Source organism: Bactrocera tryoni, chromosome 3 (assembly GCF_016617805.1).
Source record: "Bactrocera tryoni isolate S06 chromosome 3, CSIRO_BtryS06_freeze2, whole genome shotgun sequence".
NCBI lineage: Eukaryota > Metazoa > Arthropoda > Insecta > Diptera > Tephritidae > Bactrocera > Bactrocera tryoni.
The window spans coordinates 1,181,604-1,242,551 of NC_052501.1; the positions used below are offsets into that span (position 1 = coordinate 1,181,604).

At 39.4% G+C, this 60,948-nt stretch overlaps 2 protein-coding genes across 10 annotated transcripts; both read right to left on the reverse strand.

The window, feature by feature from the left end:
* Nucleotides 1-19,156: 19,156 nt before the first annotated feature.
* Nucleotides 19,157-54,613, reverse strand: LOC120770508 (RING finger protein nhl-1). 9 transcript variants are annotated; one of them, XM_040098039.1, is made up of 14 exons: nt 54,487-54,613; nt 54,225-54,359; nt 46,415-46,527; nt 36,371-36,511; nt 35,885-36,020; nt 35,558-35,700; nt 34,174-35,484; nt 30,662-31,314; nt 24,149-24,427; nt 21,945-22,718; nt 20,564-20,723; nt 19,655-19,795; nt 19,486-19,562; nt 19,157-19,400 (listed from the first exon to the last, which is right to left on the reverse strand). In XM_040098039.1, exons 4-14 carry the CDS (start codon nt 36,503-36,505, stop codon nt 19,187-19,189), a joined length of 4,023 nt encoding a protein of 1,340 aa, XP_039953973.1. In that variant the 5' UTR covers nt 36,506-36,511; nt 46,415-46,527; nt 54,225-54,359; nt 54,487-54,613; the 3' UTR covers nt 19,157-19,186. The 9 variants fall into 9 exon arrangements, with proteins under 9 accessions (XP_039953973.1, XP_039953975.1, XP_039953970.1 ...); XM_040098041.1 differs by having other exon boundaries at nt 34,204-35,484; nt 54,465-54,613; XM_040098036.1 differs by having other exon boundaries at nt 54,465-54,613.
* On the reverse strand, nt 43,273-46,020 carry LOC120770510 (V-type proton ATPase 116 kDa subunit a1). The gene has a single exon (XM_040098045.1). It carries the CDS (start codon nt 45,967-45,969, stop codon nt 43,273-43,275), a length of 2,697 nt encoding a protein of 898 aa, XP_039953979.1. The 5' UTR covers nt 45,970-46,020.
* Nucleotides 54,614-60,948: the final 6,335 nt, after the last annotated feature.

Genomic DNA, 60,948 nt, shown 5'->3' on the forward strand with positions numbered 1-60,948 from the left:
TTTCTGGCTGTTTCGAGGCAATCAGCGCCGACCGCAAGCGCTTCGTTGCCTTCCAAGCAGCACAATTTGGCCACATGTGTGCGTATGTGTGCGCCGTGTTTGTGTGTGTAATTTATGCAAAGTTGCTACAGTGCACAATGGCGACTGTAACAGGCGACCAAAACAAGCATACAACAATAACAAAGTGCGCGAAGTGACAACACGCGTGCATGCAGTGTTGCCAACTGGCTGGACCGGGGATAGCGCTCAATAACGGCGCATTTTATGTGTCAGACAGGCGAGCTCATTAGCCTGACAGAGTGTCTGCTTCCACTGTATTGGCCATTTAATAGCCGTTGTTGTTTTTGTAATCGTTATTCAGCTGGGTCTACGCGAAGATTGGCAAACCTAGAACCGCCATTGCCGTGCGCCCATTCGAAGGCTCATAGCAGTGTGTTGGCCAGCCCAATAATAATGGCTTGTATCGTGCCGTTATAGACGTGCTGTGGTTGCGGTGCGACTGGTTTGGATGGATACTTGTGTGAGCCGCCACTGCATCGCCTCGTCTTCGCAAAGCTGGTACTTCACCTGCGTTATTCTGCCGCTCGCTCCGTGCAGCTTGACGGCGCTGCAGAGCACAGTTTGCACATGAAACTACTCAGGTGTGAAATGACTTTGCTGTGGTCACCCGGTGGTACGTGGCCACAAGTTTCTTGCAGTCCCTCATTTTATGATTTTTCCCTCTTTTTTGCTGTTGTTGTTTATTAGTAATTTTTCGCTTCACAGCGATTAGAGTGATTGTGTAGCGAGTTTAATTGAAAAATAATGAAAACCATCGATCCATAGAACTTTCCAATCACAACGGAGTAGAAAAGGAATTTATAAAACTTTGCTCCGGTCTATATGAATGAGGTTGTCACTGGAACTGCAGTAATTGGTCTTAAAGGCGGGTTGTCACAAGAAGTTCCTTGAATTAATCCTATTTTATCTGAATACATGTATGTATGTATGTATGTGTGTATGTGTGTACCAGTAAGTTACCAGGGGTAACGGACGAAATTTTATGTTCTCGGTCCATAACAACCCATGGTTGTAGTGCCAAAGGAATAGAAACTGACTCCTCACATGGCTTGGAAAGCACATCTTCTTTGGCTATATTTATGTACCATAGACGTTAGAGTGCTCATTAAGATGCCACACTGGGAACCAATTAACGCCATAAAAGTCCAACCAAAAGATCATGCTTATTTCCCCTCTACTTGCCGCCAAGTTCAAAATGAGAAGAATCATTCATCTCCACCCAAAAATGGAAGAGAGTGTGTTCGAACAAAACGTCACTAACAACGAAAAGAACAGACACAGGATAATTCCAACATACTATATAGTAATAAGGTGATGTCGAACATGCGTAGCGCTTTTATAAACTTTGACATTTCCATCCATTTTGACATAAATACCGCTCCAGCGTCATCGACAGCAGCTGTTATCACCTGTTATGCTTCATCGTACACCTTCGTTTTCCATCGATTTCATCTATCTTTTCTTCGGCACACATATACATATGTACATATATATACATATATATATATATATGTATTATTACAACAGATTGGATACGATTTCGAAGTTTTATTTGTTTACCAAAGAAATAAAAAAGGACGTCGCTTGTAGTGGAGAGTTTGTAGTTGAGTGGATTGGAGACATAGAGAGAGACATGCTGAGAGAGGCAATGAAGCATTCAGTGAGATGGTTGATAGATTTGCCAATATATATATACATATCAACTGTTTTACTTCAGTTAAGGCTCAACAAATGAAAGCAATCTTCGAATTCGAATAGTCGAAATTGCTCAATTGCACTAAACTCTCAACGGTGGAGAAACCATGCATAATAAATAACATGAGTACTGTTTCCCTTTTCTCTGTTTTCGTTGCGATATTGACTATGCCGAAAAATACTTAGTTTTAAGTTTTGTTGGTATGTATGTATCTACAATGTTTCACTCTTTCAAGCGGTAAACAAGATATTTATGTAACTAATGTCATATATGTATGTATGTATGTATTTCGTTTGAATTGCACTTAGAGCTTCGTTTGATATCTCCAAAAATACAAAATGATTATTACCCTTTTCTAAATTTATACATTTATCTCAGGGTTTGCCCGAAAAGTAATAGGACTGAGCCGATTTAGAAAACTCCCCTCTGTCGCCTCAAAATGCATGCCTTTCATCGGCCTTTTCAAGCAAGGAAAGTCCGCGTGGGCCACATCTGGGCTGTAGGGCGGCTATATGGCAAGTGTGGGAACGTTGGGATGCCGGCCTAGGTTAGGTAGCTGTTCACAAGAAAGGCGGTTTGAACCCGAACGTTATGGTGCTACTTCCAATCAGCTGCGATGTTTTGTCGGACCCGATTGACCCTTTTTGATAAATTTAACATCTGCGCAATTAAACAAATGCTTAGTCAACGGTCGGAGTTCAAAACTTTACGCACACGAGTCACATTGTCGGTGTTTGACGAAGTCGCAGTTCTCCCAGTACGGCCTTCATCAGCGACCTCTTCCCGGCCCTCCAAAAAAGCCTGGTGCTACCGAAACACAACACTTCTTGCTAAATCAACATCAGGGTAAGCCTGCTTGGTCATATCAAACGTCTCTGTCGCAGATTTACCGAGTTTTACAAAGAATTTAATCGCGTACCTCTGCACTAACAAACGCTGCATTTTCGGCTTGCACCACTCACAGAAACACGTCTCGCGAAAATGTTTGTCCGGACCCTCCAGGTGCTCTGAGACAACTGACCAGTCGCTCGTTTGCTAGCTAGGAACGCCCTCTACCGAATCCAGTCGGTGCGCGCAGGCTCCAAAGTACAGTCGCTGCGGATGAAAATCAGTCCTATAACTTTCCGGACAAACCCTGTATGTGAAAATGACCCTAGCTAACCTAACGCTTTTCCAAGGTACAGTTTTCCGATATTTAAAAATATAATTTTTCTAGTTTAAGTTCAATTTTATAATTTTGAAACTCTGTATCCCCTCGTGATTTATTATGGATAGTTTACTACTCTCCATTGGTGATAGGAGCACAAGACACAAGAGTCACAAAGTCTGTTAGTTCCTACTTATTTCCAAGTCTCAATTAAGCGGATTCACAAAAAATAGTGAAGATAATTTCGAAATTCGTGCTACTTGGCGAGAAATCTTTAGGAAGTAATACCAAATTTAAAGAAACTTATCACAACTCTTCGCCCTATCACCTTTTGACAGTCAATATTTCATATTTACATTTCTTTTTTCACTTATTTGAAATTTACTCAATTTTCAATCTCCCAATGGAGTAAAAAGAGGTGAGCGAATCAACCTCATGAGCTACTAATTACCCACCTGCCGGTACCACCTACTTAAAGGGTGTCCTGCGTGGCCTCTTAAGTGCATCTTATAAAAGCAGAATGCGATTAAAGCGAATATGTGAAAGAGTGAACGAGTGAAAGCTTAAGTCCGTAAAGTCGCTGGAGACGCCTGGTATGTTCAGATGCGCGTTCGAATGCACTTATGTGTATCTGCACATATGGAAATACGTAAGTGTCTGTAATTAAATATATTTATGCGCATGCAAATGTGCGCATTATCCGTGCGGTCAGCAGACACTGATGAATATCCACATTAATTACGAACTCGTGTCACTCCTCATGCATATTCGCCATGGACCTGTGTTCGAACTTGACCAAATGGCCAACTCGCCATAAAATCAGGTTAGATGACAAATTGAAATCGACACTGGTGGCAAGCAACGTTACAACTCAACGGTAAATAATTTTTGCCTCTCACTGCTTTGTGATCTAATCTTAATCTTCATTCGAGATTAATTTCGCTGTGTTTCACTCAGGTTGAACATTTTCTCATTTCTCCAAATAGCGAGCTCTTTCTTGTAGGAAGTTTCTCCGAGTAAGCATACTGGAAGTAGTGAAACCTTGTACTAACTTTCCCGTGGCACTGTATCCTTTATTATTCATCTGTGATCTAACCATCGTCTGTCTAAAAACCTTACCTAATAACGTTGCCAGCACCGTATGCTCCTTTGCATAAGTATGTGTGTTGTTGTCATATGCATCTGTTTGCATATTAAATACAAGCACACACACTCCTAGGCTTTCGCGCGTGCCTGCGATAAACATGCACGAGTAAATACATATGCCATGTGATGTCTGTAGTTGGACCACATTTCAGTGCGAATGCAAATACAATGGTCACCAGGGCAGAGCAAATCGACTGCTGTGCGGCTTACCGGCTAGTCGAGTTAAGTACCTCCATTCTCTACTACCACCAAGGCGAGACATCTGTGTTATCACGGCAAATTAACAGCTTGGGCTTGAATGCTTGGCTTCCAGAACATGCAAATGTTTGCATATAAAACATAAAACAAAAACAACTATGTCATGCCAGGATATGCCGTGCTATGTTTTGCCAAGCCATGTCATGTTATATATAGCTAGTATATATGTATGTGAGGCTTAGATATATAATATAATACGCTCCCAACCGTATCATCCCCTCCCCGTTTCAATTTCTATGCAAACGTCAAATATTTGAAATGGAAATGTCAGCTTAGAGACGCGTGCTTTGATTCTCTACTTAAAGCAGCTAATGTTGAATTCAAGCCACTAACCAGCTAAACAACCAAAGCACCCACCCGCCAACTGTTGGCATGGCACAACAATCGCTATAGCAAGCAAACAAGCCTCACTTTGATATTCTTCGAGCGGTTAGCTGGTCAACCAAGCAACCGCCCGCTGAGCCCATTATATTACGCCTGCCAATTATTAGCGGTAAAATGTTGAAAAGGATTAGTTGCTATATGCCTGCCGCAATTCAGAAAGGCAGCTCAACGACACGGCAATGGCGAACGGAAGGCCATTGTTTGCCTGAAATGAATGGATGGATCGAAGTAAATGTCTGACTTGCCAAGATGTCAGATTGGCGCTGACTATCGGTTGCAGGCTGATTGCTGCAAGCCCACGTAGCCAACATAAGAAGTGAATTAAGATTATGAGATTTGAGAACTCAGCTTAAACTGCACGCTGTCACACCTACTGAAGACATTTAAACTGGACCTTGGATAGGAAAGGTATTGATACCCTGAACTGCGTATATTAAGTTTGCAACGAAATTTGTAACATCCAAATGAGACCCTATTAAGTATATGCTTGTACATAACTGATCAGGGTTACGAGCTAAGTTGGTTTAGCCATGTCCTCCCGTCTTTCCGTCTGTATATATGCGAACTAGTCCCTAGTCCCTCAAGCCTTTTTTTACCAAGACGTTCATTTATCGGAGTCGTCAATATTGGTCATATACCATAAACTGACCGATCAAAATCGTTATGAGATCTTTTTATACTCATTTCTGCTCACATTATAGTGGCTCAAGTTCTCTCTCCAACAATTTAACAAATGTGAATTATCAAAGATGTAATACCAAGCCTCTTCAGGCCTATTAAGTACATTACCGTTATGCCAAATACATAAATTTGTAAAATTTACTCCAAATTGGAAAGCCACACATTGTGCCTTGTAATCAACCCAATAATTAAGTTATATCCCCAAAGTGTGAGAAAAGCAATCATCGCAACGGCCTCATTAATAGCGCCATGGTAGCAAGACAAGCCGCTTTAACATGCAAGCCTACTGCAAATTTTCGTGAGCCCAAACAAACGCCAATTATAAATGTTGAAGTCGACACATGTTGCTCTAAATCCCTTATTAATAGCTCTACGTACGCCCCTTTCACACCATTTATCGCATTAAAAGCAACTAGTACGGCTCGTGGCAAAAAACATGTTGATGCTTCAATAGGTCACGCCGCCTCCGCCTCCGCCTCCGATTTACAAGCCGCTTGCCACCAACCGACCAACCGACCAGCCAGCCAAGCAGTTAATTCGCTTTTTAATCGGGGGTGGAGTCGGCTCGCTTAAATGGCATGTTTCGCTTTATAGTGGCATTTAACAAGGCATCCATCTTGCGTGACAGGCCTTTCATGTTGCTCCTGCCTACCGGCCGAGTCAGCTAAGTCATGCCAAGCAGAACTTGGCAAAAGCAAAAGGTTCATGTGAGTACATTCGGTTGGCCGGAGTTGGCAAACTTCACATCGGGCAGGTCGCCCAGTAACGACAAACAGTATGCCAACTATACTAAGTAGGGAGGAGGAGGAGATATTGGTCCGACACGCGATTTTAATTCATTCATTCCTTTTCAGTTTTATTCGAAAGAACTTCGAAAAACAGGCTCCTAACTTTGAATAATAAAATACCTCCAAAGTAACAGCACAAACACAACCACTTTACTGACGTCACAGAAGCTCTTTAAAAAATAAGCGACCAAAAACAGCTGGTGATAAGAAGAAGGAATATTTCGCGCTTATTGAGACAATGCCAGTTAACTTCACTTCAAGTTTTTCAGAAAAGCAACATCTTTAGAAATTTACTGGTAAACTTCACTTCTGAAGAAAGATATTGGAAGAACCACCCCTTCGATTAGGTTAGGTCAGAAGGCTCATCAAAGAACGCACGTGTACTACTATATGTAGTTCTTTGTGAGGCCAAAATAAAAATAGAAAAATAGAACTCCTGTGTTCGAACTTTTAAATTACCTAAGAGCTGAGGCGTTTAATATCCATTCCCGCCAGCTCGCACCCCATTCTTAATGTACCCGAACGCGGAACTGTCAAGAGGGAAATGTTGAGTTGTTTTCACCTAATCTTCTTTCATACAGCTTCTGGAAATGGCATGTGGTAGGATTTCCAACCTTATTGCGTGGACGCCAATAGGGCTATGGCCCGTTAAAAGCTCCAAAACTAGGAAGAGGCTAGCCTTACTGAGAGCAAAGAGATCACTAGATCTCTTGCGATCGATTTTGGGCCAAGGGCTTTTGAGACAACGAATGCACGTGATGGTATCCTAGCGCTGCCCAAACTTCCGCGAAGCCCAGCTATCTAGTAGTAGAACAGAATAGGATGGTGGAGCATCGATCCGCTACCATTCTACTGATAGCGATTCTAGACTGCGTTTTTGCCAGCTCACAGCTTTATAGTTTCTGACACCCATATCAGTCTTATCACAAAGACACTCGATGCTATTGACAGCGAGGTTAGGCACTCTTTCACCAGCCCCGAACGCATTGTTAAGATAAAGGTTAGTATCGCCGCTTTTCTATCTGAGTGGATGGTCACTTCTATGAAAGAGGCTGCTCTCCCGACTAAGTCACTGCTACCTTAGTGCCCTTGAATACACTGGAATAGTCAGGGAGTCCGAAGCTGGAGTTATTAGAGAGCTCCTGACAGTAAACTCCTTCACCAACCTTCCCTCCAAGTTTTGTCCCATCTGAAAAGAAGCTCACAGCCCCTCTCTCACAACTCCCTTGCCGGTATATGGATAGAGAAGAAGCCGCCAAAGTTAGGTTTGGCGACTCCATGTTCCCAGTGACCCGGTATGGAGTCAAAGTGAGTGAGGGTTTCCGAATGTTCAGAAACGTGTTCCCTTAGGAACCCAGACTCTCTTATCTTGATGGATATTTTGGCAGCCTTTCCTTCACTGTACCTTTATTTATCTTTTTGACTAAACGATGCAAACGACGACTCTTACGATTGTTTGAATAGCGAAAGAATGCTCCCGCTGCGTAATCATGTTCATGCCGTATTGCGTTTTTCGGGTCCGAATGTTTTTTTAAGACTTATCGAGGCATTTGATAATTGATTTCCGTCGTATGCGGAAGATCTGGAGAAATACAATCAAAAAGTATGAATTAACTACTACAAATAAATAAATTTGTTAGTCCCCATCTGGCAACTCTAGTAACTGCTGTCAGGCGGTTTTAAGGAACGATCTCAAATCATTACCATTTGCCCCATATTTAGAGCCCATGTTTTAAATTCTGAAATTTTTTGACGCAAGCGGATTAGACCAAAGGTGAAAGGCGATGGAAGCTCGTCTCCACAACAAATTCCAAGTTTGTTTCCCAACAAAAACGTTTCCATATTTGCGCTGTAATCAATTATTTAGCAAGAGATAGCGACACAACCAAGTGCCACAAAGAAGTTCCACGAAAGCAATGCTGAATTTTTAATCGGTTGCTGAAACAATTACATACATACATATGTACATATATGAATGTCACATAACTGTAAACCCAGCGCAGTGTAGAGTTTATGAACTTATTTACTTAAGAGGCGAATTCAAACGGGTAACTGTGCATGTTTGTGTGTTCGCGTGCATCCACTAGTTTTTATTATTGCTGTAAATTTCAGTAACTGCTCGGGTAACCCAAAATATCGTTGCTTGTGCATCCACCATATCAAGCGCCGACTTCGCAGTCGCCTTTCCCACGCCCTTTGCGGGCGAAATGCATTCCTGAAACGACTGCCACGACTGCCACTCACTCTCCGCGACGCTGCGCTGCGCTGACATGCAACATGTGGAAAATCGTAAATCAACTGGCCGCAGGAAAATATGTAAATGCACACATAGAATGCACACACACACACACGTGCAAACCATTAACGATATATGCATGTGGAATCAGATGTTTCTTCCCAGCAGTAAAAATCAACAGAATATTCTCTTTGACAACTTCATTTGCATTCAATGCCCGCAGGTGCACATGTGTGGAACATAGAATTACTGCTTTTCAATTAAAAGGCGATGAGAAGAATAGACAAATTTGTAGATCTATGGAAAATAGTCTAACTAGTGGCATGTGCCGCTCGGAAGATTCCCTCTTTGTCTCGGGATCATACTCGAAGATCCATTACTCGTCACCTGTGATTACGTTATTCAAAAATCCACTCCCCACAATTTCTGGTCGTTAGTGAGCACTTTTGGAATCATCTTTGCGCACACCTTGCGCATGTTGAAGTGTTTCGTCACAATGTCATGAATCACGGATAGCTTGGTAAACTTAACATCTGGGCAATTAAACGAACACTTAGTCGACGGGCTGAGTTCAAAACTTTGCTCACATGAGTTACATTGTCGGTGTTTGTCGAAATCACAGGTCTCCCAGTACGGTCTTCATCAGCGACCTCTTCCCGGCCCTCCAAAAAAGCACACACACAACTTCTTGCTAAAGCATCTTCTGGGTAAGCCTGCTTGATCATATCAAGCGTCTTTGTCGTAGATTTACTGAGTTTCAGACAGAATTTAATCGCGTAGCTCTAACGAACGCTGCATTTTCGGCTTGCACCACTCACAAAAATACGTCCCGCGAAAATGTTTGTCCTGACCCTCTAGGTACTCGGAGACAACTGACCAGTCGCTCGTTCGTTAGCTAAGAACGCCCTCTACCGAATCCAGTCGGTGCGCGCACGCTCCAAAGTACAGTCCCTACGGAAGAAAATCAGTCCTATTACTTTCCGGACAAACCTTGTATTTCATTCACAAGATCCCAGCCTCCAAAGCAGCAGCTGGATGCTGGACATCCTCATGCTACAAGCAAATCTTGTAAAATCAATCTTAACCGACTTCCAAAAGGATTGACTCCAAATCCTTATCTTCGCGGTGCGGCGGTTCACTCACAAAAATAAATTTTAAATCACACTAAGTTCCTGATCAATGCTGGACTTAACGAAAGCAAGAGAAAGCAAAAGGCAACGGAACATACCTAACAAACAGTAAATAGAAAACGGTGCCACACACACCAGCGGTTATGTTTGTGTTAGGTTAAGAAAATTTACACCGGGCCCGGGACTGAGCCATTAGACGGTCATCTGGGTCATGAGTGCGGCAACATTTTGGGTTATAAATATCGGCCACTAACCCGAGAAAACAATTCAACAAACAGTTCGATAACCTTTGACAATGTGGAAAAGACAAAAGCACTTTGCTGAACGTATGCGGCCAGCGGGACGTCGCACCCCCCGATTGGGGATAGCGATTGCCACTGACTGCGTGTGTGTGTGTGCGAGGGTAGATGTGGGCGCTTATGTTTTGCATTGCAGCGAGCGCCAAGGATGTGCTGTCGAATTTGATTTATGCATGCCTGCTGAACGGGGTCAAGGCACGCTCATATTTCTACGCCAGCTGCGGCAGGAGCGCGTGTGGCAGCGTTGAGCAGCGGGTGGAGGTTGGCCAAGCGCGCCGCAATCCAAATGCAGACTTTGAGCTGTTTCGAAGCGTCCAAATGTGTGTGCGTGGTGTGTGCTATGAAGCTGGGAATGAACATTCGCCAACTGTATAGCATAACGGTATCGAGCTTTCTAGCGCATATGTGGCTTGCGAAGTGTTTCACTGTAACTGTAATTCTATACAAGTACTATTGTTTATGCACTTCACCTTTTCGCATTTTATTTGCTGCTTTTTCACTCGCCACACGTCAGCAAAAAAACAATATATTTTTTCAAGTTTTTTGCCAGCTGCTTAGCTCTTCTCTGGCGCGCACTTAGTCAAACTGGCATCGACACTTAATAAAAATCAGAGCAATAGCGCCCCGATGGAAAGCAAAAGGTATGCCATTTGATCCAGCCATCTCGGCTGCCGATAACCCTTCCAAACACGCACCCACAACTAGTACAACAAGTGTGCACTTGTCTTCCTGGTCTTAGTCAACAACCTTCCCTGCGGCTCTCCTTGCAGCAGGGAATGCCTATTTATCCTGCTGGCGTCTGCAACCTCCTCGGCTGCGTGCTTTTAGCGTAATTTATGGCATTGTTGTGGGTCGAAACGAAAGACGAACACCAAAATAAGTTACACAGCTGCAAAAAGGTGCTGACGCTGGCGCTTTATATTTGCCTCGGAACCCCCAAAAACGAAACGTTGTTAGATAACAGAGGGTGGTTGGCTGAAGGCTTGTGGCAAATCTGTTTAGGTGATTTGCTTTTAAATTTTATTTTATTATGGACTTATTATCGGCATTTGCCAATGGTGTACATACACACATGTCTGCGTAAGTATGTATGTGTGTACTACGGAAATTGAAAGCGTTCCACGAAATTTATTTGTGAGATTTATTTATTATTTGGAATAAACTAGAATTCCAATACTGATATTTTCGCCACAAGTAGAGACATACAGAAGGTGCTCTAAGTACCTGGCGAACATTTTCAAAAGATCGTCGATTTCTTCATACACATAATTTTGTCCTAACTGCTCTTACAGGGTTTGTCCGGAAGGTTATAGGATTTTCTTCGGCCGCGACTGTACTTCGGAGCGTGCGCGCACCGACTGGATTCGGTAGAGGACGTTACTAGCTAACGAACGAGCGACTGGACAGTTGTCTCCGAGCACCTGGAGGGTCAGGAAAAACATTTTCGCCGGACGTATTTTTGTGAGTGGTGCAAGCCGAAAATGTAGCGTTCGTTAGAGCAGAGGTACGGGACTAAATTCTGATTGAAACTGGGTAAATCTGCGACAGAGACGTTTGTTATGATAAAGCAAGCTTACTCACATGTTACTTTAGCAAGAATGGGTGTTTTTCGGTGGCACCCGGCCTTTTTGCAGGGCGGGAAGAGGTCGTTGATGAAGACCGTGCTGAGAGACTTGCGACTTAGACCAACACCTTTTTTGACATCAAAGGCATGGACTACTATGAATTTGTTCCTTCTGGACAAACCGTCAACGCCACGTTTTACGGGAAGTCTTAAAGAGATTCAAACGAAGGGTCGATCGGGTCCGACAAGACATCGCAGCTGCTTAGAAGTTGTACCACCACAAGCAGCATGCACCTCGGCTCTCAAGGCTATTCCGGAGAATGCATTCCGTGACGCCTTCAATGCAGAAGGAGCCTATTTTGAAAGTTTTTAAAGATTTGTAAAGATTAAATCGACTCAGTCCTATTACTTTGCGGGCAAATCATGTATCTAACGTTTTCAGCTCCACACGAACTATAAACTGCGGAATCTTAAACTTTTAAAACTTTCGAATTGACTCTTAAACAGCTTTTGAAAACTTGGAATAATTTGGCATAAAAGTCTTGCCGCGTCGGACGTTGCTTCGACCGCGATTACCTTTTCTGTCGTCCAATATTTTTTCTGTGCTTTTAGTCACTTCCGCCGCGAATGGCAGCCCAACAACCTGGCAACGCAGCCATTCAGCTCAATTTGTGCTGCGGCATTGAGTGCCAAGTTGGCCCATTAAATATTTTTCGCATTTACCCGCAAATGTGCCAGGTGCATGAGTGGCACACCTTTTCATACTTTCTTATTGTTGTCAGTATAATGAGAATGTCGTTGCCTTCGTCAGCGCAGCGACAGCTGTTCCCTCCATCTCCACTTCCATGCCACACACTACACCAGCGCATTCAACAGCATTCAAAAAATTTAAAATGATGGAAAAAAGGTCACTGCATAACAATATCCTACTTGACCGCCTTCAACGCAACAACACGTTCAACACCTTCGCCATTCGGGCGTCCTGGCTGTTGTGCGTTCCTGACGAATCGTTCGCCACCGACCGACTGGATGTGGCGAGCGCCGGCAGTGGCTCATCAGTGGCAATTTGAATGGTCATTCCGTATCCTTTCTTTCGGCTTCATTGAATTTTTTCCTGCCCTCATTGTTGGCATTTTTCGTAGCTTTAAACTTAACACATTTACGCATTGTTGTTTTTGGTATTGTCTTGTATTCAGCTCCGTTTCTTTGTTTGGGTTTTGTTTTCATTGCGAATAATTGCTTGAAAGCCAGTGAAAGACGTTAAATGAGTTTTCACGGATGAATCATTTGGCTGGAATGACGCAAACAATTGACCCGGGTCGAGCAGCAGCAGCACCATCAGCACCAGCAGCTTATGAAAGTGCAACGAAGTGGCCACATCAACGCGTCATCACGTGGTCGGCTCCACATCCGTCGCCTCGGTGCCATCCAAGCGTTGACCGAATAAATGGGCGAGCGCGCTAAGCGCAAATGAATCATTAACAATGGCCGCAACATCGCCAACGAAGACGAACAAATGGTAATGCGCACAGGTAAATAAACGCTTTTCAGGCGACGGGCTCCCATTTAAGATATTTTTTCTTAATTCTCTTGCTTGCCAATTTTTTTTTTTTTTTGGTGTCACTAATTGCCGTCATTTAAATCGCAACGGCGGTCTGAAATAAAAGGCCGCGAGGAGCTTGCTCTTTCATTTCTACTCTCATCTATAATTCAATCGTGTCTGCTCGATATTTTCTTCTGAGAACACCTTTATTAATGTTTGAAGACCTGTAGGTTCGCGGACTTAGAACATAATTTGCTTCTCATAGATTCTTCAACTCAACGAATAAGGAGCTGAGATAACATAATTGTTGAAATACCATCTGATCAAATTTTACCCAAAATGTTACCCTTAAATTTTTTGAGTTTTGGAAACAAAAACAAATCTGGTGAATTTGGTGGATTCTCCAACAATTCGAACTTTAATTCATGGTTCTTAGCCAATGTCAAAATGCTCTTGTGACACGGTGCATTGTCCTGAAGAAAAAAGATCTTATTCTTCTGCAAACCGGGTCTTTTTTCACGAATTTTTTCTTTCAACTGGTCCAAGAGATTGCAATAATATTCAAAATTAATTGTTTTACTAGTTTGCAAGTAATCCATAAACAAAATTCCTGTCGCATCCCAAGGAACTGATGCCATAACCTTCTTGGCCGATTTCCGAACACGAACTAATTTCGCAGCCGGACAACCAGGTTCACACCACTCTTTAGCCTCTTGCTTTGATTCAGGATCATGGTGATAGACCCAAGTCTCATCCATAGTGATGAATCGACGAAAAAAATGTACTTTATTATTTTTAAAACGCTCCAAGTGTTGCTGAGAAAGTCGCATTGGAGTGTGTTATTGTTCCTTTATTAGCGAATGCGGCATCCACTGTGCACACAGCTTTCTAAAACCCAAAATTTCACTTAAAATATGGCTCACACTGCCTAATGAGATGTGTAGAGTCTTTACCAAATCTCTCTGAGTCAATCGACGATCTTCCAAAACCATATCCTGCATTTTGGCTATGATTCCTGGTGTTGATGCGCTTTTTGGACGTCCTTCACGTGGATCGTTTTCAAGGCTTGTACGACCACGTTTAAATTCAGCAACCCATTTTTGTACTGTTCTAACTGTAGTTGAACAATCATAATACACTTTTAACATTCATTCGTGAATTTCTTTTGGTGCTACACCTTCCAAAAATTGGAGTTTTATCACAGCACGATATTCAATTTCTCCCATGGTAAAAAAATACTGTAACACGGCGACACTAAATTTCTTGTAAGCAAAGAATGAATTGAAAGATCACTTATATTCATATAAAGAGTGTACCAACAAAACAAACAAAAATTTGGGCTGGTAGCAATGCCCTCTCTTGTCGAACTACAAAACTTATTGAAAAACCTGGTATAAAATGTTCCGTTGCAGCTTAGCTTATCCTTGTTTAACCTTAATTGTTTTTTTTTTGTTGGTATTTTATCGGTGCAGCGAATGACAACCAATTTAATTTTTGAATTTCGTCCATCAGATGGTGTAGGTTTATGGCTTTCATATTGAAATTATGGAAATTTCATTAGCCAAAAATCATTTTTAATCGCAAAAATTTTGTTTTTTGCAGTTGTTTTCTTTCACTAAAATGTCAACTACGAAAATAAATATACTTGTGAAGAAAAATGTTTATCAGACACCGATGTTAATACGAGCTCCTATTGCCATGAACACGAGCTAGCTTCACAGGTCTAGTGCACCTGCACAGCAGCAATATTTGCAAGCGAACTTTGTAAGTGACAAGTAAACCCAAAAACACTTCTGCTTTTGCTGAGAGAAGGCAGAGTTCGAACACTGAAGGGAGATGAAGCCACCCGAGTGAATGTGGGCACGTGTGTGCATTTTAAATAGAAGACTAACATAATGCTATTCCTGCACCTGAACCAGCGGCCAACGGCACAGTCTGTGTGTGTGTGTGCTCAAGTCGTAAAATCTATGGAATTTGTGTTGCCGAAATAAACTTTCTGTCGAAAAATATTTGTTGGAAATTTCTGTTTTATACAAAACAAATACATTTTTATTCTACTGAGTACCGTGTATACACATACTATAGTATAATATATGTTTATTTTGTTTGTGCAACGCCCCCTTTCACGCCTATTCATATAGTTTTTGACCGTGGTTGAGCAACGGTAAACAGTACAACTCCAGTTCGGAGAGCATTTTTATGGCATTTTGAGCTGTTATTTCTGTTTTGGGCATTTTTCAGAGTAATCGAGTGCATGACGCATTACATTCGTCTGTGGAGCGAAGCTGGTAGTGAAGTGGCATGTGAATGCACTCGAGCGTTAGTTTACAAAATAACTAATGGACCAAACTGCACATCAGCGTTGTGAAGTTGAATTAACGTTTCAAAATCTTCCTTTTTACACAGTTTTTACCGAAACATGCGAGGATGGATTAGAATATTTCATTTCGGCAATATTTCAATTTTTAGCAGAGCTCAAATAGACACAAAACTGTCTGACTGTCTACAAAAAGAACGCAATGGCAGCCCAATTGCTTTATGCTGACATTTTTGCAAAACGATAATATTAAACTCTCCCTTTTTCGAAATCTGCAGATTGCTTCGCTTTAGCAGACGCGCTTGGGGCAACTAAAAAATAAGGAGGTTTGCATTTGAAGCAAACGCATTCCGCTCACTACTTACTAAACCTATACAGACGAGCGGTATAATTGGCCATATTTCATTCAATTTTATTACACCTGACCTCGCAATTGTTGAATACTCCGGTCAAGAGCAAGGAAAATCCCACAAAAGCGGCTATTGAACTCCAGCTGAAACTCATATCAATTTCAAACAATCAAACGTGAGCAATCAAATAGTCTGTATATGTATGTGTGTGTATGCCGCCAAATTGCTCCGAAACCAATCAGCAGCAACAAGGGTCGCTCTAATCCCGACCACACAACAAGAAGATCCGTACCAAAGTGTGTGGAGAAAGGTGCATATAACGGTATCTTATTTGAGCATTAAATGAGCAAACGTTATTTGAAATGTTATTGGTAACAATAAATAATATTTTATTGCAAAACGATTTTCAATTCTGCTCTTCGACGCTTGGCTTGGGGGGGTAGGGTGCGTAGGTAAAGGTCAGGCTTTATGAGTCTTAAAATAAATTAAAATTAAACGGATGTGTATGTGCGAGTTTTGATACAGCCTATTTGAGGTGCAGTAGTGTGCTAGTCCGACACTATCGAGGAAGTTTTTAAGTAAAAAAAAAAATAAATTATAAAAACTAGATCTAAAGTATTTTGGTGAGTAATATGGTAAATTGTGGTCAATAATTTAATATATAATCTATAATTTCCTTGATCTCGTCATGACCTGCCTTTTCACCTTTGAAAATACAACCCTGCTTTACAAATGTCAAAGACCTCATCTATCATAATGAACCGTGACTTGGGAGAGCAAGTGTAAGCTCCGGTTATTTTGCGCCTATCAGCCCCTTCTGATCTCATGACATTTACTCCCTCGCAATTTTGCTATAATAAAAGGGTATTCTTTCTAATATACCCAGAACTTTATTTGCTTTTTCAATCTGCGATATTTGCCATTGTAGGGTATAAATGCCCACACTGACTAAAAAAAAATTTCATTGCATACTTTTAGGTGTAAAAAGTGGCATGCGAGCACATTCTCATGAATTGCGCATTCTAACCACATTGGCGGCCGCTGCGATAGGCCGCATGTGCTTGCGTGCCACCGTAAAACCGCCACAAAGGCATGAGACAAGCGCCATCACTTTTAGCTTTGAGCTGCTCGTGAAAACGGCAGCCGAAAGCAACTCCAAACAGTGTTTAGTTAGATTTCCACACACATCCGCACATACACTTGCCATCCGCCACTCTCTCTCACACAGCTGCTACACACAGCCGCTACAAAGCTCACGCGGTTGTAAAGCTCGCTCCACACTTCCTTTGTGCCGAACCGCACGTCGCGCTGCGCAAATGAAGTAATTGAAACGAAATATTTACATAAATCCGTGTGTTAAATGCGGCGAAAATGTGGAAATGCGCATTTATTTCAACAACTTTCTCCAGCGCCGAGCTTGGGAACAAAAATATGCGCTTATGTTTCTGTAATTCGCCATGTCTACGTGCCGCATTCACTTTGATAATGGCTATAACTCAACCGGCTCTCGGAATGTGTACTTCCATTTTGGTTCTCTGAAATCTGCTGTGTTTTGCTTGTAATTTGGTATGCCGCTCCAACAATTACTCGCTTTAACTAACCCGACAACAACATGGCACCTGAATTCCTTAATTAGCGACCTGGAATATATATCTGTATTAAGTGCTCTCACATAGGCGTTGGCGTCGGCATGGCGCATTTTATGGCATTCAACTGGCCGGAATTCCTTTCTTAAATTGTTTTTAAGTCTGGTTCGAAAGTGGGGCCGCATTCTGTACTTGAGATTTATCCAATTCTCTTCATCTTCTTCTTTGTTCGAATTTTTTTAAGGCGTTTGCTAAGTGTGGATCTCTACACTCTGAGTTTTCATCAGTGGTAACCAAATTTGGTAGCGAAAATAAATAAAAGCGCTCACTTGCTCACTTTATGACAAATTCCTTCCATCTGAATCCTAAGCAATTTTACCAAAATTCGCTATTTATGGCCAAATTACCAACAACGATATTTGGAAAACGTAAATTGATAAAGCGGGCTCTCTCAAAATAATTTTTCATGAACGAAAATAACGATTGGATGAGCCTGCCTTGTTCTTGTAAAGAAAAATACCTTCTTGTTTTACGAGAAACGCTTTTCTGAGCTCGACAATGGCAACCACTTTGAAACGAATACTTGATTGATCTTCTTCTTCTTTAATGGCGTAGGTCCTTCTCCACCTTATCTCTCCAAAGGAGTGGAGGTCTCTCTCTTCATCTATTTTCCCCGACGGGTACTGCGTCTGAAAGTATTTTCAGAGCCAAAGTGTTTTCATCCATATGTGGATGACCTAGCCAGCGTGACCACTGTCTCTTAATATGCTTAACTATGTCAATGTCGTCGCATAAGTCGTGCAGCTCATCGTTCCTTCAAATGGGATATATTTATCTCGAAAACTCGAAACGTCGGCTCATCAGATGTTATCATCGCCCATGCCTCTGCACTATATAAGTAGCAGGACGGGGATGATGAGTGACTTGTAGAGTTTGGTCTTTGTTCTTCGAGAGAGAACTTTACTTTTCAACTGCCTACTCATTCCAAAGTAGCACCTGTTAGCAAGAGTTATTCTGCGTTGGATTTTGAGGCTGACATTGTTGTTGGTGTTAATGCTGGTTCCAAGATAGGCGAAACTATCTACGACTTCGAAGTCATGACAGTCAACAACTCCCATGTGACATGGGAGCCAAGTCGCGAGTGCAACGACAGTTTGTTTGATGCCAGGATATATTTCGTCTTGCCCACGTTCACTGCCGGACCCATTTCCTTCGCTTCCTTATCCAGTCTGGAGAAAATAGAGCTAAGGTCGCGGTTCTGGAGGTCAATGAAATCAATATCATCGGCGTATGCCAGCAGTTATACAGTTTTGTAAAAGATTATGCCTTCTCAATTCGGCTCTGCTGCTCGAGTTATTTTCTCGTCTGGTCCTGGGAGAGGTCCTTTCCGATTCCGACGGAGCTTTTGGTATTGCTCAACCTCAGTTTACACAGCCTTATTATTATATTTGCGGAGATACCAAATTCAGACATAGCGGATACCGATGGATAATTTGTGGAAAAAACAAATCTTTTCAGCAAGGTTCTTGCAACTAAAATTTCCCATAGCATACCAACAGGCACTGAAATAAAACACTTTAATTTGCCATAATCAAAACAAATTCCCAAATTTATTACAATTTTCCAGAAACTACAAACTGCTAAGCCAAATCGTTAATATTTAGGTATATGCGGGTTGTTTGCGGTTGTTAGCATTTAGCAAAATTTCTTTTTACAAAGCAAAAACTACATTATCCTCTTGTGAAAATTTTAATTCAGGCACTTACAAAAGAGTAACGAAAACAAATCCGTACTAAAAGAAAACATTAATATTTATATATATGTATGTATGTATATGATGTAAATATGCAGTGGTAAACAGAGAGAAACAAACACGCCTATCATTTGTCGTTCTGATCTGTTCTTGAAAGTACTGCCAGTGGCTTCCCTGCTCGTTTACAAACATATTTTGTAATTTTTGATTTTTCATAATTTTTTCTATTTCTTTTTGCTGGTCGCGGCTTAGAAGACTTGCACGCGGTGGTTCTCGCGATCGCATACCAAAATGTTTCCATTCGACATAATGCCAACACCCTCGAGTCCTTTGAATTCCGAACGACCAGAACCCCAGGAGCCGAAGGCCTTCAAGAAAGTGCCGTCGGGACTGTAAATTTGTATGCGATTATTGCCTGCGTCGGCGATTACAATGTAGCCCTGATCATCCACAGCGATGCCACTGCAAAGAGATTTGAAAGCGAATTTCAGTATTAAAAATATTTACAGTTATTTTCGTAAAAGAGAATAAAAGAAACTGAGCGCACCGTGGGAACTTCAGCTGCCCGTCGTCGGAGCCCTCGGAACCGATTGTCTTCAAGACTTTTCCGTTGACATCGAAGATCTGAAGGAGTAGTAATTAAAATATAAAAAAAAACGAAAAATATAAAAACTATAATGCTCTTTCTGCTACATACTAGCGACGATTTAATTTACCTGAATTCGGTGATTATTGGAATCGGATACAATAACACGATTCGTATTTGAAACCGCAATGTAATGTGGGTGTTCGAGCTCGCCTTCCAGCGGACCGAGTTGGCCGAATTTACCAACAAAGGTGCCATCCGATTGAAATACCTGCAAAAAGAAGAAGATTCATGAAGCAAGTGATTTAATATGATTATTGCGTATACGCCCAGGCACACCAGTGCAAGGCAGGGAATCAAAGCACAGGCGCTGAAGTGCACATTTCCAAGAAATGGAAAAGTGTGTTTGTAAATATTCAAAATACAAACACATACATACTTAGCTACCCAATGCATGTCCTAATATGTATGTATGTATGTATGTAGTCTGGTACGATTTTTTCAATGATATGGAAAATGCAAATAACATACTTTATTATATCACGTGTGTTGTTGTAGCAGCTGCTCTTGCCGCAGCAGCAGACAGTGCTTGCAAATGCTTCATTCAACTCACTTCGATTGCCTATTGAAAGGATTGATTGGCAGCATTCGAAACGGCATAAAATGGATTACCAAACTTAAGACTGGCCAACAACGCCGAACTCACGGCTGAGCGGCCGAATATGCCACAGACAGCAGAGCCGTGCAACAAGAAGACTGCCGTGGTGATTAATGGCAAATATTTAACAATTCACGACGTAGTTGTTGTTGGAAAACTTGACAAGGTAACTGTTATTCTCAAAGCTATTTAAATTAATTTTAAATCAAAAATGTCTATAATTCTTTGCATGTTTCTTTGGTTAGCATTTGGCTACAACAACTACAATGTATGTACATTTAGTTTGTATTCAATGAGAATCACATTGAAATATATACACTGGCGCGCATTAACTATAATTTCATTTCATTGGGTTCATCAAATATATTTCTATTTACTCACTTGCACACGGTGGTTCTCTTTGTCGCACACATAAATGAAGCCCAACGAATCGGTGGCTATGCCCCAAGGATAATTGAATTTGCCATCGGTGATGCCCTGTGAGCCGAAGGCCCGCAAGAAACGTCCTTGCGGATCGAGTACTTGTATGCGATGGTTATATCTGCAAAAAAGAAGGTTAAAATGTTAGACATTTTCAAATAGTTTTTAAGCAAATATTGACTTAAGCTACTAGACGATATACATATACATGTATTATGCAAGTAGCCTTTCTTCCTAGTGTAGTATTCTTCTAAAATTTGCTACTCGTACGAAGACCAAATGAATCCGACTACTTTTGAGCTTCTCCAGTCAGCATAGCCACAAATACAACCCATCCTTCGTCTTTCTAAGCATTTGTTCATCGATTTTGTCATCTATCAAAATGAAGTATATCAAGAGAGAGATCGTGGTATAACATTTACTTGTCTCAAGCCTAGCAAGTCATGTTTTTCAAGACAGATGCTCTGAGCAATTGCTTCGCTTCCCTTCTCCTTTGTAGCAAAAGCTCAACGAAGGTTAGATACCATTTTTGTCACCTATCTTTCTTGTGAGGTCCCCAATAGTTTTTATATAGATTTGCAAATTTCATAACCAAAATTTTCATAGTCGGTCAAGTGAAAGTCACTGAGTCTGTTAGCTCCTATTTGTTTCGCCTATTTTTCCAATAAAACAAGTCTCACCGAAATCCGGAGTTTCAGTCATACTGTGGACCTTTGTTATGACTTCAATACATAATACTGATTCAGTCGCTTTTAATCGGCTCAACTACTTGATTTCCGCCGACTGGAGGGTCAAGTAACAAATTCAATTACGCTCCTCTTGTCATTGAATACATTAGCAGCGAGACTGACTTTTCATTGTGCGAAAAACAATAGCTATGAACTGATTGCGCCTCCGCAAGCGAACGCAAATGAATTGTCGAAAGCGAAGTAGAAAGTTTTCCTCATTTCCGGCGTAAGCGTTTGTTGAATCGAAATTAATTTTGTCATTATTATGATGGATTAAAAGGCAAAAGACGGGATGTTTGCTGCTCCAGCTAGCCATCCGGCCGCCAACTGCGACCCCACAACTTCCATTGGTTTTTGCTTTATTAATGCGACCATTATCCGCTTAAAATTTGCCTGCGAAAAGACATATGCACACACACAAACTAGAGCAGATGGATCGGAAGGCGCCTTTACATATGTGGGTGTATGCGTGAGTGCGCAGTTGTGCAGCTGTAACCACGTACTCCATTTGCCATTTGTCTCAGTTAATTAAAAAGTTCGTTTGAAGGAGCACACACTCGCGAGCTGACCCGTTTTTGTGATGCAAAAAGTCCACTTTCCACCGTTAAACTCACCTGTCTGCTATAATGTATTGTCCAATGCGATTGATCGCCACACCGGCCAAGCAGTCGAACTCGCCTTCGCGACAACCGAAATCTCCGAATGATTTCACGAAAATACCGTTCGAATCGAACACTTGTATGCGATGATTGGACGAGTCGGCGACTACAAAGCTATTGTCTGGGCCAACTGCTACGCCGCGCGGCCATGTAAAGGATCCGGGCTCGCTCCCCCGTCCCCCCAATTGGAACAGCTGCTGCCGTTTACGCAAGTACAAATCCCTAAGGGAAGTACCTGCCACTCCGGTTATACCGGCTGCTGCTGCTGCTACCGTAGGGGAGGTAGGGGAGCCTAGCCCGTTTTTTGACCCGTCATCATCGGATGAGCCCAGCTCGTTGGCCTGCCGCAACGGCAGCCCCAAACTTAAGCGACGCGACACGTCGCTGGCGTGACTACGGCTGGCACTGCTGCCGCTGCTGCTGTTGCCGCCAACGCCAGCGCCATGGCTATGCGAAGACGATGGCGCTGCTGAGGCGCCACTACTGCTACTAGACGGTGTGTCCTTGGCGCTCTTATTGCCATACTTGTTCTTTAAGTAGCGCGCCCAGGAGCTCAACGCCTCGCCGTCTTTGCTGTCCGCTGCGGCGGACGTGCTGGAGCCGGCGGCAGTTACGATAGCGCTGCGCGCCGACGCGGTGCTACGGTCGGCGATTGGTGAGTTGTCGCGCGATTTCAATGCGTGCGAGGATCGGCTGCGTGCCAAATCGGTTCCGCCATAGCCTGAGTACCTATGGTGTAGAGAGGAAACAAAGCATGAGTTTATGCAAAATAAAATAGATACACTAGAAAATTAATGAAGAGGCAATTGGATTTGATTTCCCTACGATTTACTAATGAAACTGGCGTATTATCGGTTTTGCTCTAATGCATTTATATCTTTGGTCATATCATAGAGTTGGAGCTCTTGGAAATAACCGAATTCGTTGCTTGTGCTTCTTCCGTTAGAATTGTCAATCACTCGATCGTTGAGAGATCTTGAAATTTACAGTTTCATTTTCTTTAAAATTACACGATCGTTAGAGTTTGGGCCAAAGAGAGGCGTTACTTTTCTAAGTTCAAATAAATGTATGAGATAGCTATGAAAAGTGTGAACTCCATCATTGAGTTATAGTGAAACCACAGTGTTTTTAGAAGCTAACGGAGCGCTTGGTTTATGGACCAATTGGATTAGTTGTCGATTACATCGTGAATGTGTGATGACCGAATGTGGTTTAGCTGAGCTCTCTTTGCATATTTTTATTTCTGAGTAGAACTAACTCTGGACTCTCAAACCTCCTCTGCTTTTGCAGGAAGAGCAATCAATTTTACGAACGGATTTTTTGCTTCTTGGTCAACACTTGCTTCTGGAACGCGCAGTTATTTATCAAAGCAGGAATCGGTGATTTCACAATCGATAAATATTTCAACTATTTAAATTCAATTCAGTGCTAATGTTTTTTGCTTTCCATTCTAGAAGGAAGCTTACTAATCCTCCGATTCGTTGGGAATTTAAAATTTTTTTAAGATTTCGGGTTCTTTATTTCATTTGGCCGAAGTATAAGCTTGATCTCCTAACTCGTTCATTGTAGTGACCAGGTTAAGTAAAGTAAACGAGAAGAATACTGTGCTCTAAATCCAATTGCAGCACAATGTTAGAGAGAGAACACATTAAATTTGAATTAGTGTCGAATTAACAAAACAGCTAGTTTTCTTGCTTTAGTTTGATTTGTCAACGAAAACAACAAAAAACAAAAACATATGATAGAGAGGGAAGTAGTGAGCGATGAGCACTGAACTAAAAAGTATGAGCAATATGTATGTATGTAACAGTACAGTGGATGAGAAACAAATAAAATTAATAATTAAGAGAGAAAGAGTGAGCGAACGCGCAACAAATACACTAAAGAAAGCACTGAGCACCTCATATTAAATATTTACAAATGCACTTGAATGCACTTTTTCATTTCTTAATTGCTCAATTCGCACTGTAAAGCCTCAGTCAAATTCATTGTGCAGATTTGCGGAAATATGAGCTCTTGAGAATCGTCAAATAATAATGGATATATACAATGTATATAAATGTATATAAATGTACGTTTATATATGGGAATATAGGTTGTTGATTTTGGATATTTCGTTTAATGTATTTTATTTGCATCAATTTTATTTTATGTCGCACCTTGAGGCCAAGTAAGCAGATGGCGATGCCGTTGTTGGCGATACCGGCTCATCCAGATCGTCGTCTTCGTTGCCGAGCGCGTGCGAGGAGCGACTGCGCGCCAAGCGGCTGCGCCGCTCTTTCATCGCCAGATAGCGCGAACGTCCGGTGCCATAGCGAGAGTCCGAATCGTCACCAGTGCCGTTGGCATCCTCATCGAAGGAAGCGGTGGGCGTGGAGAGCGATGGTTGTGATACAATAGCGCTGCTCTTGCTTTTGTTTAGAAAGCGGCTTGTGTAGCTGGAAAATTTCGGTTTAATTGATTCGTTTCATCCACGAACATTTTTGCATTTAAATTTCATTTAATTTTGAACAAACGAACATTTCTTTTTCAGATTCTTTTCCAAAATACGAGCAAATGTTTTTTTTAAGAATTTATTGCTTTCATTTTTGTTCATCAAAAAGCATAAAATTGCCGATGATAAGTGATTAAATCGTATTTGTTGTTAGTTAAAGCGGTAGTTTTGCGAAAAGTTTAAGGTTAGTAGTTTCGTTAGGTTAAGATTCGTTGGCGAATGTGTCAGTGTTCTCAAAAGGTCTAATGCACTTAAGGCTTCTATTTATTTAGTTTCTTAGTACCATCTATCCTGACTTATTTAGAGAAATGATAAATAGAAAAAAGATCTGTGGAAGTTTATTAACTAATTGTATTTATTTTAAAGGTCCTATGTTCTACATGGTCTTAATAAAGACCACCACAACCCACGTGTGAAACTGTTTCATTAATGCGTTAGAAAAAAATTGGTGCTCTTTGGCGAGTTACCAAGCTTCCAAGAGCATTCTACTCGACTATACAGTTTTCTTAGTCCAACATAAATTAACAGTTAGTCTAGTCAAAATAGAAATCAAAAGAGCTTACTACTATACGCAATATATGTCTAGGTCCTTATCATATTTACGCTCTAGTCCTTATACAAAGTATCTTCCACTCAATGTGATTTGTAAAACACTCTTTTGTACCGTTACACGTTTTTTGAGTAATCGTTCGTTCAATGTGTAATCGTTGTTAGAAAATGAGATTAGCATGCGTTAATAGAAACAAGTGGCACAGCAGAACATTTCGATAAAACTTAGCATGCCTACTTATGTTCTAGCATGCAGAATTTATAGCGTTGCATATTGTAGTTACATTTCAGCGCTTTTGCGAATGTTTACGAACATTCAACACGTTTTCCGAATAAATCCGGCTTATTAGGTGCCGAGGTTAGCAAGCGCTTACGGGAAAATCTCATTGTCCTCGGCTATTCAAACGCCTACGTGTGTGTAAATGTACAAGGCTTGTGGTGATGTGCCCAAAATTAGGTGTATTAAATAAGTCTTCGGCAAACAAGCGGTACTATTTTGTATGCCATAACGGAATTTCACACTTTAGCACGTTTTGTTTGTGTCAAAAGTTGGTGGAAATGTTAATCTTTGTTTGTGCTCGGCAAAGTGTTTTTCTCCGCCGTCCTTTCGTGACGACTTAAGCCAAAGGCCATGTAAGAAGTTTGCTTAGAGAAGTTGGCCAAACAATACAACTTATTGTATGTGCGCAGCAGAACAAACAACTAATTGAATAAAGCCGCAGTTAAATTGAATTTTTTCCTCTCTAATTTCTCGCACTTTAATTGGTTTACTTAGACTTTGCCGACATTTATTTAATGTCGCGACAATTACCGTCAACGTGCAAGAAATAAACGGACAGCATTTGCGCCGAAACGTGACCACGCCTAGCGCTGATTCGCTCGACGCACCACTCATACCTACCAAACACCTACAATCACATAAATACGCCTTAAGGTGTCAGCGAGGCACATTTCGAATAGGCGCGTGAGAGTAGAGCGCCAAATCTGTGGCGAAATCATAGCAAACATATTTCGTGATTTACGAAAACGAGCCACGAAACACGTTGTTGAGACGAATTCATTTGTGTTTATTGAACGAGCAAACTGAATACCGAAATTAATTAAAATGCAGCGCGGTTAATGTGTTGGGAACAATGCGACATGCAAGTGGATACGTGAACGGTGTAAGTAGGGGGAAATGATCCAATATCATGGCTTTTACTCTGGTGCTGATTTCATTAAATTTAGTTAAGTAATTCCCAGCAAGCTTTAGATCCAATAAAAAAAATAAAAAATATTAAGCTTTGTATTATAGCCAAATCCTGAGGACTTATAGCTCAACTAGTAAACACCGCAAGACCGCAGCCCGAATCAGCTGATGCGACTTATCTTATGAGAGCGCAATGTAAATGATTAGTCAACACCGCTTCTACCGATTCGGATTTTTCCCGTAGAAACAAGTCAGCTGATTGCTCTCTCACAACGCTTGCCAGTATCGGTATACTGTAGTAATTGCAAAAATTGTTTTAGATATATTTGAAATTTTCTTAAGCTAACTCAAAATCCGAGTTAAATACTATTATTTATGAATATATAAACTATTTTTAATAGTTTCATTTCAGTTTTGATATTTTATATTACGAATAAACAATATATGGCAACATTGCTTAAATGAAAACAAAAGAGAACAGCTGATTTCTACTTTGCCACTACGTGATCAACTTTTGACAAATTCGCTACGGGCGGCAACTATGGAAGGGCGGAGCGGAATTCGCTAGTTATACTATTAAAGCCGAGTCCCGCATACGTATGCAACTTTTCGTAATTAGTTAGTGTAAGCAAGGTCTAACTGTAATACCTACAGTAAGTGTTATGTAACGCAGTTTGTTCTCTACAAACTCTCAAACTTGTAGATTATAAATACCCTTAAATAACATATAAATGTCAAAGTCTTTACAAATGTTCTCAGAAAAACAGTTGTGGAAGACATCGATGGTGGTGGAGCGAGGATCTGGCTTTCAATTCACCTAGTTCTAATTTTCCAAAACTGTTTTAAGTAAAGAACAAGCTTTGTCACTTTTCTTGTGCGATGTTATTTAATTTCGTTTATTTAATAATTTAACTAAAACACAACTACAAAGTACGAAACATTGCAAGATCCGACTCTGGATCTCTGAGCAGCACTGCTAAGAATATCAATTATTTTGTACAGAAGGTCTCTTTGCACTAAACAGCTATTTAAATTACAGAAATCACTTGAGAAATCACTTGGTTAGCTAGAAAATGCGATCACAGGTTAATACAAAAACACTTCGGCTACAAAAACATATGAGTTTCGCATTATTAGCATACAACAAATTAACAAAGGATTAAGAGCTTAAGTAAGTAAGATTGTGAACGATTTAGTTTGAAGAGTGGAAAACGAGTTCGAAATGGCTCGAAGGAGTTTATGTGTGAGGGCGAGTGTGTGTGCGCGCGTGCGTTGGATTTTCAACTGATATCTCGTATAGCATCCGCAATCCGCTTTCGGTAACGTGTCCGGGGTCTACTGATATATTGCAAACTAAATGTGGGCACACTCGTACTACTACAAAGACACAAGAGAAGACACACAAAAAGACACATTGACGTGTAGAACGAGGAAAAGAGAAGAAACAAAAATAATTTATTAAAAACTTTTCGAAAGAATTTGGAATAGTTATGGATTTGGTTTTGGTTTTTGCTTTTGCTTTTGTTTTTGTTTTCAATTAATTATCGCTTGCTTTGGTTTAATGTTTATGTGTATGTATGTATATCTTGCTAGAGTATTAGATACTTGAATCGAATTGTAGGCGGTATAGCTGGAAGAATGCCAACGATTCAATGATGCTAACCGGATGAAAGCTCAAGGAGTTGAATTGATGTGCCATTAATAGTAATTAATAGAGCCTTTTACAAGCAAGTGACATTTATTTTACAAAATGGCAGTTTACAAAAACACAAATTTCAGAGCATGACATGATAAACATATTCACATTTTTTAGTCGTGATGATCATTAATAATGTCTTGTTTTTTTATATTCTTTTTACGTCTTTTCTATTTCTATAGAGTATCGTCCTTGGTTGCAAATAATAGCTTGTGAATTATTCGGAAAATGACGCGTATTATGACGAAAAGTGCCAAAATGTTAAGTCCAATATCACGCAGATGCACAAGGCTACAACAAACAAGAGAACGAGAATACAACACATAGAAATTGACCAAATCAAAGTGAAAAACACTTAACCAATATACAAAATACAACTCTATATGTATGTATGTATTGCCGCGCAAAAAACTTTGCATTTTCAAAAATAATGTCAGGATCTCGGATTATCTTCCGCGTTACGTGTTTTTGACAACAAACAAAAGTTATTATTTATTTAGGGAAAGGTTGTGCAGGAAGCAGGCCAAAGTGTGTTATTCTCTCCTGACTTCAAGTGTTAAAAATGATGATGATAAACAAGCTTGTAAAAGAGAAAGTGAAATGTCAGAAACACTAGTGTCTAAACAAAGGAATTGTAAGAGAGCCAACGGCTGTTTGCGGTTGTTTAACTTTGAATATCTTTGTAGTATGGAAGAGAAGTTAAATGCAGTGAAAAAATAAATCAGGGGCTGTATAATATTGGTAACAATATATAGCCTTGAAGGATTTGTTTTCAATATAACCATTTTTATTGGAGAAAATTAGATTTAATATATCTTAAAGCTTTCATATCCCGCAAGGCTTTCTACAGAGATAAAAATGATTCTCAAAATATTGGGTAGTCGAAAAAGTTTTTTCGTATTTTTAATACAATTTCAACTCATTTTTTTCTATTTATAATGAATTTTAATCAACCAAATGGGCACCATTTTTTTCGCCAGAGACTTCATTCCATCAATTTCAAACTTTTCTGGTTTCTCGGCGAAAAACGGCTTCTCTTGAAGCCAACATTACTCCAATAAGAGAGTTCTGCATTGACCGAATGACAAATGGTAGTTCGATGGTGCAAGATCCCAGCCAAGCTCTCCCAGTTTTTGCCGATTCATCAAAAATGTATGTAGCCTAGCGTTGTCCTGTTGATCAGTTCTGACCGTTTTTCCGATTGCTTGCTTCAATCTCATCAGTTGTTGACAGTAAAATGTAGAATCAATCGTTCGACCAGGCTGGAGCATCTCATAGTGGATGATTCCTCTCCAATCCCACCAAACACTCAGCATAACCTTTTGAGGCATCCTGGCTAAGCCACCATTTGACCTTGATCTTTTTCGCACTTTATAGTCCCATTTCGTCTCCTGTTACCATTCGCTTCTGAAATGGTTCGATTTCATTTCGTTTCAGCAAAGAATCGCAGATGTTAATTCGATCCATTAAATATTTCACAGAGAATGTGTGATACTCAAATATCGAGGTTCTTTTTGCAGCCAGCCCTTTTTAAATGGTTCAAAACCGTTTGATGATGAATGTTAAGTTCCTTAGCGATGTTGTGGTTGCTTAAGTGACAGTCTTGATCAATCTTTTCCATAATTTCATCGACTTTTTCAACAATCGGTCGACCGGAGCGAGGAGCATCTTTTACATTGAAACAGCGAACGATTGTTGTGCAACACGAACTCATAGGGTATCGTCCCCTTAAACTTCACAAATTTCATTGGTGGCTTGCGTGGCATTCCTCTCTTTTTCATACAAAAATTTTAAAACAGCAAATTTTTCATTATTTTCACTCATTTCTGAATAGCTGTAACTTTTTTTCCCCGAATTGAATTTTAATTGGTTAAATGAAGCTGATCCAGCACAATATGGTATGACACAATGTGATTGGTAGCGCTGAAGATATGCGACTCCATCGATATCTATTGACAAAATACGAAAAGACTTTTTCGACTTCTCAATATTATTACCCTAGTTTAGGACTCACAAACTCATCCTACTCTTCCTCACAAACTTCCACTCTGGATGGTATTCCTGAAGTCCTTAGGTCTTTAGTTTGCTTATTTTAAGGAAAAATTTTGAAATTTTGGAGACTTATGATGAATATATGCGACGAATGTCATATATAGAGTGGAAGAGTCTAATTGCGAATAGCTCATCTTTCATGCGTCTGACTATAATTTTGTTAGATATCCGAAGCAATATAAAATTCAGTAAGAAATGGAAACTGAACCTGCATTTACGAGACTCATCCCATATTGGCTATATCGTTTTATCTATTAAAGAACTTCTAAGTTTTTTTTATTGTTATCGCAGAGAAAACTGTTTTAAAGTGTTAGATATCTTACAGAAAAACAAAAAAGAGTTGAAAGTCCAATATATGTGCATATAAAGTTAAAATTTAGATACTGCAATTAGTTAGTACGGGTATCGGCTTATTTCCAGATAAAATATTAATGAAGCGGTTAGTGCGACTAAACTATTTTCAAAACTTTCGCAGAGCTTTGATTTGCCGAAAGCACATGTTAGAAGCTTTCGATTTTGAGTTTTACACAAATAATTTAGTAAAGTCAGCAAATATGTTAACATGCCTGTTAGAAAAGTATGCGCAAAATCCAAGGAAAAGAAAAGAACTCAAGTATTTATTGCCAATCAGTAAAACTTGAAAATTTCTCAAACAAATCGTAAACTATTGCACAATGCAAACTTCAAAATACCTGCTGCCAGAGGCGGCGCTGCCACTTCCATAACGATCGTCCGAGTCGTGAGCGTGATGTGGCGCCGGCATGGTGCGTTGGCGTGACGAAGAACCATAGCCGCTTGTGCCGCTGCTGGATGGAGTTGCATAACTGGACGAAGGACGTGAGGACGCATCGTCACGTGAATTGCGACGCGCTTCCAGACGCTCCCGATAAGAAGAAGCGCCACTTGAGCTACCTGCACCCGATGAAGACAGTGCACTGCTACCGACCTGACTCTTTGCCGCCAAGCTAGAACTAGCGGCGGCAGTAGATTTCGATTTCGTGTCGACTTCATCTTCTGATTCTTCGCTGGAGGTTTCTTCCTCGCTACTCGATTCACTTTCCGCCTTCTTTTTCTCATTGCTAGCTGCCGCGCTGCTATGCTGTGGCAGGAAGCGGCTTACGAACGGTTTCTTCTCCGTGGTTGGCGTGCTGTTGCTGCTCGCCGTGACCGCACTGCTGGCTGGTGTAGCACGCGAACGTGCCGGACTCTCGCGGGCACGTGTGCTGCTTGGCACGGCAGCTGCAGCAGAGCTGGTCGAACTCTCCGTAGATGCTGTCGAATCGCTGCTACCCGAACGCGTTGTCTTCTTGACGGCCGCTACTTGTGCTGATACGGGCGCTTTGGACTGTTGAATGGAAGAAGAAGTGGGTGGAGGTGGTGTTGTGTGAATGCCATCAATAACAGATTCATCAGCGTCAGAACTACCGCCGCTGTTGGGCTTTTGCCGAGCCGTTATCAACGGCGTTGGCGGCGGTGGTGGTGATTTCTGCCACCAGTTAGAGACAGAGAGAGCAGCAAAATAGTTTGTTGACGTTACGTGACGTGCAAAAATGACAATTCGCAATGATTGAATGCGTTGATGGACGAGATGAATGTAAAAGCAACAGCAGGCAAGTCATAAATAGTAATTATGGCGATCGGCATTGATCACGAAGCACATTCACATATGTATGTATATATGGTAGATCGAAATGATTGCAGCGAGAGAAAGAGAGAGAAATGAAAGTGCAAAGATAAGTTTTCGCAAAAATCAAACACAATAAACTCACATGACATTATTTTCATTCAAAGTGAGGGCCACAATCGGGGTTTGTGCGATGAAGTTGCCATTTAGTTTAATATGTGTGGTTTGGGATAGTATCGGAACAAAAGAGGTTATTTTATTTCACTCCATCCTTGCGTTTGAATCGAGACAAATGGTTTCTTGTGCTTTGTGGGTTGATGAATATGAGTGCAGTTTGAATGAGTGGCAAATATTAAGACAAATTCGCAGTCGAACTCACGATTTCAAGGGTTAAAATAACAAAAACATTACAAATAAAATGACGATTATTTATTAGAAGCTCAATGAATGGCGATGCGTAGATTACAAATTTATAGCAAACATATGTACATAACTCGAAAAAGGACATCAGAAACTTAACATTCACTTCAGGGACTTGAACGCAAGCGAGGCATTGAAAACCCATTTTCATTTTTCCATACTCTTCCGTCCAAGCGATTTTCAAAGTAGTGAAATAAGTAAATTAACATCGCTACCAAATCGTTTTCAGCTGCCAATTGCATTCAGCGACACAAATTCGTTCGTGTTTCACATACATGTATACATATGTACAAATTTGCTGGCGAAATCGCTTTTGTGCTATTTACGAATACAAATAAAAGAGTCAATTGTTGGTATGTTTTGCAGTGTATAACGGAGTATACACACAGAATTTATTTTTCTAAAATGTTTATAATTTTTCTCTTCATATTGCATAGCAAGATATTGCGGCAAAGATATACGATATATGTTATATATCAGTTGCGAAAAGGTACGAGTGTCAAATTTACTGAATATTCATTATTATTTTAATAGGTACAGTTATATTTAAACAGTTATTTAGCGAAATATATTTCTGATGTCCACTGCTTGAAGGCATACAAACCAATTGAAGAGCGAGCTGAGCTTCGTGCTCGTTTGTCAAATTCAACAAAGTAACCAGCGAGTATTTTTGAAAGCAAATATTGCACAATATTTTTGAAAATAAAATGAATCGAGTTTAAGTGTAATAATTGGTTTGCATGCCGCTTCAAAATATATGTCAAAGTATTAAATAATTAAATTAGAACAAGCAGAAATAAACAGTTATATCAAAACACATACAAAATAAGTTTAGTGCAAATAATTATTGTAAAGAGTATAAATAACCAAATTTAGGTGTGGAAAGTGTGAACGAATACAAAGAAGAGGACAAACGGGTATATTTAGACTTATCGCTAAGATGTGGGTAGTTATTACTTTGATTAGAGTCGAATAGTACAAAAAGTGGAGACATTACTTATACACGCAAAAGTACTTAGAGGGTGTGGGGGATGTTATCGTAACAGCAGGAAGTATAAATAAACTTACGCAGTAGTAGCAAGTGGCATATTAAGTGAGATAATTAAGCTAGAAAAGCCTAAAACCAAGAGTGAAAGAGTAATAATAATAGTTTGTTTTCTGATGGCAACCCTTCCTAACCAGAAGATCAAAATATTCATGCCTCTATCTAACTTAGAAAACTATAACTGTAGGCTTCGAATAAAATAATGGCTCCGACATATCTTGAAACTGTATATTTGGAACTCTTTCAACGAATATCCCTATATTTCTATTTACCTAAACTACATATTTCACGCACTTTAAACCTTAACTACTGTTTTTGCTATCTTCTTCCTCCGTGTCCTCTTCTTCTTCCGTCTCCTCCGTTTCGGTTTCCGTTTCAGTGTCAGTGTCAGATTCAGTTTCTGTGTCTGTCTCTGTCTCTTCTTCAGTTTTGTTCTGTTCATTGCGGCTCTCAATTTCTTTCCCGCTTTGTTCTTCGCTTCTGCTTATCACTAAATTATCTTGTTGTTGCGTTTCCTTTGAGTCGTGTATGGTCTCATTCGTTGCAGCGTCTGTCTTGTCGTCTAATTCTATGTCTGTGTTCTGTTCAGCGTCAGGAGTGTCGTAACTTTGTTCGGTTTTTTCGTTCTCTACCTCATCTTCCTCTTCAGCAGATTCGTATTCAGCAGCATCGCTCTCGGTCTCTGGTTCCTTTCTATCTAACACTTCCGACTCAGCAATTTCTGCCTTTTGTTTTTCTTCACTCTCCTCTTCTTCGCCCTCCTCCTCCTCTTCCTCTTCACTACTTTCTTCTTCTTCTTCCTCTTCATCCTCATCATCATCTTGCTCTTCGTCACCTTCTTCTACATCTGCTAGTCTTTCATTGCCAGTCCGCAATTGCTCACCAACGTCTCTTCGTTCTGTAGAATTTTCTTTAACTTCCTCTTCACTATCGGATTCCTCTTCTTCTGTTTCTGCTTCTTCTGATTCTTCGTCTTCACTTTCTGCACTTTCTTCGGCTTTTGAGCCCCCACTAGTTTCCGGCTGTTCGATTACATCCCCAGCACTCGGCAGCCTGCCTGCACTACTACCACTACCACTGGGTTGTTCTTCTTCATTTGTCTCATTCACACTTACCTCAGCCCTTGGTGGTGGCGTCCTACGCACTGGTGAAGCATGATTGGAGCTATCGCTCTCCTCGCTGGTTCCTTGCGGAACGCCAGTTCGTTTGAGTGCAGCCACACGGTCGGCAGCCGGGCGCTCAGACTCCGCCGACTGTGCAGTCGTGTTAGCAGCAGTCGCTTGTGTTGCAGTTCCTCCCGGTGCATTTTTGTTCTGACGTTTAATGCGACTTATCTCATCATCTTCGGATACTTGTCTCTGGGCGCCCTGTTTTGGACGTTGCATTGACGCTTTTTGTGCTTGAATGGCCGCCTGCACAGCCGCCTGTGCTGCAGTATCCGATTTCTTTTCCTTCTTCTCTTTACCGATATCTGCCAAGCGTTGAATAACACGTGCACAGTCACTTAAGCGTATAATACCACTAAGCTGTCCACGTGACACATCTTCACCGCTTAGTACGCGATCCTTCTTCTTTTCCAACTCTTGTTGGCGTTGTGCTTGTTGTTGTTCGCTATCGGAGTCATCGTTTTGGTGAGAACGAACGAAGCGGGAACGGAAACGTGATGACTTTCCGGGACGGGACGATGTCTGATCGTTGTCGTATTCATTCTCGTAATCGTAGTCGGTGCCTCGACCATAGCGACTATTGCCGTCACCATAGCGATCGTTATTTGCACGTACTGGTCGCTCACCGAATTTGCGACCACCTAAAACCGGTTCGTCATTGTAACCGACGCGTTCCTCTTGCTGACGAAATTGTGTAGCGAGTCGGTGATCACTTTTCGAGCGCATCAAACCGGGTTGCAAACCTGAAGGAGGCGCCAAATGTGAACTGCTTACAGAACCACTGGGCTGTGAATGTGGTGCAATATTTAAATCACCGAACGAGGCCAGATTCAACACAAGCTGGTTCGGATCAATTGATACAAGGAAGCGCACACGACGTGTATAATCAGTATTCTCATACTCGAAGTGACGCAGGAACTCAACCGTCTTGAGGAAGATCTCTTTGGTGTCCATCAATTCACAATCATCCCATTCGACCGTCTCATTCATGTATTTATCAACAATGTCGCAATTGCTTGATATATTCTGAATCTCATGATCAAGATTTTCCCTAAGCGTTGTCAGATTTCGCATCTCAATTGTGAGATAGCGATCGACCTCGCCTCTCAGTTGATCAGTGCGATCTTTAATCGCCTTGGTAATGCGTCTACAGATCTCATCGATCTCTTCGGTTACTCCAACGCAATTAGTTTGCAGACTGACTGAGTTCTTCTCAATTATGGCGAGAGTGTCCTGCAGCCGATGTAAACTGCGACGGATCTGGGTAAGAGATTGAAAGTAAAATGTGCTTATTAAAATCGTTGTTTATCTACGAAAGTGTTTATTTTCTCACTTGTGAATTGAATCGCGTTATCTCACGACGCAATATGTCCATGTGTGCGCTTTTGCAGTCCTCGCAGATCTTCTTCTCACAATGCGCACAATACGAGAGGTACGATTTCTCTGAACACACACTGCACCGCTCCATGATTTGACCTGTAGCACAACAGTCCATTGGAAACGAATGAAAACCGATAAGCAGATATTGATAATGATTTTCAGAATTTGAAAACGTAAATATAAATCGAGAGCATTCTCAATGAACGAATGAATGAAACATGTCAAGGTTTCAACTTATAGTAAGTATGTACTCTTGATTGGGATATAGATTAAAGATTACCTGACGTCGGATCTGGCAATTCGCCGGTTATCTCGATATGTAACTCCAGAAAACGCTGCAATGTTACATTTGTGGGGAAGGCTTGTACTCCATTGTATGGTATGCGATGTTCTGCTCGGCACTCGGGACATTTGACCTATAATATTTTACAAAAATGTATTGCAATTTGTATTCAATATTGATTATTGCTTTCAGAATTCCTTGTTTAACAAAGTTAGAGTTTTGAAAGTTACTAAGGCCCTTCTTTATAGTTTTGCTTTGACAGCCTACATTTGGAATCGAAATTGTTCTTGTATGCACCTGTAAAAGCCATTAAGACATTATACATCCGACATAATGGTATCTTAAATGCATTTTTGTTTTTCTAGTCCCTTCAGGAATGAGAATTACACAAATGTGAGAAAAGTGTAACAAAATAACAAAAGGGACGTTATGTTTACATAATATACCTTACTAATTTTTTGTTAGAAGATTGCCATTACTCACCTGTCTTCGTACATAGTCCACGAGACCTTCCATACACGGTTCCATACAGAACGAATGTTGGCATGGCAACAGTTTTGGTATGCGATACCGATCAAGGCACACACAACAAGTCAAAAGTTGCTCGAATTGTTCCATTTCTCACTGGAAAACAAATAAATGAAAATAAGCTTAATTAGCAGACAGTTGAATTGCAATTTGCAAATGTTTAATGTCAAAAAGCGCAGATCGAGAGAGGGGCCGAATTGAACGAAAAACTTTCTTATAACAAATACACTGGCGTAATCAGAGGGAGATGGAAAAGAAAAAGAATAACTGAGTAGAGTACTAAGAAGTAAAGTGCTCTCTCTACAAATAAAGACCAAACTCTATAAGTAACTCATTATTTTCGTCTTGCTGTATGGTACAGAGGTATGAACGATGACAACATCTGAGGAGTCGATGTTACGAGTTTTCGAAAGAAAGGTTCTGCGGAAAATTTATGGTTCTTTGTGCATAGGCAACGGCGAGTATCGCATTCGCTGTAACGATGAGCTGTATGAGATATACGACGCCATTGGCATAGTTTAACGTATCATGAGACAGCGGCTGGCTAAGTCATGTCGTGCGTATGAACGTAAACCTTCCAGTTCTAAGAGTATTGGACGCAGTACCCGCCGGGGGAACCAGAGGAAGAGAAAGACCTCCACTCCGTTGGAAAGACCAGGCGGAGAAGAACTTGGCGCCATGGAGTGAAAAGAAAGAACTATTGGCGCATTGTTGTAAACTCGGCTTTAACCGGGAAGCGGTGCTCACGCCAATAAAGAAGGAAAGAGTTTACAAATATTAAACTCTTATAGCCTAAAAATTGCTCAGCGAGTAATGCGAAGATGGCTGAGGTGAATATATTTTTCGATACCAAACAGTTTATATAATTGATCAGAATTAAGAGAAACTAATTGGTTTCAAGCAAATCAGACTACTTCTAGTACACTTTCGTTGCGCCTTAATCGTTTTTTCGAAGATCGTCTTACACAAAATCCAGATGAATCGAAAGATACGTGAATCATTCAAACCTCCTGCTTTGCTGTGGTACATATAAATACAATTTTCGAAGTTTTTTCATTTTTTTTCTATTTGCATTTCGAAATATCGGCTCGTATACAAAAACGAAATACACAAGGCAGCCCTTGAAAATGAAGGAAATGAGAAGCCATAGAAACAATTAAGATACAACGAGTTCTTCTATATCTCAATTAACAAATACTCACACTAAGGCACAAAGTAGTGTGTAGTGTATGCAAGAGATATTGTATGCTGGCGTTGAACCATGAAGTGTATATATCCGTACATACTTGCACCATACATACTTGCCTCACACATAGAATGTTTCTATTTTGGTTTCCTTGTTTTTTATTTCTTCTTCAGTATTCGCATTTATTTTTTCAATGAATTTCAAATAATTAAATCGCCAATTTTTAATATAACTGTAGTTACTGCTTGGCTCTTCCTGATGCTCGAGGCTATTAATTATTTCCTATAAGCCCCTGCAAGAACCCCTTCAAATAAGCGGCATTTGCGGTTGGAAAAACTGCGTTTCATTCGCAGCAGAAGACAAAGGAAAATATATATACATATATACATGTATATCAGATAAGTACACAGAAACGAGTGGCTATATATCTATGTTTATGTGTGAACGTGTGGAGCGTATTTTTAAACCATGACAGACAGCAATGTGGCAGTGACCGGAAGCTTTCGCATTGACGTCTTCGCTGCCAAATTAACAAAACAAATATGAACAAGCGAAATTTTGAGAATAACATTTCAACAGGCGTATGTTGCACGCGTTTCGTGCTTCGTGAAGATCGCTGTATTCATGTGAGTATTAGTTACTAAAGCGGAGGGATTACTACGGACTAAATTTGCTTCGCTTTCTTTTCGGCGAATGTAAGTTTTGCGCAACTTTCAAAGGCCAGCGCTTTGATTGCATCACAAGATCTTGTAGATACATATACATTGCGACAAAAAAGTACCCGGAAATTGTAAATAGAACGCAAAATATTTAATTATTTTTCAATATTAATTTTGGAGCTTTCGAAGTAATCCCCACCAGATGTAATACACTTATGCGAACGATTTTTCCAGTCCTCGAAACACTTTTCATAAGTACTTTTTGCGATGGCCTTCAGCTCCTTAAACGAATTTTGTTTTATATCTTCCACGATTTCTTGACCATCTTTGAAGGCTTTTGTTTTTGATAAAACAGAATCACTGCAAGCATTTCCTGATACTCGCAACGATTCCGCACAAGAAATTTGGTTAGAAATACTAAATTCGAGACACATTTTTTGTTCGATATTTTTATGCATTGTAAAAATCGCAACGAACGGTGCACAGACTTAAGCAGCTGCTGCAAAGAAACTGGTACACAGATCGTGCTTATATTTCGCATATAAATTAAGGATAGTCCCACCAACTTAACAAAATACATTCTTTTGAAATATTATTCACCCGGGAAATTTAATTACAATTTCCGGGTGCTTTTTGTCACAATCTACGTGTATGTCTTATAGTATATATGTATATGTATATATGTATATATATGTGTAGGTAAGTCCAATGCCAATTCGAAATAAAACCAATTATATATGGTAACAATAATTCCACATAAATGAAGCAGTGGGTGCTTGACGAGCATTTTGCGGTTGCTAAGCTTAAATTACAAGAGAGCGAAATTAGAATATATTTTTGAGAGGTTAGATGTCCTTTTCGAATCGTCATTTGCATTTCCTATATTAAAATATCCCGTTATTTAAGGAGTGGAGTTCGCGATGGAACCAGACGGCCAACAACAACTGTGCCACTTGATTGCTATGGTCATTTGTTTGGAAGCGTTCTTAAAGAGCCAAATGGAGCGATTTCATGTTGTTGGGAACCAATTGAGCTATCTGCTGTAAACATTTCACAGCACTTTTGAGATTGCTAAAATGTTACTAAAATAAGAATACGAATAGGAAAACAGGCATAATTAACACAGGGCTGTTGCCTAATTTCGAAACCAAATGAATTCTGTGAGGCGTTTATTTCACAAATTGACAACGGTGTTCAAAGCGAAGCTGGCAAGATTTATCTACATATAGATGTATAAAGATTGGGTACCGACGGTACTTTTTGGAGATATGGGAAAAGCAGTTCATTGGAGTTCTACAGACAAACGATTTGGCTCTCCACTCAATCAAACTATTCCACCAAATATATAATGGCTTTTGCTTTGTTGCTTGTCCTCCGAGTAAATGACTATATTTTCATAAATTTTCTTTGGAACAATTTTCGAATATTATCTGATTAAATATGATCGCCAAGCTGGAACATATCTGCCAACAAAATCCAATTTTCATAAACTTGAAAGACTGGTTTGTCGATAGTTTTCAAACGAATGGGTAATTTTAAGGATAATCCTTTCATGCCATTTTTGAAGTTTCAAATTTCTCTCTTTCAGCGTTTCAAAACCGGTTCCGACGATGTGATAACACCGAGCAAAGGCGGTTATTTTACCCAATCTTCGATGTTAGCATTTTTCGAGCTAATTGAATAATTTCCACAAAGGATGTCCTAAAAACGAAATTCTTCGCTGCGCTATGGCAAATTGGATTTTAAAATCTCTGCCATAACTTTCACAATTCAGTGCAGCGGAATTTGTGAACTGCACTGTGCACAGCAAATAACGGCATTAAAAGCAGGAATTTGACACTAATAACTACAAAAATAATTTTGGCACACATTTTGAAGCGAGTGCGCCCGATGTAGCCCGGCAGCAGCAGCAGCTGCCGGCCCAAGCAAATCAAATTCAGACACAGATGGATATTGCACATGCGGCGCCGTAACCCGGTGCAGCAACTCACCAGTTTTAGTGCCCGCATCAAAAATCTGCTGCACACTGTGCACGCTCGCTGCTCGAGCGCTATGCGATACTTTCTGATTTCTGCCAACGCAACCGAAATCTAAAATTACGACAACGCTAATTTTATATTTGTGTGTATGTAATGCACTTTTGCTTTAACACTAAATCACGAGAATCGGAATGCGGTTTTAGCGCACTCTTAAGATAGTTAATAAAACGAAAATATTTTCAGCTATAACGGTAATAGCTTCTCATTTTTTCTACTACTTAATTTCGTTCACTTTTATTCATTTTCATATCACAATAACATAAAGCTTTTTATTTCAAACACTCAAATCGATCGGCTTTCGTTTTACGATTTTCTATCTCTGCATTTGGTGAATGCATTAATTTCTCAGGAAAAAAAATTTGCGATTTATTTTTTTTGGTTTGTGGAGTTAAAAAAATATTGTAAATTATATCTTTGTGGTAAAACTTTATTCGCAAACGTCCGCTCGCTCGCGAACTGTTTCAACTTAAAGCACTAAACGAACTGATCGCAATTTTTGAAACCGTTCTGTGTCGCCTCGGCAGTGCGTCGCTTCGAAAATATCTTTTCAAAATGAGGAACGCGAGAGGGAAATGAGGAAATGGAAAATCAAGGAAAATTAATGAAACATCAACTGCGCGTACACCGTTATGTACACACACGCTCGCACATAAAACTCTTTCGGTCTAAATATACTCGCTTGTTTATATGATGGGGAGTGTGTTCGTCGAAGCACTTGTGTAAGTTTGGGTGTAGTTCTCCATCTGTCTGATGTTGGTGTTACATGGCGCTCGCCTTAGGCCTCAGGCTGAACATCATATGTTATGTGAACAGATTCCATGGATTCACTCATACAGTAGAATCCCAAGAAAGTTCTCAGTACAAAATAACTTTTCGTATTTTTAGATGAAAAAGTAATTAAAAATTAAAATAAAATACAATAAAAGTACGTTCATACTTCTTCAATTCTCAACGTTGAAGCTTTTGCCTTCGTCCAATGGTTCGGTCACTAATCCTTTTTTCTCTTCATGCCAAATGTCGTCTTTTTCTCGTTCAATGTCAGTTGGGATTTGCAGTTCCTGCAGCTTCGGCTGCGACTCACGGTTTCTGCTTCAGCACAAAGAATATTTTGTCTCACCTCATTGAGTAGATAACGGCTTATATGCTCGTATATACCATGTGGTATGTTTGTATTAATCTTCTCACAGAAAAACTTGCAAATTTTTGGCTTTATTTCCCGTTCATTGATAGCGTGAGTCGTTGTGTATACTCAATTGACTCATGTTTGGATTAAATATTCCTATACAGAGTCTTATACATATGAACGAAAGATGACTTCAGATTATAAACTAATCGCAAGACCTGTTTACAATTAGGTATTGAATATCCTATAGCTGCAATTTTAGTTGCTCAAAGCAGATGTTTCGATCCCATTCCTCTTCTAAAAAGGTATCAACTTGGGATGTATGTAATATCTTAGATATATTTACTTAAGGATATGCATTATGTTAGGTATGATCAGCTATGTTTGAAAACTCAAGTACTCGTGCAGCTTTATTGTTGAGTGAATATATCTCGAGAGCAAATAAAACACAACTTAAGAGTTCACATGTCGGTGCTTTATAAAAAAATAAACATTTTTATTCAATTATGAAGTAATTAGATGACACGATATTTACAAATAGAATGCTTAGCAAGTTCTGGTCTATGTTTTTGGGAGTAAGCATTTCGAGAGATTTATTTTGTACGAATTTACAGCATGTCACACATATGTAAGTACATAAAACGAGTGCTGAAACCGGCAATCTGCGGCTAGCACTGACGCAAATGGGGCTGTGTACAGATTTTACTCTCTTTTCTTGTTATTTTTATCGATGTATTCTTATGTGATGGGAACAGTTTTTCAAAGTTTCAATGTCTTCTCGTATTGTAGTAACGCATTAATCATTTATCGCATACTGTTATATATTATTTTTCTCTCTAAATACTTTCTTTGGTTTTGTTCTCATTTATGCCGGCGTTGTTTTGTCGTTTCGCTTAAATTGGTTTAGTTCATTTTCTTTGGCTCTAGACCTGTACGTGACTTGACGAATTGAGGTCAATAATACTGAACCTCTGTGAAATATAATTTACTTAAGAAAATGAACATAAATTACGCTCTCCAAAAATAGTAATTATAAATCTTAAAAAAATGTAATTTGAAGTCCTCCTAAGACGTAAATATAATTACAATTTTTAGCATATTTTGTCAGCTGTCTTTGGTATTCACCCAATGTGGTGTAAACGCGAGCACTTGCCACAATTTGCTGCATGTAAACAGAACGAAGAAAAATGTTTTGAAAGTGAATGGTGACAACTATCATTTGGTCCAACGCCTTCACCTTGCAAAGGTACTCAGGCGGAAAATTTAATTACAAACTCAAACAACTTTACATTCACACAATAAGTACACATTAAACTTCAAATTCTAAGAGGGGGTATCATTTTATTGAATGTGACTTCGAAAACTGGCAGAAGTGAAATGTAAGCTTATAGCACCGGTTTTGAAAATTGTTGAGGACTATGAGAGAGCATAGACATACTTAGAGAAGTGGCGAATCGAACTTAGCTTCAAAGACTTAATAAAAATATGATTACCGAATCTATTCAAAAAAAGAAAACACGTTAAATTCGCTTGCGTCGAATCTATAATACCCGACACAAATAAACGAATATATAGCCCGAGAGAAATGTCAGACCGATATTCCAGAATTTGAGGGACTCGTTCGAGCATCTATAGAGAGACGAACATGACTAAATCGACTCAGCCATCGTGCTGACAAAAATAAAACGATTTTTTTAATTACACGAAATTTTTTTTTAAATATTTCATATGTTCCAAAAAAGAAAATCTTGTTTTAGATTTTTAATGAATTTAACAAGTTATATCAAGCTTCCAAGCTCATTTTCTAGTTATTGAGTAAGGAATGCATAATCTAACTCTCACGTCAACCATCAACCATATCTGGTGGTAGGCTCAAAATAAAACGGTATAAACTTCTCGCCAGCGCCTGTGTAGAATTTCGACTGAAACTCGACCCAATGTAAACGCAACGTATGCAGAAATGCCGACAAGCCTTCCATGACCACAAGAATGGCTATAGTCAAGACCGCCCATACATAAAATATAAAATATAGTAAAATGCCATCTGCCAAGCCGTGATTACCGACTAGGGGTATTTGCAACACCATTTTCCACAGCACCGACGACAACTGATCGTGTGCCAAAGATAACGCCCACAAACGCAAATAAGATGCCGTATGCGACACAGAGCCCAAGACGCTCTCGATACAATGTATGCCCTGGTGTATCCAGACCTCGGTCATATCCACTTTCTCCTCCTCCAAATCGGCGAATACCTGTGACGACGTTGACGTCTTCATATACTCCACATTATAGGTTTGGAGCGTCTTTCGCACACTATTCAACGTTTCCCGACTAGCCTTGCGCTTGCGCTCCGCATCCTGTATAGCCTTAATTTTCTTTTGTTCAAAATGTATATATACGGGTTTGCCAATCAGCAAAACCGGTATTGCAGAAAACGCCACAAAAATTAATAGATACTGTACAATCGTTTGGCCCGTAAACATTTCCAAGTTGCAGCCACTTAGGACATCCTTAGAGCCATCTTTGAATAACACCATATTGATGAACATTATGAGTATGGACGGAGCGCAGGCGCTGTTGTATGGAGTATCGAAGTGTCCACCGAAAATACTCCACTTGATAAATATCAGCAAGACCAGATAGAAGAACAGGCAGGTCAAGAAAATGATCTGTGGAAAAAACACCAAATACAAATCTCCGGGATTTTGAAAGTAAATACTATTCCACGCTGACAACGACAAGCCGAATATCATGTGGACTACACCCAATATGATGGCAATTTTCATTTTCAGCGAATTGAAGGTGGTAATGGAGTACTGGCCCGCCACTTCCCATATTGGGTCTACACCAAATATGTAGGGTGTTCCAATATAGTTTTCAGCATGCTGCGGATCCAACTGGAGTAATTTATTACTTTGCACCGTACTCTTTGTATAGTTAACACGCCAGTGCGAACCGAACAAATTCGCGGGTCTCGAGAATATGTCATTGTAAATAAAACCAGTATATATGGAGAATATACCCATCAGCAGTATGACATAACGGCCAGCGAATATCAAACCAAATACCTCATTCGAGCCCTTTGAATGTTTCATTCGGTCCTCTTGTTTCTTCTCTGTCAAACACATCCATGCTGCGAACGATGTCATTATAATACCATGACCCACATCTCCAAACATTATAGCGAACAGAAAAGGAAAAGTTATAATTGTGTACGGAGCTGGATTGAGCTCCTTATACGAAGCCATGCCATAAGCGTCTACAAGGTTTTGGAAGCCACGCGTGAATTTATTCAGTTCAAAATACGTTGGCGGTTCGCGTAAATGTGGCTTAAACTTCTGTACGGTTATGATGGGAGGAAATGTTTGAGCGCCTTTCGATGAACGGTAAGCACCCTTCATTAGTGTGTTCCGTACTGTGGTCACACTATTCGTTGGTATCCAACACTCTACCACCAGATATTTTTGATTATCCAGTTGATGGACATTGGTCATTTTGTTCATACTATCGTAGATCATTATCATTTTATTAATTTTTGAACGCCAGATGCACAATTCCAGCGTTACAATGCTCAGTATACGGCGACGCTGAGCTTTTATCTGATCCAAGACCGTTTCCAGGTCGCTCAGTTCCAAAGCGATTCGTTTGCGATACTCAATGCGAGCTTCAGCCGTTTCCGGATAATCGTGCAATTGCACCGAAAAGGTTTGACACAGTTTGGAGATCTTCCTACGCATCGCTTCACCAATGAAGAGTATTACAAAAGCATACCTACGTCCTGAATTTTTCGATTTCTGGTCCGTGTCAACTCCTGGGATCTCGGCACGCCTCATATAAAAATTTCCATGACAAATACGCCATAAGACCAGTTCGAAAGCGCGAAATTTATCGATGAGTATAGTGCCGGTTACGAAGCCCAAATGTGCCTGGTTGTCTCGACTCATGCTATGTGCTTGCGTGCCTTCGCGAAGTATATTCATAATCATGCTGTTGGTCCAAGCCATGACCGCTTCGCGATTGGTCGCACCCGTGAAGAAGGCTTCAGCTCGCGCGAGTACGAAGAGCCGTTCGTTCAATATTTGACGCTGTGACTCCAGCTCTTCCTTTTCCGACAACACGTCGCCAAGTTCGATACGCACTTCCTCTATTTGTGCTTCAATGCGTGGCAAATCAGACTCGTTTGGCACTTCGTCGGTATCGACATTCGGATAGTACACAGTTGTTAGATTGCAGTCTTCGATTTCCGCCTGCAAGTCCTTCATAATATGCAACACTTCGTTGCAGCGTTGCACTTCGCTGACATAATTCATACATGGCAAATAGTAGCCATCGTTGTGAGCGATGAATTGTACCTTGCCCTCCATGCCCAAGTTGTAAAGACAATCGAAAGCAGTCTCGCGATGAAGAAGTATTTGGCAGAGTGACATCTTTTCGCTGCGAAAAAATGCGGGCGTCGCGATATTCTTCTCGGTACGACGACCGCGCAAAATGTCAAATGGGTTTTCCATCTTTTTCCGGCTCTGAGATGTCTCTTCTGAGCTCATCGTTCACAATTCGACTTGTAACTTCGTTATATCGGAAATTAATTGCGATGCGCAAAGATGATTTGTGTAGAGGAAAAATAATTCTCAATTGAATTTTTACTGGCAGTTCGAAACAGACAAGCAAATAGTCAAAAGCTCATTCGGAACTCGTATAAAGCCAGTGACTACAGTGCCGTCTTCCTTTTGTGTGTATAGTTGTTTAGTTTTACGGTAAAAAACTATGCCCTTAACTGTTATAGGTCTAGCAACAGAAACCGACGTGGTCGGTAGAACACATGACATGCAGTTCTTAAGCAAAAAGAGATTGCGTGGGGAAAGCAGCTAATATATGTAACCTATTCTACTCCAATTCCTCTCGAAGGTCTTCGACATCAAATTGATGTGGATCTTATACTGAGTTATTATAAATACATATGTATATGGCGCTAGCCTGAGGGGAACTTACCGTTACTTTTCTGAGCACTGAAATTTCTATAAAAGTGTTTTCTAGCCTCTTGCTGTAGACGTTTATCCGAGGCACCCTAAAAGGGGCCCTGTATCCTTTGTTAACTTCTTATGCTGCAAATAAGATAAAGAAATATTAATTATTGTGTCCAAATTTATTTGTTAATTATTTTTCTTAATCTTATTAAAAATTATACTAAAGTATTGCCCCGTAAAAATGGACCCAAGGCTTCAATTTGAGCGCTATTTCAATATTTTTTAATTGACTATATAAACTGTGCAGCACTCCCATTGGTGGAAAAGAACATGTTTTGCGGGGAAAGAGAGAGAGGAAAAGACTTTTCGAAATTTGCCCACGCAGTGGCGTAAAATAGTCCGCTTTTGCACACGTCGCCGCCCACACTAATTCGCCGCAACAACATGAAACGTAGCAAAACACAAACTATAAAAACACATTATTGTACAAAAACAAAACAAAAAATAAATTTAAAGTAAAATATTCTTGTTAAGAGAAGAACGAGGCAATGCATTAAGCGACGGGCAGCTGTCAATGCTTCTTCTTCAGCTGCAATTCAATACAATTTACTTATTAGTTTTTCTTGCGCTGCTACCCTCGACGTAGATGAATTGGGTCCAGCGCCCTTGTGCCAAAAAAAATGTTGAAACACGAACTGATCGGACGGACGGCTGAAGCGAAAGTTCATTGGTGTGAAAAAACTTGTTGAGAAAAAGAAAACAAAGTGCCACCTTTATGAATATACAAGCTGACCCACTTTGAGGGCCCACAAGACGCATCCTGCCGTTCGCAATATGGTAATATGGCAATCGAGTTGAAATCGCACAGCGCATGTGTTTGGATATGTGAGCGTAAATCATAAAAACGACCGCACGTCACTTGTCAAATATATGATTCTTGAGCGGCTCAAATTGGCTGTCAATGCTACCATACCACACACACACATGTAAATGCATATATTGTGTGGTCGAAAAAGTATTTTCGTATTTTGTCAATAGATGTCGTTGCAGTTGTATATCGCCAGTGCTAACAATTACATTGTGTCATACGAAAAGTGTTGGAAAGGTGAGATTTTAAACTTCATTTAACACAAAAAAAAATTCGGGGAAGTTGAAAAAAAGTTACAGCTATTGAAAAATGAGTGAAAATAATGAAGAAATTCGCAATATTTTGAAATTTTTGTATAAAAAAGGGAAGAATGCCACGCAAACCATCAATGAATTTTGTAAAGTTTACAGAGACGATGCTGTATCAGTTCGTGTACCACAACAATGATTCTCCCGCTTCCATTCTGAAATTTTCGATGTGAGAGATGCACCTCGCTCTGGTCGACATGCCATGACATCAATAAGGAATTTAACATTCATCATCAAACGGTTTTGAACCATGTAAAAAACGCTGGCTACAAAAAGAAAATCGATGTTTAGATACCACATGAATTGTTTGTGAAATATTTAAGGAATAGAATTAACATCTGCCATTCTTTGCTGAAACGAAAGGAAATCCAACCATTTCTGAAGTGAATGGTAACAGGAGACGAAAAGTGGATCAAATACGACAATAATGTGTGAAAAAGATCATGGTCCAAGCGTGGTAAAGCTGCTCCAGCCAAGTCGAACGATTGATTCTACATTTTTACTGGTGAGATTGAAGCAAGCAATAGTAAAAAAACGCCCAGAACTGATCTATAGTAAGGGCTTGCACCATCGGACTATCATTTGTTTTGGTCAATGCCGAACTCCCTTAATGGAGTAAAGTTGGCTTCAAAGGAGCCTGTGAAAATTACTTGTCGCAGTTTTTCGCCGAGAAACCAGAAAAGTTTTACACTGATGGAATGATGCCTCTAGCGGAAAAATGGCAAAAAGTGATGGACCGAAATAGTACATATTTGATTCATTAAAGTCCATTATAAATATAAAAAAAATAAGTTCAAATTTGGTTAGAAATGCGAAAAGACTTTTTCCACTACTCCATGCATATACAATCGTGCACTTGGTTTTGGAACACAAAGCCAAATACTTTTACCGGAGCTTTCGAGCCTTCCCCACAATCAGTAGAATGGACGAAGTCTCATTTGTCAAACTCACACTCACACCCGTTCCACATAAAGGCTTACATAACAGCTCTTTGCAACAGTTCGACATTCAAAGGGCTAATTGAATATTATTTGTCTATTGAAGTAAATTATTCTCCTTTATGCATTCTCGTTTGTCTCTTTTGCAATTAAACGCACACGGCTTAAGGAGAAACGCAACACTTATTAAATAAATGCATGTGTATGTGTAATCATATGTGTGTGAGTAATGGAAAATGTGTCCATTTAAATGTAAAAAGACGGAAAAGAAATATAACGGTTTAATTGTGAGTTAAATGTATCCACAGCGCTCAGTTTGCGGTGGCGATTTTCAGAGAAGATGCCTCATAATTAAATTAAAATGGCACCTATACGCTTATGACTGTTCGCACACATGTATGGGTGTGTGGGTGTGACACATGAGTGTGCATTTACGCAATTAACTGAAAGCAAATTTGTGAATGTGAATGAAAATCTTCCACGAAACACAGACCAACATATGTATAGATATATACCTACTTATATATTATATATATATTAACATTTTCATTCCTTTATGGCATAAGTGTGGTTGTATGTGTGTTAGTGCTCATTACTTCCTTGCTGCTTTTGTTCACTTTTCAGTCAACTTGTCCTTCCCAACACACACACACACACACGTTATATAAATATGTTTGCTTGCATTTGTGTGTGCAAATGAGTTTGTTTTACGCAGTGCATTAATAAATATATACATATATACACATATGTAAGGGTATGTGTGCATAATAAATATTTTTATTTCTGAAATGATTTCTGAAATGCAATTATGGCCATTGCATGTGCGCAAATTGATAGTAAAATCATTTTATTCACCCGCCAAACATGTGGCACTTGGGTACAGTAATTTCCTGCATGCAGTGCCTCTTTATCGCAAATTATGTAATAAGTCGTTAAACTTAAGAGAGGCTTCATAAATTGTAACATCGGTTCTGGTTCCCATCGATTTGCTTTAGGCTAAGCACACAGTGAATCAGAAAGCAATTGCCAAAATAGCCGGTTCTACGTTACTGGAATTGACAAAGGCTGTACTTTCGGAGATCGGGGGGATAAGTGAATCAGAAGAGCAAAGTATGTATAGGGCACTACAAAAATAGACCGATAGGGACAGTAAACGACGCCATATTTTTCCCGCTCTTTTAACATTTTTCTTCAGTAAGGTTTGCTATTTCATCATGGAAAGATTTACGAACAAGCAAAACGTCGAAATTATTAAAATTTACTACCGAAATTCGGAGTCAGTGGCCTCAACTTTAAGAGTGCTACGTCCAAATTATGGTCGTCATAATCGTCCTATCAGATCAACAACTGAGCGTCTAGCAGATTTCTATCCACAGGCACAGTACAAAATGTTCCCGAGAATATTGCTGCCACTAGCGCATCAATTGAGGAAGACCCAAATCAGTCTCTCACACGTCATTCTCAATCGTTGGGCATCTCTGTGACATCGTTGTGGCAAATTTTGCGAAAAGATCTTTGCCTACATCCTTACAAGGTCAAATTGACGTAAGAACTAAAGCCGTCTGATCACCAGAATTGTATGTTCGTGAATCGGGCTGAGCAAAAACTGGAAAATGATCCGGATTTTCATCGAAAAATCATCTTCAGCGTTGAGGCTCATTTCTGGCTGAATGGCTTCGTCAATAAGCAAAATATGCGTTATTAGTCTGGCAGCAATCCACACGTACTCCTTAAGTCACCATGTCATTCCGAAAAAATACGGTTAATTGCGGTTTAAGGTGGCATCATTGGGCCGTACTTCTTTCGTGAGGATTAAGACCGGCGTTACTGTGAATTGGAATCGCTACCGCTCAATGATAACTGAATATTTTTAGCTTGAATAGTCCATATCGACTTGGGTAATATGTGGTTTCAACAGGACGGCGCCTCAAGCCACACAGCGAATGTCACAATCGATTTACGATTTATTGAAGTTCGGTGAACGTGTTATCTCACGAAAAGGCCCAGTCAATTGACCGCCTCGATCGTGCGGTTTGACGCCGTTAGACTATTTTCTGTGGGGCTACGTCAAGTCTATGGTCTATGCCAACAAGCTGGCGACGATTGATGAACCAGAGAACTTAAAAGTTTTTTTAAGTTCTCTGATCGAACTTTGTATGAGTATCGGCAGATTTATACTTGACTTCTGCAAACGTGCTCGAGCAAAAGATATAAAGTTCCATACATAATGGCATCGAATGTTCTTTCACAGGAATAAAGAACTTTTGTAGCGCTCTTACTGAAAAAATCGTTGTACTATATACATATTACATTATCCTTCAGCACCACTCAAAACCGGGCCGCAATTCATCATATAGAAGTGCCTAACTTTCTCAACTGAAAAGGCTTTCACACAGAAGTAACCCTGTAAGCTTTCTTTTTCTCCTTGGTTATTGTCACTTCCCGGAAATTTTTATTGCGAATATGCAGAGAATATCTTTGAAATAGAAAATTGTTTAATGCCGTATTTGTAATGACAACAAAGCAACTTCAAAGACGTGCGTTTCGGGTCAACAATAAACAAGCGCATTAATGGCGACTTAATAAAAGCGTAATTTCTATCAAATTAATTTTGCAAGCGCAGGCAAAGGCGAATTTTCACATCATTGCCATGTAGTGTATGGAAAACAACAACAGCAAAGAAGACACGTCTGTGTGTGACGGACATTTTGCTCAAGGTATTTAGTTAAACGAAGAAAATGTTTCTTTTAGAGACATGCCCAAGAGGAAAAAACCTCGGCGGAGTTCTTAAGAGAGCTCAGGCAATTAACTTTGCATCAAAATCTGTTTAATTGAATTTTAGTTTAATAAATTATTAGCGTCAAGCTACAAGTGACTTCCTATAATATCATTTTGAGAAAGTATGGACTTTTTTATAGTATATAGACATATATATGTAAGTACATGACTAGTATATAGTTATACTACATAATGTTTACAGCAAGAAATTTCAGTGCAAAAAGTCTGACTTTCCGCCAGGTACACAAGCAGTTGCGTTAGCTGCAAGGCATGCAGGATTTAATAGAAAACTAATGGACTTAACATGAAGGAAGATATTTCGAATATTTATTTGAGAATAAATTTAATAAATTTGATTTATTTGAAACTTGCGCTTATTACGTTTGCTTGTCGCACACGCGAATGCAATCATATACATACATACATATGAATGTAGTATAGTATATTTTGTCCAAATGCTTTTGTCCGACTTTCTCTAAAAGATTTTCAGTGATATTTTGCATATACACGCGCACACACACACACACACATGCATTATTATAGCAGCACCATTTCAAAAACGAAAATTGAAAATTAAGCTAATTTTAGAAATTTACGTATTGCAGACACAGCACACAGTCGCTGTCATAAATATTGGCACCAGCTAAGTGCGTTGCTTCGCTAAGGTGGAGCAAACAAAAGCGGACTGTGGATAGCCGGTTGAGAAGAAAATAAAAAATAAATAAAATTGAATAATTAAAGAGACAAAGAAAAAAGACGGTAAAAGGAGGTAAAGAAATTCGAAATTGGGTGTCTGTCTATTTCATTTATTTTTGAACAAAATAATGTAAACATTAAGAGGAGAATGTGAATATATGAAAAGAATTACTAACAAAATGTCGAGGTAAGACATCACATAGGGAACTGAATGAACGAGAGATGAAATTGTAGAGTACATATCGTCACCTAAAATGCAAAATAACGTAACGTCACTTTTCATATGTTTACAGGCGAAAGCAAAACGATATAATAGAAATCACTCATAGAAACAAAATTTGAGTTTTGGTTATAAAATGGTTATACATTGGTTATAAAATGGTTGTAAAGTATTTATATATTGGTTATCGTACACTCATTTTGCAACAAAATTAGAGTTCTGGTTATAAAATGGTTAAATATTGGTTAAATTTGATGATGTAGTGAATCATAAGCAATAATAAGCTCAATTTCGATTTTTTTGATTATACTTTGTTTTGCATTTTAGGTGATGATATATCTGTGGTTGCGCATACAGTTATCTAGCAGGAACCAAGAGGGAAATAATTATTAAATTGAACAATTTTCACACATTATAGAAAAATCTTTAGAGCTTTATAAAGTTAACTAAACAATTGTAACGAATATTTACGCAGCTTTGAGTATGAAAAAAATTACTAAAACAGAAAACACTGCCGGTTCGCACACTAATACTTTTTAAAATTTGTCAATTTGAGTTTATTTGATTTTCGAACAATTTCCGCAACTGTTTAGTAGTTTTTCATTACGCCTAAAGGTATGCAAGCGTTTTCTAAATTCTTAGATGTAATATTCAATCACAAAGTTGGAAATATGAAATTAAGATCGTTTTTCAGCGAACTGCGCCTGAACGGAGATTCAAAATCGCATGCGATAAGTTATTTGTTTCATGCGATTTTTTCTGCTGTATATGTATTTTACTTGAAAAATATTTTTTACATAAATCTTACGGCTCCGTAACGAAGCAAATCATGAGATCAATGCAGACTGAATGCGATAAATCATTTTTCCCTTTTTTGGACAATTTCACAATTTTAATATATGATATGCATGAAAGTGATCTACATAAGTGTTTGAGCATATTGTAACATGCTAGAGAACTAGTTTCATTGCGAAATTTTTGTTTTCATACAGGGTGACACTTAATGGCGCGCTTGGCCAAAAGCAGCTCAATTTTCAGTTGATAAGAAATTTGAAAATTCTGGTATGCTTTTAGAATTACAAAACTTATTCTTATTTTTTTCTTTTTTTTTTAATACGGATATTAGTAAATATTCACTCAATTGTTCATAATTAAAACAACTGATATTCGTCTAGTTCTTAAGATCAATCTATTTCCCCTTTTTATATGCTGTATATGACAGCATAGAAATCTCTCACAGAGTATATTGAACTCAAAAGCCTTAATGTCACTTTTAAATTTTGTTCCATGATTTTTGACACCCTTTTCTTTATTATTATTTATTTTCGTTATTATTATTATTATTTTTAATTTTAATGTTAATTTGTCGGTTTAATGGGGATCTAAAAGCGAAATGCTTGCATGGCATTCGTACACATTTCGTTCCACTGCTTTGTTCACGTTCGTAATTCTCACACGCTTTTAATTCGTACTCATGCTTCACGCTGCCATTTCAAGACCTATAAATAAATATTCACACAAAGCACCAACGTATAAAAAATGTGTGAAACAGCGCTGAAAATACACCCGAGAGCGTTGTGCTAAAATTACCGTAGTTTTATTTTCATTATCTTTTTTCGGTGCTACTATTTCGGATTTCGTTTTGCACACTGAACGTGTTCCAAGTTGAAGGATTTGCATTTGCGTGGCAAAAAGCGAGAAACACTTCAAATGACTTTTCACACTTTCACATTATTTCTACTTGTATATACATACATATATAACTGTATATTTAATGGTGAATTTCAAATAAGTAAGAGCAGATGAAATATTCAACTTTTTTATAGAACGCGTAAAATTGCTTTTTTATAATTTATTCAAAGCATTTTAGACTTTTTATTTATTTTTAGGCGGCTGTGGGCGTAGAATACAGATTTCAGCTGCGCACTTTTACATAATCACTGAATTTCCTCTACATATGGTGGGCTTGAGATTCGTCTCAAGTGGAATTCCTTTAATTTTAGGATTAAGAAGTGGGGATAGCTTACTTTTCGTTGCTTGCTGAATGATCTATAGTAGTTTTTAACCGATTACTCTGACAGGCGTCACAACGCATTCGTTAGTCCCTTTGACACCTGCGCTGACAGGGGAGAGTAATGCACTTCGTGGGTGTTCTGTTCGAGCTGTTGGATGATTTTATTAGAAATTAATTACAAAACTTTCACTTTAATCAAAAATTAACATTTAATTAGAGCACATTTCAAGTGAAATTAAATTTGTGGGAATACCGCCACGTATGTTGTAACGCACACGCGCGCTCAGGGCCCGGGATCACAAGAATTCTGAAATTTTCTTTGTACTTTGCTTGCCGTCTCTTCGCCCGAACTTTCAAAACGATCACCAGAATGCGAACTTTCGTCGCGCAGCCAAACGCGGCCGCTCGTACACTAGAAATGAAGAAATATCACAGACGGAGAAGACCGCCTCGGGAAATTTGGACAGCGTCAAGCATGTGGAAGCGTAGCGCATAAAGCTCACTCGGCACCTTCATGTGTACACACATCTATACATACATACATGTGTATACGTACATATGTGTGTTGGTGGCGTATATTTTTGGTGGCCCAACAACATCCAATATAGAAAGATGAATGTAGATCTATTAATTATGACTCGCCTTTGCTTTATTATTTGTCATGGCGAGGGAATGGGAAGGTGAGCCAAATGCCAAATATTACAAAAATACTTTTGTTGTCCGAAAAAATAAAGGCGCATATAATTATGGTTCTTAGACATCTAAAAACGCAAGTTGTGGAATTATAGCAGTTCGCCTCATTTAAATAATAATTGAGCAGCTAAAACAAACAGTTCTAATAAGATATGTACATATGTTTGTATCGGCAGTAATTACCAGATTTGCCAGAAATTCGCTAACATTGGTCTGCCACTTTTCTCCAAAGCTTCTTTAATGAGGGTTCTTCTCATTTTCCAATCACAGCTATATACATATGCATGAATAAGCTTATTAGTGAGCGATTCTATAAACAATATATTTTATTACTCATACGCCTCCGCAACCCAAGGCTCGTATGCATAAGTATATATGTGCGTCTAAATATGTATGTGTGTTTGTGAAAACATGTATTTCTTTTAAATGTTTCAGCACTGCGAGATGATGTAGGTGTTGAATCGAAAATAACATATAAACAACAACTAATAAAACATGTAAACAACATGGGCACAGTGGTCAAGTCGTGATTTCTTTGTTATTTATTTTGAGAATCCGATTGATATGAAATCTGCCGATAGAAACGAACGAAGCATAATGTGAAGAATTATCTTCTTCCCATTTACTTATATGAATATTATTGAACTATATTCAAGCGATCACTAAAAAATTAATAGATCTTAGAATAAAATTTTAAGGCTATGTCGAGCCTTTAATCTACCCAATAAAATATATAAAAATAAATTTTTAGTAAGTACTTCCAGTTATATGATTTCCTTAAGCATCTCTTTGAAAAATACTCAAAACAAGTTCAGGTGACAACTCTACTTAAGAGTATGAATTTTCTGCAAATTTTTCGTTATTTTAATATCGAACCAGAACCCATCCCTATATTAACATTATATACCAATATATAATAAATAAATATGTTTATAATATTTCTGCTAAAAAGCTTTATATAAACAAATTGGAAAAAATCGGTGAGCGTGTAAAATTAATAAGCAAATGTTTCCACATACACAAGTTCAATAGTTCTTCGGTCGATTATTAGAAGAAAGGAGTGCAAAATAGACTTTAATTTTAGCATAAATACAAACAGGCGATTACTCACCTGCTCTATCCCAAATTACCTCGACTAATGTAGTTTTGATTTTAATTTTAGCTTTTTCGATTTTTTTTTCATTTGTAGTTTGTTGGACTGGAAGTGACGCAGGTGTTATGAAAGATTTTAGTTGAAGAAAAGACTATCTCTAATTATCATACATTCGAAACAACTTTGTACCAATGCCTCTTTGCCTTCGAATGAAAATTTTTCACAAACGGAATTTCTCTCGTGATTAGGCGCCATCTGTAGTTACCAACTATTAAAAGAAAAAGGAGAATTTGTGGACTCGTACTAACATTACTGCATTAAAAATATTCGAAATTAACTTCATCGTCCAGATTTGCACATAAGCGATAGTTTCCTAAAATAATCTAGTTTTTAAGCCATTCCTAATTGCAGGTCCCATTACTGTTTTATGACCACTTGATGATATCCTTATTACTAAAATTATTCTTATCCACAATGTCAACATAAGCTCTTCAAATAACTACACGCGCGCAGACAGTTATGTACCTGCACTAACGGAAAATTTGGCATCACCGGATATCCGTTCATAATTGCGGAGCATTAGCTCACTCACATGTGTACACGCTCGTACAGCATATGAGCCATGTGTGTAATTACCGGCGTATTAGTATGCAGATCTGTGTATGCCTGTGTTGCGCAAGCCCACCCACGCAGCTGTCGCCATCACTGTTACTATGGCACATCCCGCTGCTGTAACCGGAAACAATTTGTTAACTTTCCACCAGAAATTCAACCAGGCGAGTCCCTGAAACGAGCATATTACACACTCACGCTTCTACATACACACACACACATGAAGGCATATAAGTATGAGTTGAAACTTCACGCCGTAGATGAAGTCATCACTAACTGCCGATTTGTCTTTGCTGTCAGGTGAATGGGCATATGTGAATGGAGAGTGCCGATTTCTCGTTTCCAGTGAATTTCGACGTTTCTGGTTCTGCTTTGTGGCATATTTTTTCCATGCTACTGATTCATATGCACATTTGTACATGTGTTATCAATCATTGCGTGGTCCCTGATATCTCAGCAGAGCGTACGACAATTACCCCCACACATTTGTTACGTAAGTGCCAGAAAACCCTTCTGTCTTCGGTAACACCGTTATACATACATCATTAAGTTTTTGCTCGTCTGATTAACATTCTTTACGACTCTCCACTTTTTACAGCCTGTCTGTCGAACAGCTCCACCCCCGTCTGCCAGTAATTAATCACTGGATTGCAAACTAATTTTGGTGTCGGCATTTCATGCTGTAAAGCCCGAGTAATTAGTGCGTTAATGGGGAAAACATCTGACGAGGAAGACATTTACACACCAACACTCCCACTTGGTTGGGAAAATTTAGGAACGAAAAGTTTAATTGAAATAAATCACAAAACTTGACACTTTGTACTCCAGCCCAATTTTATTAATAGAGTACCATCTGATCAAATTTGACGCGGACTGACGAAGGATATACATATGTATATTTTTTCAAGTATTTCAACACAATCTTTATTATCGCCCTCAATATGGGGCGTCCAGTGATGTCCACGCCAATTTTCTGTACACTTGTGGAAAGCTTTAGTGGTGATGGCCTTCAGCGAATTTAGCTTTTGTCGTTTTCGGCTAATTTTTGGAGCGCCATTCGCTAGATTGTTTGATAGTTTCGATCATATTCATAAAACTTTCCACACAGAAATGTGTATAAAGAAGCTGCTGTGTGAAAAATTCTCTTTGGAAAGCCAAAAAATTCTCTCCATGAAGCCACCAACTGACTCCAACATCCCTATACGGACTTGTGTGGAATTTGGGCTCGAAGTGACGAGGAAAAAGATAATTGTCTTACAAATCACCTAGAAAAAGTATTTCAACCTAACCTAAAGAACAACTTTAAGCTGTCAATCTTACCTAAGACAGCTAACGAGTCGCTCGAGTCTTTTAAGGCTTCACCTTCTGAAATTATTAGAACCATTAAATAACTTAATTCAAAAGAGTCGCCAGGACATGATAATATTACGCCAAAAATGCTAATTGAGTTACCTTATATTGCTGTAGAGGTGCTCTCTTTGCTCTTCAGCGCAATTCTTAGTTTCGGATAATATCCAATTTTATGGAAAAAGTCGCAGATTATCTTTATAGATAAACCTGAGAAGGACCAAACAAAAAGATTAGCGATTTATAAGATCCAGTCCGGGTCAAATTTAATAAAGCTAAGCTGCAATAAATTGTGGATTCCGGAGCAGCCAAGCCACAACCAAATCAGCCTTCAAAAACTTGATCTATCATAAATTGTAGTAAAAATAAACCATATTTTTTGAAGACACAGGGGCTTATTGTCCACAACTTAATAATATGGTTTTGCCTTAACAGCTTCTACCAAAAAGCACTTCTAGTGAAATTTGTAACTTAAACTGTTCCAAAAGTGAACCACCCTCGACCACAGCTGGCAACGATCGAGAAAACGTGCGGTAAAACGTTATTATCTATTTGTCTATATATAAAATGTTTTCCACACGAGTATATTATTTATCCGGGAGTACCCAGTTCATTTGCTACTTACAAGCCAGCGGCACATAATTCGCCCGCAAACAGGCATCCTTACCTTCGTAGACACATAGATCCCTACTTACTTGGATTGGCAATATTGTCAGCTCATCGCGTCTGCAAATTCAAATTTATCTACAGTAAGCAATAACTTCCCATTACAGCGCACTTTGCGGGCAAGTTCGCCAACGACCCAAACACTCACTTTAACTTGCCACTTAGAATGGCATAAATTTCTTTACTTTATTGAGTCGCAATTTTTGCCTTCACTTAGTCTGCGCTTCATATTGCTTCGCTAAGTAAGAAACATTTCGCTCACAGTAAGAGTAATTTACTTTCTCGGAGAATGCGTCAAAGGACAGAACGTGGAAAATTGCGACACGAAGGTTTAACAAATATCGTGAGACAAAATTGCACGCAACACAAATTTCTTTTAATAAGTCAAAGACAATGTGTTGGGAGCAACAGGTTCCAGGAGCGCTTCTTTGTATTGAGTTGCAGCGTAATGAAAGTCAACGGTAAATATTATAAAAGTTCACAATAAAGCAACTCATAAGTAACCATTTGGAGCAATGTGGGTGAATGCAGTTCTGAAGAAATGAGACGCCTTCTTTGCTCCCTAAATTTTCTTGGAAAGGTAATTTTTCTTTATTGATTTTCAAGAAAAATTAATTTTAATAAACTAGCAGACTGTTTATTGCATGTATGGAATTATTCATTAAAAGTTGGGCAGGTAATAATGTCGTATGCCAAAATAGTTTCGAAGAATCTAAATGAAGTGCTCAGGCATAAAATTAATGACTAACGGACCAAAAACTAACAGTCAACTTTATTCAAATTCAAATTTCAGCTATGAAACTAGTGAAACCTAATGGCATAAGCCGCCCGTAAACTACTGTTGGTTTTCATATGAGATTCGTAAAGGGTGTTCCAAAAGCGGTACAGAGCCTATTTTTAATGCGAAGGCAGCAGTTTTCAAATTTCATGATTCACAAACTCGACCATAGATCCCTCTGATAGCCAAGTTGCCATTTAAATTGGAGAAATAAATACTTTCAGGTTGCCTTTCACTGACATACATTTAAGGGTACTTTATCGGAGTGGCAAATACATTCAGGCGGTGTATTATAAATAGCACTTTTTGGAGAGGTATCGAAGTAATGAGCCTGAGCCATCATGTGCTCATATGAATGTAGCAGTGACCCTAATAAATTTACGACAATTAAGGAATTTCTGAAATTGCCATTTCAGTTACCGCTGAACACTTCCTGTTTATTTAGACATTTGTTTCCTGCGGTCGTGTGCTTGTAGCGCCAGCAACACCAACAAATGCTGATGTTTATAATTAAATAAATGCAACAATTTTCCCGTTTGCTCAGCAATAATTCAAACAAATGTTGGCAAATGAGCCACAGTCGTTACCACCAGAACGCAATTTATGTTCACCATTTGTTGTGGTCCTTCACGCTAAAGGAATGGCGCCTGAGACGGCTGGTAGGCCTCAGAGGCTTGACTAAAAGTACACAGATACAGGGTTAGACACACATTAAAGGTGAATTTCCAAAGTTCCACGCAAACATCTTTACAGTGAGCTGCGAAATGGGATGTATGGGAATCCAAAATTTATGGAGCACCGGTTGGTTCATCTTTTATTGCATCTAGTTAATTGAATTTTTGAGTTCATAACTGATTTCTCACGTTATCTCTCTAATGAATGCCTTTATTGCTGGACCGCGAGCCACTTTTAACATTTTCTTTTTTAGACGATTGTCCGCATTTCCATTGTAAATCAACGTTCTGTTTCAAAATTTCAACGGTAATAGACTGCCCCTGTCATATGGATAACCCTATATGTACACATCGTACTACTCTATCCTTTAAGCGTGCAATTAGGGCGTTCATTCTACTTAAATTTCATTGATGCTAATTTTCGCCAAGAGAAAGTCGAATCGCAGTTGCCAAAATCATTTCTCCATACTAAAATGTACACAGGTATATGTGAACACATATACATACAAACTTACATGGGCCTCACATTAAGCATTTCAATTCAGACTGTCGCAAAGTTTGAACTTCGCCTCCGCCCATTGCTACATTGCGAGGTAAAGCCGTGTAGGCTCAATATGGCGCCAAATTGACACATAAATAATATTTAATGCTCCAAATCCAAACCGTCAGGGCTGGAAAGTTCACGTATACCTAGTATCTACCACGAATGTTTGTGTCTGTACTAAAGATTGTAGCAATAACGCGGCGGCTTAAGCTGCAACAAAAAATGTTGCACAAAGTTCATAGCCAATGGCAACGGTGATAAGTTGGGGCAACGTCGGCAGGCAGTTCTTCGTTTTATTCTCTGCGCTTTGCAAATCGTTTTTAGAGGGCG

Coding starts and splice junctions, on each gene's coding strand:
- LOC120770508 (XM_040098039.1), bottom strand. CDS start 36,505: ATGGAACAATTCGAGCAACTTTTGACTTGTTGTGTGTGCCTTGATCGG. Junction 36,021..36,370: donor TGGACTATGTACGAAGACAG/GTGAGTAATGGC, acceptor AAAATATTATAG/GTCAAATGTCCCGAGTGCCG. Junction 19,401..19,485: donor GGGCAGCTGAAGTTCCCACG/GTGCGCTCAGTT, acceptor ATCTCTTTGCAG/TGGCATCGCTGTGGATGATC.
- LOC120770510 (XM_040098045.1), bottom strand. CDS start 45,969: ATGAGCTCAGAAGAGACATCTCAGAGCCGGAAAAAGATGGAAAACCCA.